Below are 71,229 nucleotides of genomic sequence, written 5' to 3' on the forward strand. Positions count from 1 at the left end.
TCCTTGCCTTTCTAATGATTGGGCTTTAGCATAAACCCCTTTTGTTACATTCAGAGATGATACTGGATTTCTCTCATCAAACATACAGTGGTGCAGTGCAGAATGCTACTTATTAAAAGGACAAGATGGTTATTTTCTGGAGACTGCTGATAGAGCAAGGTCTTTCCTCCCAGAGTATTATTGCTAAAGACCTAGATAGCAGGTTTCGACTTCCCATTCATTCTATTTCTAGAAGCAAGCAAATGTTCTCTAATTGCAGGCTTGGGCTGAATGCCTCAACAGTGTTTCCCACTGTGCTAATTGGAAAAATATAATTCTCAACTAACTCTGTCCTGCTTTGCAAAATAATAGTTGGCAGCTGAGTTGCCAGTTTGGTTCCTAAAGTGAAGTGGTGCTTTTGGACCACTTGGAACCTTTGGAAATTCCAGGGAGAGCTTATTTTGTGTACAAGGATCATTAGAGATCAAGCTTCAGCCCATAGTAACCCAGTGCCTGTTGATTTGATATCTTTTCCTAGGAGTCATTATTAAATTTAATTTCAATTGAAATTTGGGGGGGGGCAGGTTCTGGTAATGTTAGTATTATATTTCCCATTAGTTGAACAGTCCTGTGAGGGGCCTTGTGTGTACCTTACTGATTTGGAAGGGAGATGATTTTCTTTTAGCTAAGGCCTTGGCTTCTGGCAAGCTCTCCATCCACATCAAATATGGTTGGCCTTGCCAGCTTTTTGGGAATACTGCCAGCCTGTGCCTATAGAGTTGATCTAACACTTCTGTTTAGAATCTTTGGTTTTTCTCAGACTTCCCCACAGAATCACTATCTAGTATAAAGAATGGCTTTTTTTTTTTTTTTTTTTTTTTTTAAGAAAGGCTTTAAATTCACAGTTTCCATTGGAATCAGGTCTTAAAGACAGTTGATTACCACATGTGTAACAGTATAATATAGTGGGTTAGGAACATGAGATCTGGAGTCACATTTATCTGGGTTCTAATCCCAGCTTTAGCACTTGCTAGTTGTGTATCTTGGAGGCTGTTTAATATTTCTAGGCCTCAGTTCCTTTGTCTAAAGATTGGTGATAATAATGGTACGTATGTCACAGAATTTTCATGAGGTTTATGTGGAATAGTGCATGTGAAGTGTGTAATGCCTGACACTTCATAAGCACTTTGTAAAAATAGTGTTTATTAACTGATCTCATCCTCCAAATAAATATATGTAATTTTCTTGGTATGGTAATCTTCAGCTTGACATTGATACCTTTCCTTGGCTGATGGGACAAATAATTTTCCTTAACTAAACCTTTATTTCTTACGTCTGAAATAAAGGACCTATCTTTGGTGGAATGTCTTTGAAGAAAAGTATATAAGACTCTGTATAAATTGGGATTAGGTTAAACTGAGTGACAGGAGGGGCGCCTGGGTGGCTCAGGCGGTTAAGCATCTGCCTTTGGCTCAGGTCGTGATCTTGGGTCCTGGGATCAAGCCCCATAATCAGGCTCCCTGCTAAGTGGGGAGTCTGCTTTTCCCTCTCCCTCTGCCTCTCTCCCTACTCATTCTCTCTCTCTGTCTCAGTTAAATAAATAAAATCTTTAAATCTATGAACAAAACAAAAAAACACCTGAGTGGCAAGAAATCGCAAGAACGGAGAAGAAAGTTTCTTTTTTTGCCAAGTGCAAGAGGCCCAAGGGCTGTTAGAGTGGCATCATGGTCCTCAGGGTAGAAAGACTTTCCATCATGTTCCATCTTCAGCATGTGATTACTCCCTCAAGACTTAAAGACCCAAACATGCCAGTTTTCTTATTATTGATCACTCAGTCCTGATGAGCAGGAAATGCAAGTAGTTTAGATGGCCTTAGTAAGGTGTGTATGTGCTGGGGGGTGGGATATACACATTGCTCTTGGTACTGATTTCTGCCAGAAATCAGATTTCACAGTAGATCTGACAAATCGTAGATTTCTATGAGATTTTTATCTCATAACAGAATTTAATAAAAGAGCTAATGAGGTAGAGAGTGAAATGGCAAAAAGCAGACACAGCTGTGTCCTAGATATAGCAGCTAACGAGGCTGGGGAAACAAAGATAAGATGTTGGAAATATTAAAACTTTAGAAACAGAAGAGCCCCGCTGAAGCTGACACTCAGACCTCTGAGGAAGGGTTGCTGTTGGCTGCTGTGGGTCCCCAGCCATTGAGGAAGACATGTTGGCGGCTAGTGACTAAGGTCTGTGAAGAGGTGGATTCTGTGAGGGCTGCTGTATAGGAGGGACCACTGCTGTCCTAGTGAAGAAATGTGAGGGTGACCTTCACAGGAACAGGAAGCAAGCAAGCAAGGAGTGAGTTCTTTCCCCTGAGATCTCCTCATAGCCGCCCCCCCCCGCCCCCTCCAGTGGCAGACCGTAGTAGGGAAGCAGCTGCAAAAGTCATTGGATCATTTATTCTTCTCCTATCCCCCTACCCCCCCATGTTGCTTCTCCATGTCCTAAATGAAACAAGATGGGATTGGGAGGGAGACAAACCATAAATGACTCTTAATCTCACAAAACAAACTGGGGGTTGCTGGGGGGAGGTGGGATTGGGAGAGGGGGAGTGGGCTACGGACATTGGGGAGGGGAGGCGAACCATAAGAGACTATGGACTCTGAAAAACAACCTGAGGGTTTTGAAGGGTCAGGGGTGGGAGGTTGGGGGAACAGGTGGTGGGTAATGGGGAGGGCACGTTTTGCATGGAGCACTGGGTGTTGTGCAAAAAGAATGAATACTGTTACGCTGAAAAAATAAATAAAATGAAAAAGAAAAAAAAATGCTCAGGGGAAGTGGAGCAGTAAACACGGCTAGTGCTTAAAAAAAAAAAAAAAAAAAAGTCATTGGGTCAGTCCCCAGTCCCCAGTCCCTGTGTCACCACGAAGCTTAGGGGCTGAGATAAGAGAGCTTAACCAACACAGGGTGGCTACCTGCCAGATGTCTCCATTTTATTTTATTTAAAAAACACCTTTTTCCCCCCAGATTTTATTTTTAAGTAATCTCTATACCCAACATGGGACTTGAACTTACAACCCCAAAATCAAGAGTTGTGTGCTCTACCAACCGAGCCAGCCAGGTGCCCCAGGTTTCTCCATTTCAGGAGAATCTTTGGAATTAATACCTGATCAGTGGAGTGAAAATGAGAATGTGTGAATATCCTATGCTCTAGCAGTCTTTGACCCAATTGCCTTAGTATCCACTGGGGAATCTAGCTGGAATCAGTTATCACTAAGATAGTTGTAAAATGGTGATTTTGGGGGCACCTGGGAGGCTCAGTCAGTTAAATGTCCAACTCTTGATCTCAGTTCAGGTCTTGATCTTAGGGTTGTGAGTTCAAGCCCCATGGGGAATTCCATTTACTTAAAAAAATTTAAAAAAAAAAGTGATTTTTCTATTTTTCTCATTCCTTGCACATTTATTAGTTGGCATTCTTTGGTAAAGGAGAGCTTTCTCTTCTCCCTCATCCCTCGCCCTGGGAAATGTGGTTTTCACTCTGGTGGCCACATAGCCAGCTTAGAGTTGGAGTTGTACTAAGAGCTGGGATGGAACAGATGCTGGTGTAGGTAGCTAGCTGCTACAGTTCCTGGCCTAAGCAGTCTTATTACTGCAGTTGGATCTGTAACTGACTTGAATTGTAAAAACATTAGAAAGAATAGGAAGGAATTACTACTTTGTGCTTTACATATGAAAGGATGAGAGCAAAGAGCTGGAATTCGAAGGTGGTGTCTGGTGTTTCAGGCCCTCGTTCTCCTGAGAGGACTTTCATGGGCCAGTGGTTCTCCACCATGGCAGCATCCTGGATTCACCTGGAGAGATGAGGCCTGGGTTCCAGCCTGGGCCATTGGGATTTCATAGGTGTAGGTGTGACCTGGGTGTCAGGATTTTTAAAAGCCTTCCCGTAGATTCCAATGTGCTTCTGGAGTTGAGGGCTCTGGAACAGGCAGCCTAAATTGGTCACATGGGGTAAAAAAAAACACATGGGGTGTTCTCTGTTCCATTCCATTGGATGGGAATGAAGGAACTGAACTAGGTATATTGGCATGTCTTGCTTTCAAATCCGCACTTCCAAAAATCTGCCCACTGTTGGTGTTTGACCTTGACTACATGGCATATTTGTAAATTTGACTTCTCCCCTTAAAAAAAAAAAAAAAAAAAAAAAAGTTCTCAAAATCCAGTCTGACCCAGCTAGTCCAAATCCAGGCAACCAGGTTTAGAGTGAGTCTTATGACTTTAGTCATAAATTTATTTGAGCTTCTGTAAAAAATGGAAGCAACTTTTTGTAACTTATGCATGCAGGGAAGGAGAGAATCCTGAAGGTGAGTGAACATAAGGAGTGGAACGTCTGAGTGAAAAGGACAGACGTTGTTACTGTATATGAAGCCTTTGCCATGTCCCCAGCATTGTGCTACATACTTAATATAAAGTTGGTCTTTAAAATATAGTTTTAAAATTTGCTGTGAATTATTTATGACATGGAAAAGGTTATATAAAGAATAAAATAATGAACACTCGTATACCCAAATGCAGCTTAAGATTCCAGGCCCTGGATTGTTTTCCCTTTGTTCCATTTAGGGCCACTAACTACTTGTGTTCATTATTTGTTATGTAATAATAGGTAACCAGACCTACAGCCATGATAGAAACTGAAGGGAAGACATTTCTTCTCCTTTATGGATATGGAAAAATAAGTGTATTTAATGCATGTCAAAATTTGAAATCCACCCAATACGACTATTTTGGGTTTATTTTTCCCATATTCTACGAATAGCACATTTATAAAATCACCTACCCATGACTCCCAATCTGCTTTTTCCATTTGCCCATGTTCTGTTCTAGTCATCGCTCTAATGAAACATTTAATTTCTTTTTTTTTTTTTTAATATTTTATTTATTTGACAGAGAGAAATCACAACTAGGCAGAGAGGCAGGCAGAGAGAGAGGAGGAAGCAGGCTCCCTGCAGAGCAGAGAGCTGGATGCAGGGCTGGATCCCAGGACCCTAGGATCATGACCTGAGCCAAAGGCAGAGGCTTTAACCCACTGAGCCACCCAGGCACCCTGAAACATTTAATTTCTAATTAAATATGCAATTATAAAATAGATGCCATTTAGATTTCCTGTGTCCTAATTCTTAGATGGATTTGGTTAAGGGAAATCACTCTGGGTGCTAAAAAATTAGTCCTAGTTCACATTAATTTAGCACTCATTTTGCTTTAACTCATTTAATACAATAACTCAGTAAGTTACACACTATAGATGAGAAGACCGAGGCCTTCTAAGGGTTAGGAAACAACGCAAGATCACATAACCAGCACACTAGGGAATGTGACATTACAGTAATGGAGAAAATTAAAGTACAAGGGAGGTTTATCTAGGGCCATACAGAGAGAACACATCATGTGAGGCAGGAGCATTTCCAGATCGGAGATAAATGGACTGCTAGAAGCCAGCTCGACTGCTCCTCCTGCAGTGACTGAGTGCTAGGAAGATGAGTTTAAGAGCATGGAGACAACATCGGCTGTATGCTTTGGCGATAGCACCTTCAGACACAGCAGCCAGCAGAGAGCTAGATACCATAAAGGTGACCCACTGAGACTTGTGCCTGCACTTGGAGCCCTTACCAAGAAACATGACCTGTGCTTTTAGGGTTCTTAAAGCCCATAAAAACAACTGGGTAGTCAAAAGAAGGAAACTAGGGGCGCCTGGGTGGTTCAATCACTTACACGTCCAGCTCTTGATTTTGGCTCAGGTCATGATCTCAGGGTTGAACCCCAAATTGGGCTCTGCTCAGCGGGGAGTCCACTTGAGATTCTCTCCATCTCTTTCTGTCCCTCCCACCCTGTGTGCATGTGTGCACACTCTCAAATATATAAATCTTAAAAAGGAAGGAAACAGTGAGGTGGTTGGCTTAGTAGATGGGAGAGATGCCTCTATTCCCCACCTCTGGGGCTTTGGTACTGGTATCTTGTACTCTTGGTGAGGTCTACCATATCAGTGAGCCAAGGCGGAGTGTTGGATTCAAAACAGTGATTTGCAAGCATAGTTACCATGATGCTGATAACGCAGCCATTTTCTGCATGCTGGCTTGCAGCGCTGGCGTTCCCAGTGCAAACCTGTGGCCGTAGCATCGTAGCATCGTGGTCTACCCTGACCACAGGGGGAACCTTGAGGCATGATGGTGTCCTAACGGGCTAATCCTTGTTTGCCCCCACCCTCACCTCGTAGTACTTTCTGTCACACAGCAGAGTTCATAGCTAGGAGTCACTCATCTACTTGATGACCCCAAACTCCTGGGCGAAGCAGATGAGAAACCTGCTTTGGAAAGAGGCTGTTCCTGGAATTGCCTTGGGCTAACACCAGACTGGGTCTGGCTTCCTTGCTTGCTTCCTCCCGGGCAGCGCTCTTGGCACCAGGGAATAGCCTGGTATCTCAGGGTGGATGGTGGCAGTGGCAGGCAAGCTTGGATCCCCAGGGCTCGTTTTGCTATAATAGTTGCAACTTTTTTCTCACACAAAGCACTCTTACTCAGGCCCCACCACTTAGAGCTTGTGTACACCCTTTATTGAGGGGCTGGCTGGAATAGACAGCAAGAACCTGGCTTTGCCTGCGGTTGGGGTTCTAGTTCCTGATTTAGATCCCATGCATTTCCTGGGCCTTTGTTTCATTAGCCTTACAATGGGGCTGATAGGGCTTTTGAATCCTGAGCTTCGGAAGAAATTAGAAGGATGTTATAAAGATAAGTGATGTTATAGGTCCATCTAAGATTTAAGAGACAAATTTCCTCCAAAGACACAAGTATCTCCAGATTTCAAGATCTAGGCTCCAGGCTGCTTTCCTTCTAGCTCCTTCAGGAAGCAGGTGCCGTGGATACTCATGGACATCTCAGCAGCCATTCCCTCCTCCCTTTCCCCCTTCCCAGCAGCTCCAGATTCCTGGTGGAGGAGGTAAGTGGTTCCAGCCCTAAGCCAATCAAGACAAGCCAATTGAGCTCTCTTCCTCTGGGACGCACATGTGAACAAATAGGTCTAATCAGAGTGAATCCCAGGACTGCCAGGAATTTCTGCAGCACAATTATCACCAGAATTCAAAGGGAAGCATGCAGCAGCCCCAGGTAGTACCACCAACGATGCCACTGGCAACGAGGACGAGGACGCGCAGAGCCAAGGATAGAAACAGATCCTTGTAACATTCCTGAAGTACTGGAGGAAGCCTCCCCGTGGACCCTTCCACCCTCTACATCTGTACAATTCCAGTATTGTTTAATCCAGGTTTTCTTCTTGCAACTGAAACCCTCCTGGCTGGTACCTGTGGGATGCCAGTTACTACTTTGATCTGAGCTGTTATCTCTGATGTGGAGGAGGGAAAACTTAGGGATCGTGGCCTAGGCCCTTCTAGAACCCCAGGACTGTAGGCTCATGGGGGAAGGCAGCCCTGACTTGTTCATCCCAATATTCCTAGCAGAGGTAGAGCCCTCCTTCCCAGATGTGAGGAGACCCAAGTGTCTGGTCCTGAGGGAGTTTACCATCAAGCGGTCATGCTCATGTGAATACGGTCTGCCCATGGGCTTGAAGGACTAATTCCCTATAGGGCTATATTCAGTTCCTCTGGAACAAGGGAAGTCTAGCCACTCTATAAATAATCATATAAATAATCACATTCTCCGTCCTTCCCCTATCCTCGCTTAATAATACCAGCAGCTTGAGGGCCAGGGTGGCTCAGTTGGTTAAGTGTCTATTTTTTAAAAAAAGATTTGTCTATTTATTTATCTATCTATCCATTTATTTTCGACAGAGAGCACACATGGTGGGAAGAGGCAGAGGGAGAAGGAGAGAGCCTTCTGCAGACTCCCCACTGAGTGCAGAGCCCAACATGGGGGACTCCATCTCACAACCCTGAGACCATGACATGAGATGAAATCAAGAGTTGGACACGCAACTAAGCCACCCAGGCGCCCCAACTGTTTGACTTGTTCTTAGCTCAAGTTTTGATCTCAAGACCGTGAGTTCAAGTCCTGTGTTGGGCTCCACGCTGGGCCTGGAGCCTACGTTAAAAAAAAGAAGAATAAAAAATACCAACAGCTCAAAACACTTTTTTTGTTTCGTCACTGCTTCCTTTTGGGTCTCACCAGATGACCCTGGGGATGTGGCTTTCAGGTGCTATCAGATGCCTTTTCTCCTATCAGCCTAGGCAGCCCAGTGCCTGCTGCCCTACTTGGTCTGGGACTCCTTGACAGGAAGGCAGGGTCTCATTTGTCCCAGATTCTGCTTGGGTCTCTTGTTCTTTGCCCACCCAGTTGATCAATAAGATTATCCTCTAGGAAGGATTTAACGAGATTGGAAGAGAGAGCATAACTGATGAAAAATTAATACAAAACCACAGTCATGGAAACAGTTTAGTGCTATTTTCTGTATGGTCCAAGAATAGACATCAAATCATTGGAAGGTCCTGAAATAGACCCAAGTGTATATGATATATAAGAATTTACTATGTGATACAACGAGTGTTTTAAATCACCGGGGAACCAATAAATCAATGGCTTTAACTGGGGGGGGGGGTGACTTTGTCTCCCAGGGGACACTTGGCAGTGTTTGGAGAGGTTTTTGGTTGTCATACCTGGAGAAATGATCCTGGAATTCGGTAGAGGTCAGGGATGCTGCTAAATATTTTACAGTCTGCAGGAGACCTCTGCATTAGAGAAGCTGTGGCCCCAAATACCAAGAGTGCCACTTTTAAGGAATCTTGGGGTAAATGAAATAACCAACTGTTGGCCAACTGTTCAGGAAAAGGAAAATGGAGTTAGATTCTGAATCATATCACCATAGAAATAATTTCAAGTTAGATAAGAAAACATTTTAATAACTAGAACATTTAATAAGACCTTTTTTTAAAAAAAGATTTTATTTATTTATTTGACAGACAGAGATCACAAGTAGGCAGAGAGGCAGGCAGAGAGAGAGGGGGAAGCAGGCTCCCTGCTGAGCAGAGAGCCCGATGTGGGGCTCGTTCCCAAGACCCTGAGATCATGACCTGAGCCGAAGGCAGAGGCTTAACCTTCTGAGCCACCCAGGCGCCCCTTTAATAAGACCTTTGATAAAATTTGGAAGACATAGATCTGTTTGTTCTCTAAAGTTAAGAGTCTGTTTCTTCATTTGTTTTTTTCCCCCCTTTGCTTGTTTGTTCTGTTTCTTAAATTCCACATAAGAGTGAAATCATATGAAATTTGTCTTTCTCTGACTGACTTATTTTGCTCAGCATTATACTCTCTAGCTCTATCCATGTTGCAAATGGCAATGTTTCACTATTTTTATGGCTAAATAATATTCCATTACATATATTTCTCTCTATATAGTCCATTATGTGTATACACACACATTTATACATGGATATGTACATATATACATAGTACATATATATTCCATTGTGTGTGTGTGTATACACACCAACAGTGCGCAACATTCTCCTTTCTCCACATCTTCACCAAGACCTGCTGTTTCTTGTGTTGTTGACTCTAGCCATTCTGACGGGTGTGGGTTGATATCTCATTGTAGTTTTGATTTATATTCCCCTGATAGTCAGTGATGATGAACATCTTTTCGTATGTCTGTTGGGCATCTGTATGTCTTCTTTGGAGAAATGTCTATGTCTTTTGCTCATTTTTAAATTGGGTTTTTTGGAAAACAGCATTTCTTAAGTGCTTGTTTCTCTAAATTTGATGATTTAGATTCTACATATAAGTGATGTCATGCAATATTTGTCTTTCTGTGACTGGCTTATTTCGCTTACCACAACGTTCTCCAAGTTCACTCATATTATTGCAAATGTCAGGAATTCCTTCCTTTTTTAAAGGCTAAGTAATATTCCATTATGTTACATATAATTACATAATTACATATAACGGAATAATATATATATATATCATAAGATATACGTCACAATTCTTTATTTAGTCATCCATCAACTGGCTCTCGTAGTGTCCATATCTTGGCTATTGTGACTAGTGCTGTAATGAACTTGGCGGTGCAGATATCTCTTTGAGATGTTGATTTCATTTCCTTTTTTTTTTTTAAGATTTTACTTTTTGAATTTTTATATAGTTTAAAAAGATTTATTTGTTTTAGAGAGAGAGGGTGGGGGAGGGGGAAAAGGAGGAAGAGAGGGGGAATCTAAAGGAGACTCCCTGCTGAGTGCAGATTCCCACAACCCCTGAGATTATGACCTGAGCAGAAATCAAGAGTCTGAGCTTAACCAACAGAGCCACCCAGGCACCCCTTTAAGATTTTATTTTTAAGTAATCTCTACACCCAACATGGGGCTTGAATTCACAATCCTAAGATCAAGAGTTGCAATGCTCCATGGGCTGAACCAGCCAGACAACCCGATTTCATTTCCTTTGAATATATACCCAGAAGTGGGATTGCTGGATCATATGGGAGCTGAATTTTTAATTTTTTGAGGAACCTCCGTACTGTTTTCTATAATGGCTGTACCTGTTTACATTCCTACCAGCCATGTACAAGTGTTCCCTTTTCTCTATAACCTTGACAGCACTCAGTATCTCTTGGCTTTTGATAATAGCCATCCTAACAGGCGCGAGGTGATATCTCATTGTGGTTTGGTTTTGATTTGCATATCTCTAATGGTTAGTAATATTAAGTGCATTTTCATCTACTTATTGGCCATTTGTATGCCTATTCAATGTCTTTGGCCAATTTTTAATTGGGCTGTTATTATATTATTATTATATTGAGTCGTATGACTTCTTTATGTATTTTGGATATTAACCCCTTATCAGATATATGGTTTGTATATATAATATCATGTCATCTACAAAGAGACAATTTTACTTCTTCCTTTCTGATTTGGATGCTTTTCTTTCCTTTCCTTACCTAATTGCTGGCTAAGATTTTCAGTACTATGTTGAATACAAGTGAGGATCCTTGTCTTGTTCCTGATCTTAAGGAAAAGTTTTCAGCTTTTCACCATGGAGTATGATCTTAGCTATGGCTTATCATATAGGGCCTTTATTGTGTTGGAGTGCATTCCTTCTTTACCCAGTTGGAGAGCTTTTATCATGATAATGCATTCAGTTTTGCCAAGTGCTTTTTCCTGCATCTACTGAGATGATTGTTTTTCTATCCTTCATTCTGTTAATGTGGTGTATCATGTATATTGATTTGTTTATGTTGAACCATTTTTGCATCCCAGGGATAAATCCCAGTTAATCATGGTGTACAATCTCCCCCTCCCCCAGCTTTATTGAGATGTAATTGACATGTATGTATGATCTTTTTAATATACTCTGTGGAATTTGGTTTGTTAGTATTTTTTTCCTTGTGTTAAGAACTTCCAAGATTTACTCTCTTAGCAACTTTCAAATATGCACTACAATTTACTGACTATAGTCACCATGTTCATTATATTCGCATGAATTTATTTATAACTAGAGGTCTGTACTTTTCGACTCACTTCACGACTCCCTTCTCCCTCATTTGTTCCCTATATGTATGAGTGTGGCTTTTTTTTTTTTTAAAGATTCAACATAAAAATGAGATCATACATTATTTGTCTTTCTCTGTCTGACTTATTTACTTAGCTTAATATCCTCAAGGTCCATCCATGTTGTTGCAAATGGCAAGATTTCACTCTTTTTCTTGGCTGACTAATACTGGATATTGGTCTCTCATTTTCTTTTCTTGTAGGTCTTGTATGGGTTTGATATTAGTCTTAACATATACAGAACTGTTAGAAATAATGAAGAAAGGGGAGCCCAGGTGGCTCAGTTGGTAGAATGTCTGACTCTTGATCTCAGGTTGTGAATTCCAACCTCAGGTTGGGTGTAGAGATTACTTAAAAATAATAAAAATCTTGGGGCAACTGGGTGGCTCAGTTGTTAAGTGACTGTCTTTGGCTCAGGTCATGATCCTGGTCCTGCAATGGAGCCCCGCATTGGGCTCCCTGCTCAGCTGGAAGCCTGCTTCTTCCTCTCCTGCTCCCCCTGCTTGTGTTCCCTCTCTCGCTGTCTCTCTCTGTCAAATAAATAAATAAAATCTTTAAAAAAATAATAAAAATACTAAAAAAAAAAAAAAAGGAAGAGTTAGCAGTGTAGTCCTTACAAGTTTATGCCAGATAATTTATCTATGAAAGACTTACAAATATGTTTCTTCCATCACTGGGATTTTGGCTAGATACAAGGTAGAGAAGTGACAGGGCCCATTTAGAGCTAAGCAAACTGAAGTCCAGAAAGAGGGACATCACTTAGGTTTGATACTTTCCTGTCCAGGAACATTACTTGGACTCTGCTAACCTCAGGGCCTTTGTACATCCAGGAAGTGCAGAGCTCCATTATTATTAAGGCACTAAGGAAAGCTGGGAAGAAGAAATCCGTGAGCTAACAGATCAAAAGCAGTGTTATTGTAAAAGCTAATGGAGAAAAGACATTCAGGAGAGGCCGCTGGAACAGAAAAGTCCAGAAACTCCTAGAGCGAGGATTATCTGGTCTTGCTGGTGGATCATCAGGGGATATTGCTTACTTTGCCTCAGGTTTCAGTGTCTTCATCCTCCTTGTTGGGGGAGGGAAGGTGGAACTTCCCCCTCTTGACCACTCCTCTTTTCACACTCTGGTGGGAAAGGTGCTCCTCACATTCTTTTAAAGACTTTATTTAGACTGAAGTACAGTTGACATATTAGTGTAGGTGGATAACAGGGTGATGTGACCATAGTACCCGTTCTGCTCTGCTCGCCACGATTAGCATAGTCGCCATCTGTCGCCATATGAAGTTGTTACAGTCTTACCAACTATATTCCCTATGTAGTCCTTTTCAACGCCATGCTTGATTTCTTTTATAACTGGAAGTCTCTACCTATCTTTTCCGTACTGCTTTCCGCCTTCTAGACGTGCTGTCCGAGCGAGTGCCCCCCACCCCTTTTGCAATCAGGTGTTGAAGGCCGTTCCTGCTGGACTGCCCTGCCTCTAGTCCCAGGATCTGGAGATCAAAGATGGTAGGGCCTGCCCCAGGCCTCAGGGCCTTGAGTGAAGAGGGAGCAAGGGAGAGAGTTGAGGGCAAGGGCCTGGGGCCTCGTTGGTGTCTCTCCCACCCCAGAGTGGCGTCAGGCCACTCGCTGTGGTGGGCTGAGGCGCTCACTTGGTGGCTGCCCAGGGAGGCGGAATGTGGTGCTGACGGTGGCGGTCACAGCTACTCCTTCCCTCAGTCTGCTTTTCACGAGGTGCCGGCTCATTTCCCAGGAGGGAGGAACACCAAATCTCGAAATAAAATGGAAGCTCTGGCCAGCCCACACACCTGATGTTTTCCTGATGAACATGTCCTGAATTCAGGGCCTGCCAGTGGGCCCGGCAAAGATCAGTAATCAAGAGAACGTCTCACCTCCTTTCTTGAGAGACTAAGGAGAGCCTGGTGTCTCCTGGTGCATGGGCCGAGGCTGTGGAGAGATGGATAGAGGCTCTGTTTGCTCTTCTCTCCCATGTTTGAAAACTTTGCCTCCTCTGCTCCTGCCCTGAATTCAAATGGGCAACCATGGGAGTCGTACCCTTCATCATTCATTCACAAATACCACCAAGCATATACTCTGGTGGAAATGTAGTCTGGCGTGTCAGGTTCTCACTCAAAACCCCTCCCCATCTTTAAAAATCAAGTTTATTGAAGTATATTTTGCATACAATAACATGCACCCATTTTTTTCCCATTTTATTTATTTTTTCAGCGTAACAGTATTCATTCTTTTTGCACAACACCCAGTGCTCCATTACCCATTACCCTATTACCCTATTACCCACCACCTGTTCCCCCAACCTCCCACCCCTGACCCTTCAAAACCCTCAGGTTGTTTTTCAGAGTCCATAGTCTCTTATGGTTCGCCTCCCCTTCCAAATTTTTTTTTTTTTAATAAACATATAATGTATTTTTATCCCCAGGGGTACAGGTATTTTTTTTTTTTTTTTAAATAGTCTCCACTCTGCGTGTGGAGCCCAGTGTGAGGTTCAAACTCATGACCCTGAGATCAAGGCCTGAGATGAGATCAGGAGTCAGATGCTTAACTGACTGAGCCACCCAGGTGCCCATTTTAAGTACATAGTATGATAAGTTTTGACAAATGTAAATGCCAGTACAAACATCAGAGCAAATTCCCAATACACCAAATAATTCCTTCTTCCGCCTTTGCGGTCAGTCTCTCTCAGTCCTGCTTTCTTTCACCATCACTTTGTCTTTTCTAGAATTTCACATAAATTACACCAAGCGGCTCTTTGTGCGAGGACCTGGTTGCTGGCAGATGTGGGAGCACTGCTGTGCACCCCTGCAGCAGCGGGGAGGCTGGCCAGGCGCTGTCTGCTCAGCTTCCTGCGGGAAGCCCCTGGTCCTCGCAGGCTGGCCTGTGTGCCACGATAGTGTTTTAACACTTGTGCCAAGGTATTACCCTTGACTGAAGCATGATTATACTCGAAGCCCAGCTGGGGCAGTGCCCTTGCACATAGGAAGCACGAATCTGGTGACCGAAGGGCCGAAGTTTGGAATTACCCTCTCAGAGGAGTGCTGGTGAGATGACGGCCACGTCTGAATGGCTCCCACCACTCTCACCGACAGATGGCGAGAAGTGAAGAGCAGGGTCTCTCCTCCCCAGCTACCCTGCGTCTGCGAACACGGAGGGTGTCTCCTGCCAGATGCTAGGAACTTTCCATCTGTCTTTCCTCCGTTAACCTCTGTGAGCCGCTGTCAACCTCCTGGAGGAAAAAAAAAACTGCTTAGAAATTTTGAGATACTTTGACTTCTTTATCATAAATATATGCTTGGTTTATCAAAAGGATTCCAATAAAATATTTTAAATCAAAAAAAGTTACATCAAGCAGTGTATATGCTCTTGTGTCTGTCACTCAATATGTTTGGGAGCTTCTTCTGTGTCAGTACTAGTCTTCTTTTTGTTGCTGAATAATATTCCATGGTATGGGTATACCACAAGTTTTAGAATTGCTCTCTTATTTTTGACTTTGCAAAGGATGGCCTTTTCGGCCACTGCCTCAGGGCTGCTGGAGGCCTGTCTATGTGCTGATCTTTCCCTCCTCTTCCTGCTGACCTGAGACCTTTCTCCCTCCCCTGTCCCCTCCTTTGCCTTATGTCTGCTGCAGAGCAAACCATTCTTCTGGTTGTTTAAGGCGATGTTAAAAATAATCATTTATTGCACAAGTAATATAAAGTAACAGTAAGAGATGCCAAATAAAAAACTAAAAAAAAAAGTGTACTCCTGACAGCCCACCAAATTAAGATTTTCACCTGATTTTAGCAGACTACCAATTCACCACATGCTTCTCAAAAGGCTACCCTTTTTGCCAGAATGCATATTTTACTTTATTTCTTTTCTTATGTAGACACTCTGATATATTTGTGGATGTATCACATTTCTTTTTTAGGTACTTATTTTAAACTGTAAAAACATTTAAAAATAATACAGGAATATGGCAAAACCAGATTCGAAAGTAGAGAAGAAATGTCAGTTGAGAAGAAATCTTTCTCCCTAGGTTGTCCTCATTTCTCAGGGCAACCCCTGGGAGGGCTGGGGTGAATCTCCCCCAACATTCACAATGTCCACAATGCATCCAAATAAAACCAGACCTCCACGTTCACGCCTTACCGCAGTGATCTGTCTGTGAGAAGCACAAATGTGGCTTTGCATTTGGAAACTGCATAGGTCTTTACTGAAGGTCTCTTGAGAGCCCTGGGGAGAGAGGTACATGGCATACACACGTGTCAGCCAGGGTTCTTGGTGGGAAGCAAGAGAAACCACTGTTTTCTGTTAGACAATATTAGGGGCTCACAGAATCTCTGGAGAACTCACAACTAGGAGCCTCTACAGGTGAGACCAACCCCCAGTATCACTTCATGGAGCTGGTCTGGTTAAAAAATATCCTGAGCTCCGTCACGGATGCTGGTGGCGCCCCCTCTGGCCCCAGCTCGCTAGCCACCTGGGCCACACCCCTGGCCACTCTGGAGAGTGAATAATGGGCTGCCACTGAGGCCGGCTGGCTCCTTCCTGAGCGGAGTTTCCAGAGTGTTTCATGTCACTGCTTTGGGATCCAAACGCTGAGGGAGACCTTCTGATCGGCAGAGCTGTGTGTCCATCGTCGGTCTGCAAAGCGAACTGGGAAAAGGAGCCTCTGGCACTGGCAACTTCCATTGTGAAGGGGATTCTACTTTCCAAAGAGGGGGTTTCCCTTAGCATAGACGTTCAGATCCTGGATGGCTCAAAGGAAGGAGAACTGCTTCTACAATATCACCCTTTCCAGCTCCCTAAAAATGTCTTCTTTTATCTGTGCCCCAAAGTCTCTCTCTTTCTTCCAGACTCTGTCTCCTTACTCCAGCCTGCTCATCCTTCTCCTACTGCCCGTGGAACTCCCTTCTTCCTTAGGGGGCAATGGGAAACTCTGCACGCTTATACTTCAATAATTTTATTCCGGCCACATATACCTATGAGAGGAACCAAAATATGTGCATTTATTATATAAGTGATGTCATTCTCTGCACAATGTTTGGCACCCGACTTTCTAAAGCATAGATCAGGGATCGTTTCATGTAATAGATATAGAAAGCTGCTGTCTGCGTTTTGCTGAGTGACATGTGAATAGACTATGATTTACTTAATATATCACTCTTAAAAAAAAAAGATGTTATTTATTTATTTATTTGCCAGGGAGAGAGAGAGAGAGAACACAAGTTGGAGGAGGTCCAGAGGGAGAAGCAGACTCCCCACTGAGCAAGGAGCCAGATGTGGGACTCCATCTCAGGACACTGAGCTGAAGGCAGACGCCCAACCGACTGAGCCATCCAGGCATCCCTTAATAATATTTCAGTCTTGATGAATGTCAAGTTGTCTGTCTTTAGGAATTCAAACAGCGCTGCATTCTTGTGCTTGTTTATTACTTCCCTGTGTAAGCAGGGTCACGGCTGGGTCCTGGGGAGGAGTGCTAGCCCTTTATACTCCTGAGGCATGAAGGTACAGGGGGCTGGGTGGACCCCGGGTTGGCGGCTGCCAATGAGGTCTCCATATGCCTGTGGGTGGGTGTAGGCACCCGAGTGAGGCTTGGAAGGAAATCCACAGTGAGAAATGTCACAACTCAGACAGTAGCTGGACCCGCAGAGTGCTACATTCCTTGTTTGCCTATGACCAGCCCCGTTGTCTGGAGCTTGTTGTTCTTTGTTTCATTATCTTCTATAGTGTGCATCTACCACAATTATATGTATCCCCGAAAATAGACATTATGTTACTTCCAACATTCCATCCCTCCAAAATAAAGCAGTGGCTAATATGTAGGCACATATCCCCCAAAGAACAACGTAAGCATTTCTTTGGGATATATGCCCAGGTATAAACAAATATTTAAATTGACCTAATGCTGCTGTTCAATACTTGTCTAGAATGGCTACCGCAACCAGTAATGCAGGAAGCCGGGAAGCCTTGGATGAAAGCCCCAGAAATGCTTGTTCTATTAGACGAAATGCTTGGGACTTATTTGGCAACTTGGCCCAATATCTTCTGGACATGGAGCAACTCAAATCTTCATTTTTTTAATTAATCTTTTTAAAGACTTTATTTATTTATTTGACAGAGACGCGCCCCTCTTCCGCCCTTCTGACTTTGGTTTCTGCTGTTCCGTTCTGTGATCCCACCTCCTCATCATTTGCCTTTTTTTGTTCGTCACTGTTGGCTCTATTGCCAGAAACCAGCAAGCCTGGACTTGACCTCCGGCTTCAGCAGTGAGCCTGTGACAGTCATCACAGGAACCCCCCTACTGCCCTCATTCCCGCACGCAGCCTGGGAGCTGCGGCCAGAGCCCGCCTCGGCCTTTCTGCTGTGTCTTCTGGCCTTGAACCCGCCTTTGCTCTCCCTCCAGAGCCTCAGTGCCTGACCCAGATTAGGTAGAACCCTCTGACTCCAAAAGATTGGGCTCAATTTCTCCCCAGTCCTGTGGCTATCTTCTGGTCACCCTGTGGGCAGGTAGGCGGGTCCTGGTGTGGTGAGGCTGGGCAGGTAGTTGATGGGCACAGCTAAGTGGGAAAGTAGAGGGAGGGTGAGCCTCTGGGAGAGAGAGCGGGAGCCCCTGAAGAAGGAAAGGAGTCACAAATGTGGGCCTGAAGGTTCAACTGCCGAATTCTGAGCTTTTGTGATTTGAGGCTCCTAGAAAGTTCTCCCTCCTTAGCATTAACTCTTATTAGCTTGGGTTAATACAGGACCTTTGGATTCCTTGTGAAATGAAAATAGGGAAACCGTGAACCCATGAAAATCTGGACACTTGGACTTGTTTCTCATTAAATCCTAGCAAAGAGCAAGCACAAGAGGATTAGATGCAGGTGTTTTAAGAAGAAAGAAAAACAAATCCGAACATCTGGATTTGAGCTCCAGCTCCCCACTTATGACTGAGCAACCTACACCGTGTATTTGAGCTTTCTGGACGCTTCGGGAGAGGGGGCGGGGAATCAAATGCTTTAGGAGCCCTAAGCTGAGGTTAGTCATTGCTGCTACTTTCCTCCGGGGAGGGGACACAGGCTCTCTGGGTGGGCTTGTTCAGACAGGGTCAAGAAAGAAGAACCGGGGTTTGGATTCAGACTGGGAGCCTGTGACAAGACCCCAGGATCAGAGCCATAGGAGGCAGCACTCTGTGGGGTTCTGTCCAGTGCTTCCCAGACTCTCTCTGGTTTTCTCAGTTTCCAAGTTTAAGTTCATTCTGAAGCTGAAAAGCTGTGAATGCACCCTGAGTTTCAAAAGGGGAAGGCCCACCATGATCACATTAGAAGCATCTAGAAGGGCCCTCTCTATTCCCATTTTATCTGCACCTCTGATGAACCCTTGCCTGCCTGCCGTCTGAGGGGAAGCCTCTGTGCCTTTTTAAAAAATTGTTTATTAACATATAATGTATTATTAGCCCCAGGGGTATAGGTCTGTGAATTGTTAGGTTTACTCACTTCACAGCATTCACCATAGCACATACCCCCCCCCCAATGTCCATAACCCCACCACCCTCTCCCTAACTGCCCTCCCCTGGGCAACCCTCAGTTTGTTTTGTGAGATTAAGAGTCTCTCATGTTTCATCTCCCTCCGGATCCCATCTCGAGCAAGATGGGACAAGATGGTGGCAGAGTGCCTGTGCAAGATCTGGGAGGGCTCAGGGAGAGCCAGGGCCGGAAATAGGAAAGACATGGCGGTTTCCAGGAGCACAATGCTGGTGTGGCTGGAGAAACGTGGTCCAGGGGAGGAGGGGTGATGAGGTGGGAGAGGGCAGCAGGGGTCCCGGGGTGAAGAACTTGAAGCTAGTTTGGGGGTGAGGCTTGGATACAATCTGGCAGCTGCCAACTCTTCTTTGGGTTTTGAGGTCTCCCCAACTCTGTTGGGAGAATGGGTTGAAGCCGGTAAAGGGAGCAGTGGCTATGCGGGTGACCTGGACAGGAGCTGGGAGGAGAGGCAGCCCCTCCCTCACCTCCCCATTCCCAAAGAGTCCCGCCTCCAAGCCCCCACTTGTGTTCCATGGAAATGAGGCGTTGGGCCTGCACACGGGCCCTTGGGGTTTTCATTCCCGGGCATTTGTGGTTATTGTTTACACAGAGTAAAGACCCAGTAAACTCGCCGGGAGCCATCATCTCTAGAACTGAGCCGGTGGTAAAGTAGGTAGCAGGCGAACCGGTGAAATGAGGTAGCCTCTGCAGAGACCTGTTGGTCCTCTGGGACACGCATGTGACCAAAGCGGGCCGAGAAGATGTCCTGTTTAATGAGAAATCCGGCCGCCAGCTTCGGAAATCCACTGCGCGGCTGGTGGGCCCCGGCAGAGCCCCCTCTGAGCGGCTGTGGCAGCCCCGGGGCCGGGCCGGCAGCCAGCTGGGCCTTGGGCCCCCCGCAGTTGGCAAGCCAGGTAGTGTCTTGGGCTCGGGAATGCCCTCGGGGCCTGAGGAGTGTCTGCGGTGTTGAGTGTGGTTAGGGAGGGGGCAGCGGCCGCCCAGATGTCTGGTCAGGAGGAATTCATGCTTCCCAATTCTCGTGACTTTCTCTCCTCCTTTCCCAGGAAGGCCTCCATGGAACACAAAGTTGTTGTTTTTTTTTTAAACAAGTGTCTAACGTGTTAAAAAAAAAAAAAAATCAATCCTTGGGGTGCCTGGGTGGCTCTGTTGGTCCCCAGTCAGGACTCCCTGCTCAGCAGCGAGCCTGCTCCTCCCTGTCTCTCTGCCCCTCCCTCCCCTTGGGCTCCCTCTCTCCCTCTCTCTGTCTCAAATAAATAAATAAAATCTTAACAACAACAAAAATTGGTCCTGCCCTCCCAGAATGTGTAATCTAACAATAGTACTAAGGAGAAAAAAATATGAGAATTTCTTCTTAAAAAACAGTGAGATTTTAAAAAATTCAATACGCTTTGTTATAAAAGTAGCACGTGCAATGTGCAGAGACTGGAAGTCTCTTGCTGGGGGGAGTGTAAGGGGGTCCAGCTGCGGCACGAAGGCATGACAGAGGCTCCTCCAAAAGGGCGCGTGAGCGGGGACTTAGTCCGGCACGTTCGCTTGTAAGGGTCTAGTTCAAAGAACTGAAGGCGGGGCTCGGATAGGTTGGCGTCCGCACAGGATGACAGCAGCATTGTTCACAAGGGCCAAAAAGCAGACACGGTCACATGTCCTTGAGCGGATAAAGAGATGACATGTGACAGAGCCACCCAAGGGGATACCGTCCAGCCGTAAAAGGAATGAGATTTGTCCATGCATTCGACATGAATGAACCTTGGAAAACCTCTAAGTGAAGCAAGAGTTGTGTACATCTTACCAAAGAACAAGTACTGAACAATTGCACTTACATGCGGTACCTAGAGTAGGCAACTTTATAGAGATAGAAACGACAAGTTCCAGGGGCTGGGGATGGAGGAAATGAGGATTCGTGTTTAATGGGCACAGAGTTTCTGTTTGGGAAGATGGAACATTCTGGAGATGGGTGATGAGGACGATCTCACCACAGTGTGAATGTACTTGATGCTATAAACCGTACACTGATGAAAGGCTAAAGTGGGGGCCCAGTTGGTTGAGTGTCTGGCTCTTGGTTTTGGCTCAGGTCATAGGGATCTCAGGGTGGTGGGATTGAGCCCCATATCAGGCTCAATGCTCAGTGGGGCGTCTGCTTGAGATTCTCTCTTTCCTTCCTCCTCTGGCTCTCCCCTTGCTGTCTTTCTCTCTCTCTAAAATAAATAAAATCTTGGGGCACCTGTTTGGCTCAGTCATTAAACATCTACCTTTGGCTTGTCAGGGTCCTGGGATCGAGCCCTGCATCTGGCTTTCCTGCTCTGCGGGGAGCCTGCTTCTCCCTCTCCCACTCCCCCTGCTTGTGTTCCCTCTCTTGCTGTGTCTCTCTGTGTCAAATAAATAAATACAATCTTTAAAAAAATTATATATATATATTATTTCTCATAGTTTGGTGGTCCAGCTGGTTCTCTGGCATCTAACTACTGGGTATACTCATCATTTTGCTTTGTCACATCACCACATTCCATTAGCATTTGGTGTGTTTATATGGCTTAAATTATCTTACAAAGTTTGGGTCTTAGCATTTCTTTTGTCCCTACTAAGTCAAAAATACATCTTTAATTCTAATAATGACTTGTGTTCAGGATATAATTTTGTATCTGGTTGTATTCACACTTTCTTTCTATGATCATTTCTTGTAGTTTTTATTTCATCTTTTGAGTAAGTAAGAAATTTACATGGCTCATAACCCAAAAATACAAGCTAATGTACTGTGAAGTTTCCCCTCCTTATTACCCATCTCTAATTCCTCCCACCTTTTCTATCCTCTAAAATCCTATTTTTAGTTTCTTATAAATTACTCCAGAGTTTCTTTATACAGCACAAGCAAATACAAATATAGATTCTTACTGCCCCCCCCCCTTTTTAACGTAGAATGTCATATTTGTTCTGCAACCTCCTCTTCCTCCCTAGTTTTCAGTACACCTTGCCAGTCTTTCCTTATCAGTAGATGGAGAGCTTCTTTATTCTTTCCATAGTTCCATGTATAAGGTGCTCCATAATGGAGGGAGCTTGCTTAACCAGACCTCTGCTGATGAGTATATACTATTTGTTTCACTATTATGAACATTGTTGTATACTTCTACACATGGATATGTATAAGTCAGTCTTAAGTGTAACAACGGAGCTGCTGGGTCAAAGGGTTTCTCTTAATTTTGACTGATACTGCCAAATTGCCTTCCCCAAGTGGCGGTACCATTTCACCCTATCACAAAGAATGTGTAAAATTTCCTTTATCCCCAGCCTCACCAACTCCTTGGATTTTTGCCAATCTGACAAAATTGAATTCAGATGAAAACTCGTATCTTCAGTTTTATTTAAAACATTTAAATTAATTAATTTATATATTTTTTATTTGAGAGAGCACGAGCGGGAGGTGGGCAGGGAGACCGACATCGGGCTTGGTCCCAGGACCCCTGAGACCTGGGCCAGAGGCTTAACCCACTGAGCCACCCAGGTGCTCCTAAAACATTTTTTATTACTATAGGCATGTATTAATTTTTTTAAAGTTATTTTATTTTTTTTTAAAGATTTTATTTATTTATTTGACAGAGACCATAAGTGGACAGAGAGAAAGAGGAGGAAGCAGGCTCCCTGCTGAGCAGAAAGCCCAATGCGGGGCTCCATCCCAGGACCCTGAGATCATGACCTGAGCCAAAGGCAGAGGCTTAAACCACTGAGCCACGCAGGCGCCCCTGCATGTATTAATTTCATAACAAATGATAAGCATTTCTAATGTGGTTTTCAAAAATCATGGGCCTAAGGAAATTGAGGTAGATTTCTATGCTCTTACATGGAAGAACATCCAAGTTAACAAATGATTTAAGTTACTGGATAATGATATCATACCATAATTCTGCACATATAATGTGCACAGACATCTCTATGTAGCTGTACATAGAAATACATCTGGAAGGACAGAGAGAACGTAACAGTGGTGACCCCTGGGTCGTGAGACTAGGGAAAGGCCTTAGTGAGGGAACTTTTACTTTTCACAATATATTCTTTGGCAGTTCTTGCCCACTTCTTAAGAAATGTAATTTATTTAAATTAAAACAACAAAAGCAGTTTACCCTGTTCTCCCACCCCTAACTGTCACCTCTGGCAACCACCAATTTATTTTCTGTATCTGTGAGCTTAGCTCCTTCCTTCCTTCTGTCCTTCCTTCCTTTCATTCTTCCTTTCTTATTTTTTAAAAAAGATTTATTTTATTTATTTATTTGCACAGAGACAGAGAGAGACAGTGAGAGAGGGAACAGAAGCAGAGAGAGTGGGAGAGGTAGAAGCAGGCTTTCTGCTGAGCAGGGAGCCCGACGTGGGGCTCGATCCCAGGACCCTGATATCATGACCTGAGCTGAAGGCAGATGCTCAACTACTGGGCCATCCAGGCTCCCCTATTTGTTTATTTTAGAGAGAGCGCAAGAGTGGAGGTGGGGAGGGGCAGAGGGAAAGGGGGAGAGAGAGAATCCTCAGTCTCCCCACTGAGCATGGAGCCTGACACAGGGCTCGATCTCAGGACCCTGAGATCATGCATGACCTGAGCAGAAATCAAGAGTCAGTTGCTTAACCTACTAAGCTACCCACGTGCCCCTCTTTTTTTTTTTTTAATATACGTACTTTTAAAATTTCACATATAAATGAAATCATACAGTATTTGTCTTTCTCTGACTTATAAGGAGACTGCCCTCTAGACCCTGCAATTACAAATCCTGTTTATTCCATTGGTTTCTATATTTACTGAATTATATCTCCTTTGCGTCGTGGAACCGTAGTTACACCCTTTTGGCCTCTGGTTCTGTGGGACACTCCGGGGAGCCCAGGAGCTTTTGCTAGTCCTGGATGGCTCCTCCACCAGGAGCTTGTCCAGGTGATCAAGCAAAGTGTCCCAGATCGGGGACTCCATGACACCGCATTCTGTGCAGACGTCCTGTGAACACCGCGCTTCCCAGGGCTGTTCAGGTTCTGCCAGGGTGTGGAAGAGGCCTCTGAGAATGTGAGCCTCCCCTGACAATTCCAGCCGCAGGTGCCTGAAGGTGCAGACCACGCTCAACACGCCCAGTTTTGCGGGACCTTCTATAACGAGCACCTTTGCTTGCGTAACCCAAACATTGCTGTGGGCTCCAGGCGTGTCTAGATACCAGCTTGGTTTGAAGTCCATATCCCATGCCCTCTAGAAATCCAAAGCACTCCCCAGTGTCCTCACCAATACCCTGAGGATTGTGTTCTCATGTTATCTCTGACTTCAGCTCCCGCCCCCACGGGTGATGTCTCCGTTCTGCTCAGCCAGATGGTAAATGTCAGCCCTTTCTATTTCTACAGAGGGACCGGCTCACACCAAGCATGTGGGGCATGGGAGGCATTTCTGAAGATTTGGAGCACACGTGGTGATGTGAGCACGGCACAGTGGCAGCCCCATCTTTAAAGTGCCCCATCTTGGAGGCACCGCTGGCTTCCTCTGCAAATGTTGCTGCTTTCCCTCTGTCTCCTTTTCTCGCCGTCTGCCTACCTTCCTCCCAGCAGCAAGACTCCTGACTCAGGCAGGAACAGTTCGGCTCTATCTTTTGATCTCACCTTCCTGGAAGGGGTTGCTGTGACAGGCAGTCACGAGTATGACCCGCACAACCATGTGAAGTGGTCTGGCCTGCTGGAGCATGATTTTTTTTTTTTTCTTTGTAACTCTTGCTGTTTGTTTTTCTTGGGGGTTTCCTGTGCTTTCTGGAAATTCTGCTTTCTGAGGCTCTGGGTAAGGGAGTCAGGGCATCCTAATGCAGGAGTGATGGAGGAAGAGGAGGGACACTGTGTGAGAAAGGATTGGGAAAGGACAATTAGGGGCGCCTGGGTGGCTCAGTGGGTTAAAGCCACTGCCTTCGGCTCAGGTCATGATCTCAGGGTCCTGGGATCGGCTCTCTGCTCATCAGGGAGCCTGCTTCCTCCTCTCTCTCTCTCTGCCTGTCTCTCTGCCTACTTATGATCTCTCTCTGTCAAACAAATAAAATCTTAAAAAAAAAAGGGAAAGGACAATTAAAGGTGATATAGGCATAAGAAAAACAATTCAAACTGTAGAAACCCGAATATAGAGTGACAAGCAAGACTGTCCCTTCCACCATCAGTCCCATAGTTTGCTTTCCTAAAATAACCAGTGTTACAGGCTTCTTATTGATTTTTTTGGAGATATTTTATGCATATATAAACATAAATTATCTGTATTATGTATGTGTATTTTCTCTTCTAAAAATAAATGGTAGCCTGCTATAGCTTTTTTTGGGTTTTTTTTGCCATTTATCTATTTATTTATTTTAGTAATCTCTATACCCCATGTGGGGCTGGAACTCATGACCCTGAGATCAAGAAGCACATGCTCCTCTGACTGAATGAGACAGGCACCACTTCTTTTGCCTTTTAAAAATTTAACCATATAACTTTACTATTTTTAACGGAGCTACCTATAAATATATACCCCTAAACACACACGCACACATACGTACTTATGTATCTTTTCTTGTACTTGCACAAAAGGCAATCCTAGGTGACCCCCTTCATCAGCCCCTGGGGAAAGATTTCTAGGGCATGGGGATTTCCAGCACGAGGAGGGATTCTGGTTGCTGGAACATTCCTGATGTCAGCTTCAGTACGAGGAGGTGATGACGAATATCCAGCCTTGTTTCTGAGGGCTCATGGCTGTGGTCAATTGTAATTTTGTTTCCAAGTATCTTCTGTCTATGCCCTAGGGGATTTTGTGCTCCTTGAAGGTGACCCTCAGCATGTCCCCATGGGAGGAATGGATATGTCCCCTCGTTGGCTTCAGGTTTGGCCATATTATCTCTCTGGGCCAAATGAAAGTGAGCGGGGGTGTGGGGGCAGCACTACAACGTCCAGGTTGGAGTGTCCTGAGCCGGGGTGGCCTTCTGCTCTGTGTCTTTGTCTTTGGACAAGGGAATGGAGACGGGATGGGGAGGGGATTATTCTGTCAGCCTGGGTCGTGGAACCAGAAGACATTTGGGAAAAAAAGCCATGGCTGATCCATATCTCATGAGTAATGTGGATGAGAAACAAACCTTGCTTGTCTTCAGCCCTGAAAGCTCTGGATTGTTTGTTCCAGCAGCCTCAACTCATGAAAACTGATTTATGCTGGGCAACAGTGCTGGGCACAGTCCCCGGGTCCAAGAGGGTTCTGGGGATCTGCTTCCCTACTAAGAGCGGCCTCTGGGTTTGATCTGGATTTACCACCAGTTGATAAAGAGGTCTGGTTGGTATTACAGGAACCAAGATATGCCATGGGCACTACGGAATCCCATACTTTCTAGCAGCAGGACCGGTTGCCTCGAACGTTCAGAAAGCCATTTGGCATTGTATAATGAGTCCTAAGATAATTTTTACTTCTAGAAATCTAGGTCAAGAAAATAACCAGAGATATGCAGGGAAGTCCACAATAGAGTTATTTGAGAAATTGGAGACAACCTAAATGCCCCATCACAGGGTAATCGTTTATTCTATATGATGGATAGTATGCAGCCACGAGAATCAAGTAGCTGCATATTTAATGAATGGGGGAGATGTTTACATTTTAATACTGACCTAGAGAAACACGACGCAGAACTCTATCCATATGACAATCTTAATTTATATAACAAATACGGGTTGATGCTCTCTATAACTTTGTAGATTTTTTTCACTTACATCATGCGAATAAGCATTTCCGCCAAGTGTCAAACATGTAGATATGTATAGAAAGAGACGATGAGGAAGTAAGCAAAAATAGTGGTTCTCTCTGGCTCGCCTTTTCTTTTCTGTGCTTTCGGTATTTTCCGCATATTCTATGAGGAGTATGGACTGCTTTCATAATCCAAAGTAACTGCTATTTAAAATAAGAATTATTCCGGTCACCTCGAGGGCTGTGCCTTTGCGCTGTGGCTGCCCAGGGGCCTTAACTGGGGCTCCTTGTCTAAGAATAAGGCTGGGTGTTTAATTAGGTCAGTCTCCTGCCGCCCTAGAATCTTCGCACTGAGCTCAGCTTGCCCGGCCCAGAACCCCAGGGACGCATCTCAGCTGGAGCTCTGAGCCTCCTGGGCTGTGCTGTGCCTCTGCCTGCCTTTAGCTTCGCCTGGATTTGAGACATCTGTGACCTGTCACCCTACCCCAGCCCCCTTCACGTCCCTTCAGCACGTCTCCTTTAAAAAGTAACTGTAGAGGGGCGCCTGGGTGGCTCAGTGGGTTAAGCCACTGCCTTCGGCTCGGGTCATGATCTCAGGGTCCTGGGATCGAGCCCCGCATCGGGCTCTCTGCCCTGCAGGGAGCCTGCTTACTCCTCTCTCTCTGCCTGCTTGTGATTTCTCTCTCTGTCAAATAAATAAATAAAATCTTAAAAAAAAAAAAAGTAACTGTAGACCTCGCTATTTTATAGAAGAGAATAGTAAGACTCCTGAAGTAAACATTCTGACCATTTGCGGTTGACAGCAATCTGGGATGAGAAAAGCTGCTCAGCCAGGCAGCTCCTGTTCCTTCCTCCCCCGGGGGCCTTCTCGGTAAGCTCTGTGTCAGACGGTGCGGGGCCCAGGGGCTGGCTGGGCGCCCGATGGAGGAGGGAGAATTCTCAGAAATCTCATTTGCATGAGAGCCTGATGTCTCCCGTTTTGGGAACTCCATCCAAGGGAAAAAGGAGCCTGCACCCAGCCTCATTATAAATAGGGTCAGCAAGGGCCAGTCCCTGTGTATGGTTTCGCTAACATCTTTATCCAGGTGTGTCCCTTGTGAGTGAGTGGTGGGTAAGCGGTGGCGGGTGCGGTGTCTGCGGTCCTGCCCAGTGGGAACTGCAGTGGAGTTGGGGTTCAGACCTGCGTCTGCTCAGGGAAGGGACAGCTGGGACCAGCAGCCTCACGAGAGCAGAGCCCGTCTGTGAACTAGTGAAGCATGATCCACGGGCAAGAGGAGTTGTGTCTCACAATCCGTGTCACCTGTTGAGTGATTTCTCTGTCTGTGGAGCACAGAGCCCCCTCCCCTCCCAGACTCCATCAGGCTCCCTTGGACCTGCTTCAGCTCTGCCCAGGAAGGCAACCCTTGGGACTTGTCATCTCCCTGACTGTCCACATCTGCGACCTTAAATTCCATCATCCTCAACTTTTTTTTTTTTTTAAGATTTTATTTATCTATTTGACAGACAGAGATCACAAGTGTGCAGAGAGGCAGGCAGAGAGAGAGGAAGGGAAGCAGGCTCCCCACTGAGCAGAGAGCCCGATGCGGGGCTCGATCCCAGGACCCTGAGATCATGACCTGAGCCGAAGGCAGAGGCTTAACTCACTGAACCACCCAGGCATCCCAACTTTTTGTTGTTGTTGTTGTTGAGGTACAATGTACATGCAGTAGAGTGCACGGATTCTTATGCCTCTTGTGTCTGTAAGATTCAGCCGTGTTATTGTGGATGGCATAGTTTATTCTTTTTTTTTTCTAAAGATTTTATTTATTTATTTGACAGAGAGAGAGATCACAAGTAGGCAGAGAGGCAGGCAGAGAGAGAGGGGGAAGCAGGTTCCCTGCTGAGCAGAGAGCCTCATGTGGGACTTGATCCCAGGACCCTGAGATCATGACCTGGACCGAAGGCAGAGGCTTCACCCACTGAGCCACCAGGCGCCCCAGCGTAGTTTATTCTCTACTACCATTTATTTATCCATTCTTTTGGCAGACACACATCGTCTGTGTAACCCACTTTTCTTCCTTCACCCTCTTTGTTGCTCATTGACACCCCAACCTGGCAGCTCCTCCATGTTTTCTCGCCCATCAGTCTGGCTACTGTGCCCCATCTCATTTCTTTTGAGGCCAAGACTCCTGCAAGGGAACCCTCTCTCGTGCTGCTCCTGCTTCCCTACCCTCTGCTCCTACTCAGCTGCCGCCATCTTGCCAGGGACATCCCACCAGTCCAGGTCTCCTGTGACCTACCTTTGCCATATGTAGGGGACATTTAGAGCTTCTCTGTGGCACTGTCCCTGCTCATGGCTCCCCCCATGTTCCCCCCTCCCTTTCTCCTTCTCTCCTACAAATCTGGCTGCCCCCTCTCAGCCTCCTTTGCTCTCTCCTCTCCTGTCCCCATCCCCACGTGGTTGTTCCTGGGCCTCTGTCCTCAGCTCTCCTCTCTCCTGAGGGGCCCTCTTGGGTCCTCAGCTACCACAGATACCAATATAACTTCCTTCCTCTTCAGTCCCTAGATCCCCAAACTGAAAGGATTTCCCAGACTCATTTGGTGGCAAGACTTGATCAGGCCCTGACATGAGCTTGTTTATTGTCTTTACATAACCACTTCGTGGGAATGAATATTCATGTGCTGGCTGCAGGAATGTCAATGTGTTTGATTATGGGCTGTTGTCCCAGACCCACCAAGGGAATGATCATGCATATATATAGTAAATCATGTATTACTTTCTGAAATTCAGAAAATTTTGAATTCTTTTTTTTTTTTTAAGATTTTATTTATTTATTGGACAGAGAGAGACAGTGAGAGAGGGAACACAAGCCGGGGGAGTGGGAGGGGAGAAGCAGGCTTCCCACCAAGCAGGAAGCCTGATGTGGGACTTGATCCCAATATCCTGGGATCATGACCTGAGCCGAAGGCAGATGCTTAACTGACTGAGCCACCCAGGCACTCCTTGAATTCTGAAACATATCTGAACACCTGGGCTTCAGGTGAGGGTTTGTAGACCCAGAACTCACTCCCCACCTCATACCCTCCCGACAAGTCCCTTCATTTCCTGCTGCCATCTCTGGGTTGGTGTCTCCTACTCCCGTGGCTCCGTAGGATCTTAACTTCTTCCTTCCTTAGGATCATCTCCAGTTAATCCGTCCCCAGGTCCTAACTCACCCACTGACTCTCTGGCCAGCTCTCCCCTCTCCGCTCCCTGTAAATTCAGGCCTGCCCCAGCCCCTGCCTGGCTGCGGTGGGACCCTCTCAGTAGCCAGTCTGGCTCCTAGCTGGCCGGCCATTGGCACTGTCACAAGGCGCGGCTTTAAACCACAGGGGATCACATTCTCACTCTGCTCAAAATGCTGCCAGGGTTTCCCACCACCTTCAGGATCAAGGCCAAGCTTTTTAGTGGGACATAGTACCTTTCCCGATCTGGCTTTTCTCCCCTCCCCTACCTCTCTTGGTCTCCTAGAAAGAGGTGTGGCCTCACTGCACCCCTCCCCTTTCAAGAATTGTGGGAATTCTTCTTGCGGTCTGTCCAGGGAGCTCCTGTTCTTTTCAAAATCGAGCAGGCATCACCTTCTTCTGGACCCTGCCCTCATCCCTAACAGAGGAGCTCCCCTGTCCCTCTGGCTGGCTGCCTCTGGACCTCATGGGCAGCATCACGTGCTCAGGACCAGGGTGCTAGGTATTGGCTTGCGTGGCCGGTGGTACCATCAGGGGCTCAGTCCTCAGTGTTCAGGGCAGGTGTTCATGAAATGCAAAAAAAAAAACAAAACAAACCAAAAAAAAGTTTTACTTAAAACAATAAATATTAATTATATAGCATTTGTATTCTGCTATTTTCATTTGGCATAAATACTTCTTGAGTTTCTATGTCACTTCATGTAGTTTTTTCCCCCCATTATCAAGCCATCTATCAGAAAATTGAGATACTAAAGACAAGCAATTAAATAATGACCTGGCATTTTGACCGGGGCCCCGGGTGCCTCACATACTTTAAGCTATTTTTTATTTTGAGTTATTTTCTCCAGTCCTTTTGCGTTTGCATTTTGTAAATAGTAGGCAAGCTGGTGTGTTCTGCCTCTTTTTCTCCCGTGGCAGTCTGTCCTAAGCGGTTTTTGGGTTCATCTTCTTAACCACAGTTAGTCGGATTTATCCAGATGTTTGATGATACAGATGTGCTCTGCGGCGGGACACTGAGGGGGGCCGATGGTTTCTCACGAGTCGTCTTCTTGCATCTAGCTTTGTCTCTTTTCTAGGTGACTTTGTAAAGGATGGATTCTCAGGATTAGAGGATTTGAAGAAAATGGAAGTTGTCCGTGGGACTGGATATGCATGAAGCTGGGTTTTCCTCGGGGGAGTGACCGCTGACCACAAACACTGTGCGGAGGGGGTTGTCATCCCCGGAATGTGGACAGCCCGGGTCCCATGCTCTCGCCACGTCCTGCCTGATTCAACAAGAGATAGTGGCCAGACTTGCAGAGGACTTACCGGCCCAACAAAAACATCTGGCCACTCATCCCTCCCCTGTTGCCCTCCACTCCTTTCTACCTGGAGCAGAGCTCCTGACCCAGGGAAACTGTAGGGATTTCTAGTCTTTTAAAAACTTTTTTTAAAAAAAGATCTATTTATTTGAGAGAGAGAGAGAGAGCGAGAGCGCGAGCGAGCAGGGGGAGGGGCAGCGGGAGAAGGAGAAGCAAACTCCCCACTGAGCACGGAGCCAGGTGTGGGGCTCGATCCCAGGACTCAGATCCTGACCTGAACCGAAATCAAGGGTGGGACGCTCAACTCTCTGAGCCACGCAGGTGCCCCAGAGATTTCTGTTCTTATCGTGCTCTCCCTCTGGCTAGTAGGCCAAGTGGAAGAGGGATCAATGCCCCAAAAGGGAGTGACTGTCTCCCTCCTCCGCCCCCACCAACTGGGATGGAGCCATAACTGAGAGACTTGGGGCAAACTGCACGGAAAGAAGCAGCAAAGGGATGTTTCCCCCAGAACCTTCTCAGAGAGCCGGGGGTGGCATTGTTTGTGGTGACAGGGGTTTCTAGAGCAAGCCCTTAATTTCCTCCTCTAGAGAGAGAAAAGGATGGCGATAATAGTACTAACATCCACAGCACAGGGCTGAGGTGAATGTCAAATGAGAAAATGAAGTGAAGACATAGTTCTCGAGAAATGCTGGGTGTTTCTGTGAAGGATGAGATTCCCAAGGCCCAAGGATGGGGTGGCTTCAGCCTCCAGGTGCACGCATGTGTCTAATGTGGCTTGCTTTGTTAAATGTCTTTTAATGTATTTTTTATTATTATATTTATAGAGTTTGACAGTTTTTAAAAGAGATTTTATTTATTAGAGAGACTGAGAGAGAGAGAGAGAGCATGAGTGGGGGGAGGAGCAGAGGCAGAGGGAGAAGCCGACTCCCTCATGGGGCTGGATCCCAGGACCCCGGGGTCATGACCTGAGCTGAAGGCCGACGCTGAACTGACTGAGCCACCAGGCGCCCCTGTTAAATGTCTTTTTAAAAGTGAGGTTCTGAAGCTTTGTTGTACATTAGACTCACCTAAGGAGTAAAAAATGCTCAACGCTCCCTCCCTGTATGCCTGCCAGGGGACATCTTTGCTGGCTGCTCCTGCTATACCAAGTACGTCCCGTGCCCTGTCAGCCCTGGGTGACCAGCAGGGCCCATGCCCTGACCTGGGGTCCCTGCCAAGGAGCACAGAGCCCTCCTGAGTGGCTCTAGGAGCTTAGTGGGAAGGCTTTCACTGAAGGCGGGGGCCCGACCTTGTAACAGGTGCCCCCCGCCACAAGGAATGACCTGCAGCATAGGGTGATGCCCCTTCCAGCAGAGCTGGGACACAACTCAGTGTGGTTCAAGGGGTGACTCTGATACAGGGTCCAGTTTTCCCTGTCACTTCAGGCCTCCATATCATCCTCCCCCGTCCTCACGGCCTGCCCCAGCTGTGACACTGACTATCAGCATGGGAACCTCTTCATGTCGTTCCGAAGCCTCTTCCAGGACGTGCGCAAGGCCATGGATAATGTCCACCCACAGGTGAGGGCCCAGGACCCCAGGACCCCTGTTCTGTCTGCTCTTGGCTCTGCTGGGCCAACCCTGAGGGCTTCCACCCCCAGAGTTTCCACTGCCTGCTGAGGACTGTGGTCTGGGCTCTCTGCATCTTGGACCCAGGCCGGCAGGCAGGTCGGACACACACACACACACACACACACACACACACATACACACACACTTTTCCTCTGCTCCACCTGTAGGACTGTCTGAAGGAGACTACCCTGGAGGACTTAGACAAATACATGGAGAAGGGCGTGAGTGGGTCATGACCAGGCCTGTCCCTTTGTCCCTCTCCTCCGTAGGATAGTGGGGCTGTGTCCCTGCCTCCCTCCTCGAGATGTGGCCAGAGCTCTGGCCCAAGGATGGGGTGGCTTCAGCTCACAGACTTTCCTGCCCGGCCTGGAGCCCCGTGCCTGGGAGGCTGAGAGCCGAGAAAGGGATCCCCGGGGCAGGTGGGAGAGGCCCCACCCCAGGAAGTGACGTCTGTCTACCTCTGCTCCAGGTGCCAATCCCCACCCTGCTGGGCAAGAGGAAGGAGGATGGGAAAGGGTTTCTGGCCACCAACAGCAGCTACAACTACACGGATGTGAGTGTGTGGATGGGGTGGGGGGATGGCCCTCAGCCATCGGAGCCCAGAGAACAGCCTCCTTTTCTGGCTGCTGGAGGAAACTGAGATCCTGTAGGAACAGGAAGGGGTCAGGAGGAGCCAAGACCCTGCTACCCTCCGGGTCTGGTTGGCATTTTGCGTCCCATTTCTTGGCCTTTTAAGGCCTCAGTGGATTGAACAACTTCTCAGCATGTTGTTCCTGTGGTCCCCAGTGTGTCCTGCAGGGTGAGGGCAGAGGCAGGCAGTGGCCCCCAGCCCCACCCAGCTGGGTGCCCTGACCCTTGCCCTGTCTTTGCCAGGCCATCTGGACCTGCCTGTTTGGCCTCCGTGAGGTGAGTGCCACGTGCCTGGCTGGAGAGCCTGTGCCAAAGGCAGGGAGGGCCAGGCCAGGCCACAGTGCTGAGGGCCTCGCCCATGTCTGGTCCTCCCCTTTAGGGAATCTTTGGACCTCCTCCTAAGTGTGGGAGGGGCCTTTCCCATGTATGGGCCTGGCTGGAGGGAGTCAGAGAGGCCGGTGACCTCAGCCAGGCCAAGGTGAGGGCCCTGGAGGGAGGACTTACCGCCCTGGAGGAGCCATGAAGAGGCAATCAGACGTCTGGGGGCGGGGGAGGGGGTGTGTGTGTGACCCGGAGTCCCTGGCAGGCAAACGGGTGGGCAGGGTTCACACTCAGCCGCTGTGCTCAGGTCCTGTGTCCCTGGGTCTCTGCCCCAGTGCTGTGAGCGAGAACAGTGAGAACCCGCACAACAGCCGACACCTGCCTCCACCAATAACTTCTGAGCACTTCCTTGTGCCGGGATGGTCCTGGTCATGGGTGCTGGGGAGCCAGGGGTGCCGCAGGGCTGGGAGTCAGGACCCTGGGATACGGATGGCTTGTGACCTGAGTGCGGGCAAGCTTTCACCAGTGCAGGGCGTGGCTGAACCTGGCAGGTGCTCCCGCCAAGAAAGGCCAGGGGATGTGACCGGGGAGCAGCTGTGACACGGGTCAGGGTCAGGAGTCCCAGACTGCGTGCACGTGTCTGCACATGCTCCTCCAGGCCTGCCCCATAGGCTGAGGCCTCAGTCAGGCCCTGGAGTTCTGACTTCGACCTGATTGTGGTAGACACACGATAGCCCTGCTTGTTTGCTGAGGGAACAGTGCTGGAATGGGTCAGCACTGCTGAGGCCCCATGAACCTTGACCGGTGGGCCACATTGTGGGGAGGGCGCCTGCCCCTGAGGCTGGATCTGCCCATGGCAGCTGCCTCTGGGCTGCTCTGTCTGTCCCTGGAGACAGGGAACAAGGGGACTCTTTGGGGCTCTCACCTCCTTCCTCCCTCACCCCCATGGTTACCCTGGCCGATCCCATCCCCCTGCACTCTCTGACCGGGGTGCCCTCTGCCCCTCCAGGACTCAGGCAAACTTCACATGGGCACATACACGGGGCCCCACCAGCCCTGGGCGGTTCACTCTGGAGGTACCAGCTCCCACCTCGCCCCTCCTCCTCCGCCTCCGCAGGCACCCTACTAAGAACCCATGTCCCCATGTCCCCAGCCTGCCCACCAGGCAAGAGGGGCTGTGAGCAAGCCAGCCCTCCGTGGTGGGGCAGGCTCTTCGGACGTGGTGCGTGAGCTGCTTGGGGTGCGGGGGAAGGATATCCTCTACGTTGGGGACCGCCTCCTTGGGGACCGCCTCCTTGGGGACCTCCTCAAGTCTGAGAAGTGTCAGGGCTGGCGGACTTGCCTAGTGGTTCCTGAGCTGTCCCGGGAGCTGGGCATCTGGACCCAAGAGAAGCGTGAGCTGTGGAGCGGTCCGGGCCTGGAAGGGGGGCACAGGTGGCTAGCGCAGAGGCCTGCCCTTCACAATCTTGTCTTCTTTCCTGTTGGGGGTTGGTAGTGACCATAATAATATTGTCCACTCTGTGCTTCACCAGAGTGGAACTCCTTTATCCCTGAAGAAACAGAGATCCGGAGAGGTTAAGCAGCTTGCCCAAAGTCACACAGCCAGAAAGGGCAAGGCTGACTCAAATTCCTATGTCCTGACACCAGAGTGCTGTGGTGTTTCCGTAGTCTGAGGCTTCCTTCCCCACCTGACTCTACCCTCCCCATCAGCTGAGGACTCTCAGAGAGTGGACCGTCCACTCCCCCACCTGGGAATGACTGGTATCTTCGGGGTCAGGAACGGCTGCGAGCCCAAAGAATTTGGGTTTGTTCTAAGAGCTGGGTTTGAGTCATGACCATGTGACCTTGGGTGGGTCACCTGACTCCCTGACCGGCTTCCTCACAGGTCCCCACAGGACTTCTGCTGTCTTTGCTTTGCCCTGGGTGGAGTTTCACTTGATAAAAGGAAAGGGTGAAGGATGTTATGCACACAGCTTGGTATGTTGACCCCTGGTGACCTCCCCAGCCTCACCACGGGTTGAACTGGGCCTGGGACAGACAAAGGTAGTCAGGGCTGTCACTCACAACCCCCACCCCCCGCTGTCCCCTGTCCACTTTTCAGAGCGGAGGGAGGAGCTGAAGAGGCTGAACGTGTGCCCGGCGGAGCTGTACCAGTGAGAGCCCAGCCTGCAGAGAGGAGAGGGATGGAGGGTCCTGTGCAGTGTTCAGGAAATCACGATCTGTTCCAGGCTGGCCTTCCCTGCTAAACTGGATTTGGGGATCCCTCTGACCCCTTGGGTCACATTGTGACCTGTAGGCCCCTCCTCCTTACCCACTCAGCACGGACTCAGGAGGCCTATCCTCTCACACACGTGACAACCCCAGACCAGCCAGACCAGCACCCTCCCTGGGTGGCCACAGGGTGCCCTCCGACTTCCACAGGGGTCAAGAGAGGTTGGGCCTGCATCTCGGAGGCCTCATGGTTCACGTAGCCACTTTTGCAGCAGGCACATGGAGGGGAGCAGTTATGGGCTGCAAGTCATCAATCCCACCAAGAGGGAGATTCAGGTAAGCGTGCGGAGCTGCTCAGTCCCAGGTTCCTGAGCCCCGTTCTGGGATTTTCCCCAACCGCTGCAGGGCCACAGCTGTCCTTGTCTGCCGGCGCCCTCTGCTGGCCATGTTCCAAATGACAGCCGAGTGCTGCCCCAGCCTGTGGGGTGATTTGTGGCGCGTCTCTCCATCTCCCTTAACCTTCCTTGAGATGTGCAGGCCTGTCCGTTGACTGATTAGCCAGCTGTGATCAGCGACTAGGGACAGCCTGATGAGCCGCCCCAGGAGATGGGTTTGAGGGCCAGTGAGCTGATGGGTCCTGGGAAGAGGAGGAAGGAAGATGCTCCATGGCACTGCTAACCGGATCCCAAAGCCGGGAGCGTCCCGTAGGCCACATCAGGGGGATTCAGGCCACTTAGCATTCACAGAGCCAGCAGGGCTGAATAATGAAGGATCTCTTCAGGGCCTTTGCCGGTATAAAGCCCTTGTCTACTGTGTGATCCTTCCCTAGCCCTGAGAAGTGAGCTGGGCAGGGACAGTTACCTTTATTTTACAGATGAGAAAATGGGGGCTCCATGAGGGGAAATAGCAAGCTTTTGGTCCCTCTGGGAGTGAAGGTCCAGACCCGTTCTCTAGACGCTGAAAGCAAGGCCTGATGATGGGGTGGTTGGGCTTGCGGAGGGGGCAGGGGTGGGGCCAGGAGGATGGGCCTCTGTACGCGCTCTCTGTCGGGGCATCAGAAGCTACATTAAGCTGAGGGTTTAGTCTGGTGGTCACTCTCCAGGTCCAGGCAGGTAACTGTGAGGAAGAGGAAAGCAGGGAAGGGAGGCCCGGGCAAAGCAGAGAGCTGCCCCACCACCTGAAACACCAGTGGCTGCTGCCTCTGGGTTTAGAGAACCCAGCTCCTTCCCTACCCGGGGGCAGAGGCCTCACTTTCTGGGGGTGATAGACCCAGGGAGGGCGCAGCGGGGCCTGGCCCCAGCAGGGTAGGATTGGCTGTGGGTGACACACCCCGGAGCTGGACCTGTGCTACAGCATGGTGGGCAGCCCGTTCGCTGTGGCTTCTGCCGGCCGATCTTCTCCAACCAGTTTATGGGCTCTGCAGACCTCCACCTGCCTCAGCTCCCTTCCCTACCTGCTCAGCTTGCTGTATGGGGTGGCCCTGGAGCTGGCAGGTCCCTGCAGAGCTTCCCCGGCATCCCTCACCTTCTGCCCCAGAAGGACCCGCTGGTCCCCAGCCCTGCCAAGAGCTTTCAAGGTCGCCAGACCCAATCTCCCACCTCTAGGGACAAGTAGGTCCAAGCCTTACAGGGAACTGTGGGGCATAAAAAAGGCTCGGGAGGAGTTACAGTGATAGAGATAAGATGCTGCTGCCGGGATGTTTCCCTCCGGCCCAGCCTTCCCAACTGCTTTAAACTGAGACCAACTTAACTCAGTATTTCCTCAGTAGAGAGGATACCAGATGCTAGGAGGAAGGCGGTAGTCCCCCTCTCTTCGTTAACACAGGGTGACTTCAGGAGAAATGGACGAAGCAGCAGATGGTACAGTAAACGCCTCAGCTGGCTTTCCTGTGGAACACCTGCGCATGCTCCTGGGTCAAGGGCAGGGAGGTGGAGGTGGGGATGATGTCACTGGGTTTAGCGGGGAGCCATGAGACCAACCCAGGCAGCGCGTTCCTGAGCACGTGTGTCAGTTCTCTCAAAAAGTGTCAATATTTTCATCTTGAGACATGGAGTCTCATGTTGAGGATCTAGACTTGAAAGGATTTTCCGGTGTTCCTTGCCCCCCGCTTTCCTTGCCATTCTCAGCTGCCTTCCAGGTGCTTGAGAGGGGAAAACCACTTTTCTGAGTGTCTCCTGGGTTTCCTGCATTAGCTAGGTGCTCTTTTATTTTTTTAAAGTAATTTTGCTTAATGCTCAGTATAACCCACCAGAGAAGGTCTTTTTTTTTTTTTTTTTTTTGAGATTTTATTTATTTGACAGAGACACAGTGAAAGAGGGAGCACAAGCTGGGCGAGTGGGAGAGGGAGAAGCTGGCTTCCCACGGAGCAGGGAGACCGATGCGGGACTCAATCCCAGGACCCTGGGATCATGACCTGAGCTGAAGGCAGACACTTAACGACTCCACGCAGGCACCCCCAGCGTAGGTTTTTAAAGTCCTCATTGTTCCATGTGAAATGGAAGTGCAGAGAACTTGAGTACCCTGCGGTCATGCTGCTAGTAGACTGCAGGGTCAGAATTTGAACCCAGTGTCTTGAAGAACTGGGGACATGCTCTGTCCCCTCCACCCCACTGCCACACACTGGCAAGGGGGGAGGGAGCTCTCAGGATGCAGCCTCATCTCATCACCAGGTTTTTAGATGAGCAGGGCTAGAGAATTCCTGTGGCAAAGCTGGGGGTCTGATGTGTAGTTAGTTGTCATTGCTAATGTAGTGACCAGAGAGGTGAAGAAAAAGCAACCTGAGCACCAAAGTGAAACATGTAAAGAAACATGGCCTTTGCTCATCCATGCTGGCCTGGGATTAAGTGATGTCCATTTACTAGAAACTTCCTTCTCTGGCCGACTCCCCCCACCCTCCACCCTGCCCCGGGCTTCCTCTTCTGCAGAATCATTGAGCAGGAAGCCAGCCGCTCTGAGCAGAGAGTTGTCGTTGTCTATGCATAACCGAGGGCTTCCAGAAATTCCTGCCACGGAAGGGGCTGCTCCATCACCACTGGCACATGTCTCCGCAGATGCCCCATGAGTCAGTTGTGGAGCCAGAATGAGCTAACCTGGGTCCCTTCTCCTGCCCCTGCTTGTACTGCCAGAGGGTGAGTTGCTGGGAGAAGGCAGGTTGCTTCTATCCACAGTGGAGCTGGGAGGAGCCAGCTGGCTGTGCTGGGGGAGCTCAGCCACCTGGGGGCTACCCTGGGCTAGAGTAGTGATCCCCAGTGGAATAGTGCTCAACCAAGGAGGCATCTTGTATTCAAGCGTAACTAAAAATTCCTGAATATTTATGTTGGAATTTTACTATTTTATCATAAATCGCTTTGCTCTGGATTTCTCCTATGTTATAGTATTACACTGATTTTTAAAATTGTGGAGACACTAACCACATTATCTATGAATTTCGATTCAGAGAAGAAAAGAAGAAATTAAAATGTTTGTTTTCAAAATGGGGCATTGAGTCCCTTAGGGCCAGGAAGCACCGGCTCTGAGCCCGGATTCACAGGTTTTGTTCTTCAGAGGTTAGCTGGTGCCTTCCACCTCTCCAGACCGCTTTTGGCCGATTCATCTGACAAATCCATTCCCGCTCTGGAAAAGGCTGCAGAACCTGTACTCTTCCAAGCTAGGATTCCTCTCCAGACAGCTTTTGCAAACACAATGAGTAGGGGCCCTGCTTCAGCTCCTTTGTCACGTCGTGCTGCCTGGTCCTCCTGCTAGTGGACACTCCAGCTTTCATGAGTGGCAGCCTTGGCTCCTAGTCTGGTTCTGCCTCCCGAGCCCTGATTTTTAAAACATCCACCTCATAGGCTTCCTTTGGCTGGAAGGTGCCAGGATCAGTGTGCGCGTGTTCAGCTAGTGTTTACTGAGTGCCTCCTGCATGCCCAGAAATTTAGAAACGGAATCATAAGCTACTTTACATCTGCCTAGGAGAAGCTCACAATTCAAGAACATTAACAGCTCTTTATCAGTGGTCTGCAACTATGTTTCCATCTCAACCCCCCAGAGGGCTGGACACATCCCCATCAGGACCTGCGAGGCCTCTGGGGAATGTGTGTGGTTTGATTTCTGTACCCCTCATCTCCATCCCAGACCAAGCCGGGGTATTCTGGCACATTCTCTACCCCAGGGTTGGGAGCCATTGTGTAAGCTCTGGAGGACGGATTCCATAACCAGCTTTCTTTTTTTCTTAGACAGCTGAGGACAAAGAGAGGGAAGAGGACCAGGAAGACCGCATTGAGGTTGACTGAATCCTGGTCAATCCATGGTTGTCTTCTACCTGAGATATTTTGTTTCAGGTAAATAGAAAAGTATGGAAGAGAGAAAAAGCAATCATACTGAAATCTGAATGTAACAGATTTGGAGCCTAAGAACACCTCTTTTAGGGAGGAGGGAGTACTGTCATCATCCTAGAAGACACCCCCTGTGGCCTTGGAACCATTTGAAAATGGGCATAACAGGTGGGATTATTTTACCCAGTTCTCCTGAGCTGCATCATCATTCACATCCAGTTTTATTTCTACACATTCTTTTTAAATGTTTTATTTATTTATTTGAGACAGAGACTGTGAGAGAGAGCATGAGAAAGCAGAATGTCAGAGGGAGAAGCAGACTCCCCGTGGAGCTGGGAGCCCGATGTGGAACTCGATCCCAGTACTCCAGGATCATGACCTGAGCTGAAGGCAGTATCCCAACCAACTGAGTCACCCAGGTGCCCTACACATTTTTTAAATGAAAAGAGTATTTTTGTGCACTTTGATTCTGTTACTAGTAATAAGTAATACTCGATTGGCCGTAGATGACTTCATTGACTGCTCTTTCTCTCCAGGTCATTACGAGAAACAGTGAAAGAGACAGCCTAAACATCTTTGAGCTTGCTGTGTGCATGCATTAAAACATGTACAAAGTCATACTCATGACTTAAAGGCTTGGTGCTTTATTTTGGCAGGAGCTGCTCTGTGACACTAAGCCTGGGCCCTTCTCTGTTCTGATGTCATTGACTTGAGTTCACTTCTGTAGTTCCTATTTCATCTGCTGGTAGCATCACTTGGCATCATCTAGAGGCTTAGAATGAATACACCCACGTAACCAAAATGACAAACGCTCGAAGGAATAGGGCTGTGAAACAGTTCACTAGTTTTGCTTTATGTGGGTAATCAAGGGAAACATTTAAAATATCTGAGGATAATTAAGGGACGATGGGCCATGTCCTGAGAGAGTTTCAGAAGCTTCCAGGTCTGGGACTGCTAAAACTTTTGCTCTTCTTCCTGGGTTGACTTTTGGGTCTGAGTCTGTAAAGCGGCTTCTCCAGGCAGAGACCAGCTTTCCCTGACCTTGTGTCTTCAAACACTACATTCTGTTCAAGGGCTAAAGGGTAGAATTTTATCAGGAAAATTGCTCGGCCCCTAGGGCCATGCTTTTCTGGAAAGATGGCTGAAATATGGTGCACTAACTAGTAACTAATACTACAGAAATCAACCAGAAGGGCTCTTTGGGTCTGAGGAAGAGTGAGGGAGGGGGAGGGGAAAGCGGTGGCCAAAGGGCCTTTTGCATGCTTTTTCCTTCTATCTGAAGTGTCCCCTACCTCTTCTCCTGTTAAACCTGCTCCTGCCTCAGACTCGAGGGGCTTTTCCACCTTCCTGACTGGATCAGATCCTTCTGTTGGTCCCATCCTAGGGACCTCTCTTTCTGGTGAGTATTTCATTTCCTTAAAACTCTTGGCTTCATGGGGCCAGGTCACATGGCTCATTGTTGCATCTCGGGCATCTACAGTGTCCTATATGTTTTACTGAGTGGACTACGTCAGTCACCTAGTTTATTATTATGTCACAGGGGAAAGGGTGGGGCAAAAGATGGATTGTTAAGGCAAGAGGAAGTGGGGAAAGACTAGAAGGCTTTGGATTAGAACTCTGCTAAGCTTGTAGGAAGTCAGCTGGGGCAGCGTAGGATGAAAGATACTTCTATTGGGGGCTATTCATTTAATGCAGGTTTTAAAAAAAATATTTTTATTTTTTAAAATTTTTAAAAAAGATTTTATTTATTTGACACACAGAGAGAGAGATCACAAGTAGGCAGAGAGGCAGGCAGAGAGAGAGAGGGGGAAGCAGGCTCCCCGTTGAGCAGAGAGCCCAACACGGGGCTCGATCCCAGGATCATGACCTGAGCCAAAGGCAGAGGCTTAACCCACTCAGCCACCCAGGCGCCCCCCCCACCTCCCTTTTTAAACCTAATGTTATCTCTGTACCCATTTATCTATACTTTAGTTGGAAATGTACTTCATTATTCCAAAGACTATAGTAGATATTGATAGTCCCACCTCTGGAAGAATTTTTAGTTGGGCATGTGGCCACCCAGAATATGTTTCCCAGAATTCTTTGGAGATAATTTTATGTGCCCAAAGATACAATCCCACAATCCTGAGTAGAAATAATGTGTCCAACGTCCAAGTCATAGCCTTAAAAGGAAAGGGGCATGTCTTCTACCTCCTCTCTTTCTTGATGCCTCTGGCTGGAATGTGACCTTGGTTGGGAGCCATTCTCGGCCACATGAATGAGGCTGTACACCTTGTACAGTCGTGGCCTGGGCCAGGCGCCAAACAATGGACAGTTTCACTTGAACTGCTGATGTAAGAGAGACAAATTTCCCTTTGGGACTAGTTACAGCAGCTGAATGGATACCCTCATTCTGACATCCAGCCCTGGGCAGTCTGAAAGGAAGGGACTGGAAGCATCATCCCTGAGTTAGTGGCCTGGTAAAAAATGTGTTCAGGTCACCTCATTTGTAGAATAAACCACAGTACTCGGGCTCTCATAGCAATTTCTGTTTGGTAAATGGGAACGGTTCAAGAAGTTCTCCTACCTTATCACCGTCTCACTCCTCATTTCTTTACTTGGAGTAGAGGTGGGTACTGAAAGCTCTGGGCTTGGCGCCAGACAACCTTGAGCCTGAAATTTCAGCCCTGTCACTGACCGTCTAACTAGCTTCACCACACCTATGTCATAAGGCTACTGAGAAGATGGAGTGAGATAAGGGGTACAGAACCCAGCCAGAGGAAGCACTAAATAACAGTGTCTTACACTATTGTTTGTGTGTGTAGGACTTTTCCCCTAGTAACCGACAGAAACCTGACACAGGCTTTCAGATTTTGTGATCTCTCAGCAGCTCCCTGGGCATTATTTGGGCAGGTGAAGGGAGTCTGTCCAAAGGAAAGGAAAGGCTGGCTGTGTGGATTCCTGCATTTTGGTCATGGTGACTGTTTATTCTTATTGAAAATTAGTATTTTAACTTTATGGCTTTATAGCTCAGTTTTATGAACCTTGTCATTAAAAACCTGACTTAGAGACATGGTGCTTTCCTCGTTGTGAGAAAATCTAGTTCCTGGGTGGGGATGATGGTCAGACTCTGATCAAGGTGACTTCTTCATGGTAATGAATGTTCACTGTGAGGTCTCTTGAGATGGCCTAACAGTGTTTCCCGGACAAAACCCTAATTCGCTAGGCCAAGCCATCATCACTTTTTAAAAAAAAATAATAAATAAAATACATGAATAAGCAGGAATGAACAAAATTTAATTTTTTTGTTTTAGATAATACTTAAATATTAAGAAAGCTAAAATTTAAAAATTCACAATATGTTGGCTAGGTTTTTCTATACATTATATTTACATAATGATTCTAATTTTACCCTTCCAAGAAGAATTGCCCAGGAGGAAGGAAAGGCAACCTATGATAGTCTCTGGGGCTTGTACTATCTTCTCAGGCCAAGTGTCCCCATAGCAAAGAACTGAAGAAGCAAGTGGCCCTCCCCACCCCTCTCCCCTGCTCCCTTTTGTTTTTCTTTGAAGCATTTCTGAATAACAAATGCACAATTAGATTTGGATATAGAAGCTAGACAACTAATACCGCTGTGTTTCACTGGAGAAGCCCTGGCACAGACAGGACGGGAATTGCCCCTTATCTATAGGGACACTGTGACGGAAGTCAGAGTCGCATACGAGAGTCATCTGGGACATCTGAGCAAAAGCATAGCTAGCATCGGCTCCGTAAAATGAGGGAATTTGATCAGACTGTGTCACATGGCATCTGGTCCAGAAAGCTAGCTTCTAAGCTCCCCTCACTGGGGCAGGGAGGACTCGTCCCCTCTGGGAAGTTGGATGTAGAAAGGAAAGTCTATCATCCTGTGGCACGAGCCTCCTCATGTAAAAAAGAACTATGCTGAGAGTAAATTAGGTCAATAAGGTGAAAATGTTTACCATACTTGTGGGGTAAATGAATAGTCAATAGTTTAAAATTTACATACTATAAAACTGTGGCAAACTGTAGTCTTAAATAAAACAAAGGCAGTCCCGTGGGGATATCAAATTTGAGAGTAAGTCCAGGGGCTTCTAACTCCTGAGAGCCCGCAGTCTGCCTGTCCATTATAAAGTTTTGTCCAGGTCACCTGGACGAGGCTCTGAAAGCACCTTTAACAACAACAACAGAAAGGCATTAAGAAATTAGGACTCGAGGATTTTAAACCCTAATGTTACAGGCAAGGCCTCATTTTTCCGAAATATGAAACACTCTGTTTCTTCCACTTCTAACAGCTCCTTGAGAGAGGCCACCACCACATCGTGCTCCTGCAGCATTTCCGGGTAGCGGGACACCGCCCGCTCGATCCTGGCCGAGCGCCGCACGGGGGTGATGAGCTTCATGTCTTGTACTTCGGGCAAGCCGCTTATTCTGCGAGACAGAAGGAGGCATTCAGAATCTCCCGAAGTGTTAAGTGTGGTTTGCCTTTGATACTTGGCAGTGGTGTTTGTTTATTCCATGAACCTTCAAAGAGTTGATAGGTTTTAAGGAAATGGGGCCTAACACCAAATGGGGTGGGACAAATGAATTCTAAGATTCTTTCTGGCTTTGACAGAAAATTATTCAAAAAACCTCTTTTAAGACGGTGGACCAAACCACAAACTGAAACCGGACCAACTGGGCATCTTCCTTGTAAACTTTAATGTGTTCCAGTAAAAGTAGTCCTGAGGATAGTTTGCAGAGAACTTTCCATGTAGTAAATCTGTTCTACAGCTCATAAACCCACTGATGACATTAGCCTAAGAAAACTAGCAGGCTGGTCGGCTAAGAACTCTCATAATAAATTCCAGAGTCAGCAAGAGGTGGTTTTCAGACCCCCTGCTTGCCTTCGTCCTTCTGTGAATCGGCTGTAATGGCAGGACCGAGAGGGGGGTTTAGGACTGGAAGAGGCCCAACTGTGCTTTCCAGGGAACTAAAATACAGAACTGTGTGGTTGTGGTGCTTTTGTTTAGAAGTCTTTTTTTTTTTTTTTTTAAAGGTTTTATTTATTTATTTGACAGACAAAGATCACAAGTAGGCAGAGAAGCAGGCAGAGAGAGGAGGAAGCAGGCTCTCTGCCGAGTAGAGAGCCCGATGCGGGGCTCGATCCCAGGACCCTGGGACCATGACCTGAGCCAAAGGCAGAGGCTTTAACCCCCTGAGCCCCCCAGGTACCCGCGAAGTCTTTTTTAAGATCATGGATAGAGACTGATGTTAACGTTTTAGGAAATCGCACTGATACTTTGACACAGTTCCTATGAATTCTGCCTTAAACTTTTACTTATTCAAACATCAAACACTTTCAATAAAACGCACAGCTTCTACCTAGTACGTATCCGATGGCACAGCCTGTTCTTATAGGGCTAATCACTGTCCCTTCTCTCCTATAGCTACAGAGGTTGCCCCTGCTTGGCATTCTGTGTCCCTGCCCCGGGGCCTGGGAGGAAAGGCGGGTGGGATCTCTAAGTGCAGCACCCAGTCCAGGAGGGAGGGGAAACCCATTCCAACCTGTCTCCACACTCCAGCACCACCTTCCTCACTGCGGGTCAGGTCTCCTCAGAGTACTGTGAGCGCGATGGTGTGTGTACACAGAAAGGGCACAGGTCTTCCTGTCAGTGGTTCCAACCCTCCCCTCACCCTCAGCTCCTTTCCTTAATGTCAAAGATGGGTTTGACATTAGACCACCTGTCCTCACATGACGCAGGGGTCTCCGTAAACTGCTGGTGCTCTGCGTTTGTGGAAGTGAAACTGAGAACAGGGCTTGAATTAGACCCATGAACACAAAGCCTACTTAGAGTTTGCTTACCTAGGGATCGGGGCGATCTGTAATTTGATACCAGGATGATTATCCTGTTCTGCCTTGGTTATTTGGGGTGTTGCTGTAACCTGTTCTCCCTCTTTCAGAGACAGACAAGACTTTTCAGATTCCGTCTTGTCGGCCAGTTGTTCTGTTGCTGTTACATTCGTCTCAGCAACTGGAGAGTCAGAGGTAACGCCTGCGTATGCAAGGTCAAGAAGGAAAGTAAGGTTTAGCAATAGGTTTTAATACTGGAACTAAAAGGCAACAAAATGAAAAATCAACATACACAGTGATTTCCCAGTTTAAAAAAGAGTAACGGATTTGAAGTGAGACGTGTAGTTTTTCCCACCCAGCCCTCTAAAAATGCTCTGCTGTACGAGGCCATCTTTCTAACCAGCCCTCCAGACACACTTTGGGCCTCCTTGTCCCTTTAGATGGATCCTTGATAGTTTTTCCACATACAGAACACATTCCCACCTCTTATTAGAGGTTCCCTTAGGGACTAATCATTGCTTTTTTTACCTTATACCATACCTTGGGTCAATTTCCTTGACTCACTAGGGTTAACTCAGTTGACCTTCCAATCCCTTCCTACCCAGAGATGACAACATGATTATTACCTTGGGCAATGGGTGAAAAAATGTCTTGTTTGAACACAATATACATGATAGCTCAATCACAACAACCAAAAGGAAGGAAAGAAAATTGGATTGAGATAGGCAGATATTGTGGCTGGAGGCTAAGACCCTCAAAGAGGTTGCGGGGGCCAAGAAGTGGGAAACATACGGATTCCTGTCTTTTTTCTTATCCCTTTGAAGAACAATGCCATGAATTATAAACAAATATCTGAATAGTAGCATCATTCCCAGTATAAGAGCACCATTGGGCATATTGCCTCTGTGACCTTATTCCCAAAAGTAATAGGTTAGTTAGCTATCATTCCACATGACTTGGTTGTTCCCCAAAGTTCAATCTGTCTTAAAGGAGGAATATTTGTCACCTTCTAAGATCAGAAAAATAATCTGTTTTCTTTTCTCAGTGGAGCTTGTTTTTTCTTTCCATTCATATGACAAATATAAGCAATTAGAGTGGGCCACTCCCTGTTTTTGGCACAGTAATTTTCAGAGAAGAGTTTTCTAAAGGTTCTAACCAATGATAGCAATGGTTAGCTAAGTGAAAACGTTTCTGTGCCAGCTGATTTTTTAAAAAAAAGATTATATTTATTTATTTTTTAAGATTTTATTTATTTATTTGATAGAGAGATACAGAGAGAACACAAGGAGACAAAGCAGCAAGCAGAGGGAGAGGGAGAAGCTGGTTCTCTGCTGAACTGGGATTCCGATACAGGGCTTGATCCCAGGATCATGACCTGAACTGAAGGCAGCTGCTTAACTCTCTGAGAGAGAGAGAGAGAGAGAGAGAGAGAGAACAGAAGCAGGGGAAGCAGCAGAGGGAGAAGCAGTCTCCCCCATAGGGAGCCCCATGCAGGGCTTGATCCCAGGACCCTGGGATCATACCCGAGCCAAATGCAGACACTTAACTGACTGAGCCACCCAGGTGCCTCTATTTTTAAAGGCTATAATGTGAATTTGGTTGTGTGAGTACAGGTGGATTGTTATGACACAGAGGCATCTCTCCCTTCTGCCTCAGTCTCTTCTGAGAAAGAGCCACTTGTCTTCTCCCACCTAGCACTCTAGGGAATCAAGATACTCTACCATAGGCTGCTCTTGTGAAAACAACCTATGTTTGGTGTTGAGCAGTATATTTACTTGTAATAATGAAATAATTCAGCTGATGATGATGGCTGAAAAAGCTAGGCTATGGAAACCAAGAAGTGAGAGGGAATTCAGGGGACTTATAATTCTTTTCTTTTTTCCCTTATGTGTTCCTTGATGGCTTTTACTTGAGTGGCTAGAGGGAGTGAAATTTAAAACATTAAAAAAAAAAAAGATTTTATTTATTTATTTGACAGAGAGAGATCACAAGTAGGCAGAGAGGCAGGCAGAGAGAGAGAGGAGGAAGCAAGCTCCCTGCTGAGCAGGGCGCCCGATGCAGGACTCGATCCCAGGACCCTGAGATCATGACCCAAGCCGGAGGCAGAGGCTTAACCTGCTCAGTCACCCAGATGCCCCTAAAGGGAGTGAAATTTAAATACAAAAATAGCAGTACCTTCTGTGGTTCTGTTTGGGTCTTGCAAAATATTAAGAACAACTTCCCGTAACTCTTGTATTGGCTGGAAGCAAGAAAATACATAAACAGTATTAAAAACATTCACAGAGGAAATGATCTAAGGAACTTTGCTTACCATCAAAGGAGCTTCTTTTTTTTTTTTTTAAAGAAAAATGTTTCCTTTTTAAAAATCTCTTATCTGACTACAAATAACATTTAAAAAGTTTCAGATTTACAGCTTTATGTGAAAAATGAAGGAACAAAGAAAATGTTGGTTAAATGCTGGCATGCTTTAATGAAGAAACGTGCTTATGGAAAGCTGTCTGTAGTGACATTTCTCTAAATCAGTTAATTTTCTTATTGACTTACATGATCCCCCTGAAGATGGATCGCCACATAAAGATTCTGGCCCAAAGATGTAAAGTTAGTTATAAAAAAAATGCAGCATATGTTTTAGTGTTGTCTTTACTGGATTTTTGTTTTTATCATAAAAGTCATATACCTCATTACAGAAAAACTGAACAATAGTGAAACTTAAAAAGAGAAATCACCCGTAATCCAATCACCCAGATACAGCCTTTATCTATCTATCTATCTATTTATTTATTTTTTAAAGATTTTATTTATTTGACAGACAGAGATCACAAGTGGGCAGAGAGGCAGGCAGAGAGAGAGGAGGAAGCAGGCTCCCTGCGGAGCAGAGAGCCCTATGCGGGGCTCAATCCCAGGACCCTGAGATCATGACCTGAGCCGAAGGCAGCGGCTTAACCCACTGAGCCACCCAGGCGCCCCTAGCAAATACATTTTTAATTAAATGTACATGAAGCACTTGTGTGCTTCATAATCTATGTAGACTTGATGAAGGGAATTAGAAGTTTACAGTTACATTGTATGACTGCCACTACTGCAAACAACAGACAACTAACATGAGAGAATTTTCAGGAAGTTATCCACCCAAGACAGATACTCACTGTTGCCCCGTTTTTAATGGCCTCTTCGTATAGCCCAATAACATCAAAGGGACCTTTACTTGCCAACAACTTTGCTTTACAGATCCAGAATTTAGCAAATTTTTCGACCTCGGGAATACTGGACAATATGGTAAATATTGCACTAGAAGGTACACCCTGTAAAAAAAAAATACCCAGAGGTAATTATTACCATTTTGCTGTTATTCTCACATCTAATGTTCATCAGAGCAGTTGTGCAGAAATCAGTCTGATCATTTTTGCTTAATTTCTAAAAAAATTCAAATTTACTGAGGTACAGTTTACATATAATAAAATGCATCCATTTAAACAGTATATTTCAATAAGTTTTGACAATGGTCATTCAGCTTTAAGAGTTACCCAAGACCAAATCATAAAATGTTTTTCACAGCTGAAGGTAAGGAATATGTTTACATTTTTATGCAAAACCAAACCCCAAACCAAACCTCACCAAACCCTATAGGAATCAACATTCATATATTTCTTACATATTCATAACAATGTGAACGCTGAATAGGGAATAGAATTTCCATATGTTTCTAGCAGAAGGATGAAGGATGGCACAGGTAAGCAAGGGTCATGGGGTGTGTATATTTGTGTGTGTTGGGGATCTATGTAGCATATATAAAAAGAACTAATTCTCACAAAAAGTAACTTTAAAATATCCTCCCTAATTTGGTCCCCTTCTGGCTTGTATCCAGAGTGGAGAGTGACAGGGACTGGCAGGACTATGGGGAGCTAGCATGGCCAGAAACCCAGATACTGGCACACTCGGCTAAGCAGTGCCTCCTACTCCTCCTGAGAGGGGGAAGCCCCAAAGGTAAGCTCACAGTTAAGAATCCTCAATGTCTGAGAAAACCAACACTGCATGAAAGAGACATAGATCTCTACAGAACTGAAGAAGAAATCAAAGGGTTGAAAATTTGGTTGTGGGATTCTTCCAGAACCCGGTGTGACAGAACAGAGAAAGGAGAGTATGAAAGAGAAGTTGAGAGTTCTGGAGGGAATATCTATGAATCAGGAATTCCAACATTCATCTAAGAGATGGAACATTCACCATGACTGATCAGACATTCATTTCAACAAATTCTATCAAGCAGAACACATACAGGCTACGTTTACAATGTAGTATAATTAGAAGTTGGAAAAAAAGGTAGGAAAAACAAAACAAAACAGAACTCTATCTGGATATTCTTCTAAGATAACTTTCAGGTTAAAGAACTCAAAATGGAAATCTCAAACTATTTAGAGACGAAAAATAATGAGCATGCTTGTCAATTATTAACCTATGGCCTCCTCGCTCCAAACCCACCTTTTATCCTCTGCTTTGGGGCACTGGGGCTGGAATTCTGTAAATCACCCACTGTTTTCACAGCAGTTCCTTGCAGGGTTCTTCCAGTATGGGGATTTAGAGGGAGACTGTGGGCATGGAGAAGAGAGGGATTTCCTCTTTCGCCACCCCAGCAATGGTCCTTCACTCTGGCAGCAACAGTAGGTTCTAGTCTCTACCTTTTTTCCTGGTGCTTACAGATCCTGCCTCACTGTGCTCTCTCAGAGGCAAAAGCACCCAGTGGGTAGCATCCTTTCCTCAAGGTCTGAGCCCTAGCCCTGCTGGGCCCCTCCACCAGTTTTTGGTACCAGCATCTGCTAGGTAGTATGGCCTCCTTAGAGTTGGAGTTTGTTTCTCCTAGCTTCTAGATTCTAATACCCTCAACCTCTCTTCATTCCCCTTAGCCCAGTGGGTGATAGCTGCTTCCTGAAGTTAGCGCCTCTGTTACCTCAGGTTCCCTTTTGCTGTCAGCCGTGTGTGTAGTACCCACATTTCCTCTGATGGTCTCTGTACCATTTTTGTGCACTGAGGCTTATAAGGTGCTTTCATGTCCAACAGTCAGCGTCTACTCCTCTTTGTATATACCAGAGAGTCAGAATGCCTGGGACTTTTTAATATCCCCAGGGGCAGCCATTAATCAATTACCATGGAGGTATTAATACTATAGCTTCCTTGCCCTGATCAGTATGATTCTGAGAGGTCTGATCCAGTCTCCAGAGCTACCTTGTGGGATTGTGCCACAGTTATATTCCATGGATTTTGTTTGATACCACATCCTTCTTGTTCTCCTTCCCTTCTGGGCCCACATCTCTAATCCTCTCTGTTTCCCCTGGGACCCTCTTCCTAATAAATTACTTTCACACAAATTCTCCTCTTAGGGTTTGCTTCTAGGGAACTTACATAAGATATTGTGAAACAACCTTTACATTACATTCATTCTATTAGGATACCTGGAGCAGTTTGTTTTTCTGAGTTGACTCTGACTAAGACAGAACCTTACCTAATCAAACATAAAGGATATGACCAAAGCTAAATTCAGAGGCAAATTTATAGCATTAAAATGTATTTTTAAGAAAATAAGACTGACATAAATGATTTAAGCTTTCAACTAAAAAGGCTAATTAAAAACAATAAACATAAAAACAGATGGAGGCATTGATGCAAGAGAAAAAAAAAATCAATAAAACCCCAGAGATGGCCTTTTAAAGAGATCGAAGAGATTTCTTTAAATCTCTTTAGATTGAAGATTTCTTTAAATAAAAGGTACAGAATCACTGAAATTAGCTCAGGAAATACAAAACCCCAATAGACCAATGGTCACAGAAAAAATTGAAAAGATATACCCAAAACGATGCCCCATAGTCTAGATGACTTTATGAGCAAGTTCTTACCACAGCTTCAGAGAAAAAATAATTCTCATGTTGTATAAACTATTTTCAGAGTACAGAAGAAGAGGAAAATGCCCAAATTAACTATCAAGGCCAGCATAATACTAATATTTGGAAAACACAAGACAACAAAAGAGCATATATAAAAATCTGAAATAAAATAATTGCAACTCACAAAACTATATACTTCATTTCTTTATGTGCCTATGTGGAATGTACTTGCATAAAAGCTGTCTGGATGGATAATTGACAATAGTGGTCAGGTCTAGGGGGAAGCCTGGGATGCATAATTGGTGTGTGTGCATGCATGCACAGATGTGCTTGGTGGGGAGGTCTAGTCATTTTCTATTGTTTGAAATGTTTTTATTTTTAATTTTTTAATAATAATAATAATAATAATAATAATTATTATTATTATTTTTAGAGGGAGGGAGGGGCAGAGGGAGCCAGAGAATTTTAAGCAGGCTCTATGCACAGGCATAGTGCAAAGCCTGGCCTGAGGCTCAATCTCATGACCCTGAGATCATGACCCGAGCTGAAATCAAGAGTCCTGACAGTTAACCAACTGAGCCACCCAGTTGTCCCTGAAATGTTTTTAATAATAAGAATGTATTCATGGGGGTGCCTGGGTGGCTGAGTCCATTAAGCGTCTGCCTTTGGCTCCAGTCATGATCCCAGATTTCTGGGATTGAGTTCCGCATTAGGTTCCCTGGCCAGTGGGGAGTCTGCTTCTCCTTCTCCCTCTGTAGGTCCCTCTGCTTCTCTCTCTGTGTCAAATAAATAAATAAAATCTAAAACAAAAATTGTTAAAGAGTGTACTCATGCATTTTCTTTAATACAATGGAAATAAAAGATAGCAACAACAAAAAAAGAATTGACTTAAATCCCATAAAGGAGAAATAACTAATGTTTAACTGAATTTTGTGAAAAAATTGCCTGGAGTAGTCCTAAATTGAAGGTTTCCTTTTTCTGTGGCTGTCCAATGCCATCAGCCAAAGGACAGAATTTGGTTTGCTTCAGGCAAGGACCTTAATATAGATGTCTACACAATTGTTTTTTATTAATATATTTTGCCTTCAAGGCATCTCCTAAGGATCATACCCTTTGCTTACCATCTCCTTTATCCTTATCGGTAGAATCCAAGATACAATTTAGCTCTCAATTATAGCTCCCCAGAGTCATCAGGATAACCTAATTTTACACATGACCTTGCCTTTGACTTCAACTTCATATCCAAATATCAAGTATTTACTCCTTGACCTTGATGCCTAAAGAAGGCAAAATTCCTTTTGGATCCCTTAAGAGGCAGACTGCTTGTGTTAGTTTTCCAACTTCTTTGTGCCTTAGTTTCATTTAAGTGGGCGTGGTAATAGTTGTTATTGATAATTGTACGAGATCATGTAAGTAAAGTGTTAGAACAGTGCCTGGCATGTAAGAGCCTTTATTTAATTGCATACCATTATTATTATTGCTACTCTATATTAAAAAGAACAGATGAATTTCTGCCTAGACCAAGGTTATCTCTCTTACACTGTATTTAAGAAAAATATTTAAAAACTCTAAAGCTCTAGGCCAAAGCTTTGGGAGCTTATCCTCCTTACTCACCTCCTCAATGAGCTGTAGACATTGTGTTAGAGTGCTGTTAATTTTGTTGGACAGTGCAAGTTGTGCTTTCTTTTCTTCTTCTTCTTCTTCCATGCTCTTCCAGAATGAAATATTCATTTCCTCTATTATTTTTCTTTTTGTTTTAAGTTCCATAGGAGGCCGTTTATAGACTTTCCCCTTAGATTTCTGCCATTCTTCCAGTTGTTTCCTGTTATAAAATTAAGAGTCAGAGGATGGGAAAATGCTTTAGGTTTCTTTTTGTATGTAGTCACACTTTCAAAGTATAAGATATGCATAGATTGAGTACTACTAAATACCTTCAACTACACACAAAGTCAGGAGAATGGAATTAAAAACAATTTACAAATGGGTAATCGCCACAATGGTTGCCCCTACCCTTCAGAAGGCAGATTGCAGAGGGATTACTAGGATCTCACTCCTCAAATTCCTTGACTTCATGATTATTCTTCATTATTTTTCCCTAAAAATTTTCATTTCACCTGTATATTACTTCTGGCACTTGCTTTCCTAAAACATCCATCCACCTCTGAGATCACAAACTCAGCACTCCATTTCTCTTACCATAAGCTCTCTATCTGCCACTCAACCAGACCCACCAAACCTGCATTCTGCCCTTAATAAGGTCTTGGCCAGGGGCGCCTGGGTGGCTCAGTGGGTTAAAGCCTCTGCCTTCAGCTCAGGTCATGATTTCAGGGTCCTGGGATCGAGCCCCGTATCGAGCTCTCTGCTCAGAGGGGAGCCTGCTTCCTCCTCTCTTTCTCTCTGCCTGCCTCTCTGCCTACTTGTGATCTCTGTCTGTCAAATAAATAAATAGAAATCTTTAAAAAAAAATAAGGTCTTGGCCAGAGTCACCCACTTTTCCTGGTTCATTAGCCCTCTCCTGACTACACATGACCACCATTCTTCCTAAACAAGATCAATAACTTCAGGAATCATAAGTAGCTAGTCTCTGATGGTGGCCAAATCTTAATCCTCACTCTCCTCCACCTGCTCCTGCTTCTAAGCAGTCAACAGATTACTGCTGGAAGAGGCACCAAGACCCATAGACTCAAGCATGTGAATGTAGGCTCTTCAGCTTCTTTAAATTACTACATGTTGGTAACTCACAGATGTACATTTCAAGCCAGATTTTCCCCTAGAGCCCCAAACTTTATAAAACCCACTGCCTAGTTGGTGTTTTTTAATTTGATGTTTGACAGTCACTTCATATTGACTGTCTAAAATAAAGGTCTTGATGTTCATCTCCAAACCTGTTCCCAAATAGCCTATATTGGTCAATAGTACCCCAATCTACCCAGTTGCTGGGACCTAGAATGAGGGTTTGACTTTATATAGTTCTTTCTTTCCCTCACATCTGACACAACATTGTACAGCCAGTAGGCTTCTATCTCTACTACCATGACCCCAGTCTGTATCACTGTCACCTTCTTCCTGAAATGCTGTAGCAACTTCCTTCCTAACTCATGTCCTTGCTTCCACTCTCACCCTCAACAAATTCATCATGTGCCCAGTAGCCAGAGTAGTTTTAAAGTGTAAAGCAGACCATGTCACTGCTCATACCCCTTTCCCTCTTACTCTATCTCCACCAGGAGTTTGATGTTCCTTCAGTTACTTGACCCACCCTCATTTCTGTCTCAGGGTCTTGAATTATCATCTTCATTCAGTCCTCTGCTCAAATGACACCTCTTAGAAGAGATAATTGTGTGTATTATTTAATTTCATCAATGTGTTGATTTTCTGTCTTCTCCACTAGAATGCAAGTTCTGTGAAGGCAGACACCTTGGATGTCCCAGTGCCTAGCTCAGTGTCTAGAACCCACAAGTGTTCAGTAACATACAGCAAAATTCACCTTTTTTTTTTTTGAAGTGTATGGTTCTGTGAGATTTGACAAATGCATAAAGTCATGTCACCCCAACTACAATATAATCCCTTCAAAAATTCCTTCATGCTTCTTGGTAGTCAACCCTTCTCCTCATCCCAGCTGCTGGTGATCACCGATCTGTTTTCTGACCTTATGGTTTTGCTCCTTCCAGAATGTCAATAACTACTTAACCCTCATTTCTCTCCTTGACTCCAGAGCACAATCCATAGCGCTTATTTCAGCCCCAAGTGCCCCAACTCCTTCACCTTCATGGTAACAACCTGCTTAATGACAGAAGCTAAGATGTCTGGCATGTGTTTCCTATATGTTCCTGGCATTCTTCCTCTCTCAGACTTCCTTCCAATCATAAGTGAAGAGGAAACTTACCTTTTTCTAAGCCAACTTATTCCCAGGACCTCAGTGCTGTGATTTTATTATTCTAGTACTTTCCACATAGACACCAGAAAAAAGGCTCCATGAAGGTAGAATGTAACTGTGTGCTCTCACCACTGTATCTGCCAGGAGCCCAGCACTCTGTAGGTGCTGAAGGAACATTCAAGCAATGAGTGAGTGGTCTGTCCCTCTCCAGACTCTACTTGCGTAATCAAACACAGACCGCACTCCACACACCGTCTTAAAGACCCAACATCTGTTATCTGGTCTAGACTGTGGGCTCCAGGGGGAGGGATTCTGATTTCCTCATTCACCAGCTTGGAGTCTTTATACTCAGTTTTCTTTTTGCTCAGAAGGCTCATCCTTCTCTTTGTCACTATCCTTTTCCTAGACCACATGTCACTGTTGAAAGTACCTCCTTGATCCTTCTATCTAAAGAAGTCAGCTCAAAAAAAAAAAAAAAAAAAGTCAGCTCAGCCTTACTCTCTCAATCACATCACCCTAAATTAAGCGGTCTGTTTTCTGTCTCTTTGGGAGAGCAGAGAACTTGTTGGTGGTGCTCAGGGCTATATTCAGAGAATAGATCCTGCCCTCTCTTCATCCTATTATATCTTCTACATACCATTTAATTTTACATGTTCCTTTAGCCCTTGTCAGGAATCTCATTTTCTAGCCCACCCAACTGTATAAAAGTGCTTCTCCTGGGAGGTTCAGCACACTGTGACTCTATCTAGTCCAGTGCAGACAGTGTGAAGACTTTTGGCTTGGTTTCCAGCTACATGTATGTTAATGTGAACCTCCAGCACCCTGAGATCCCCATTGCTGTGGTCTGAACTCTGAATGTGAACTCACTGCTCCTCTTTGTCTTAGCTTACTTTTCAAAACTTGGCCTGCTCAGACTCATGGAAGTTTCCTGTTCTTTCTTCCCTGATAACACTCCTAGATGTAACCACTGGTCTGCTTAACAAGGGACTACCAACACCCCACTTCCTAGCTGTATAAAACCACTACTCTGGCTCTTCCCACCCTGCCCTCTTTTACTGTTGTTCAGTTCCTGCAAGGTACTTCTTGAACGAGTAGTCTGCTTCTACAACCTCTATGTCTTAATCAAACATTCTGTTTCAATTTTGTTTTAAAAAATAATTTCAAGCATACAGAAAATTACAGGGAATAATTTATAACACACGTATGTCCCACCTAGCTCTATCAAGTCAATATTTGTTATATTTGCTTCCAATCTTCTTTCTTTCAGGGTTGTAGCTAAAAATTACTCAGAAGCCCTTATTTATGGCCTGAATATTCCTGATGGTCAATTGCCTAATCTTAAATTGCAAAATTATGGAATTAAGCAAAGTACCTTCGATCCTCTGCTGTGATCTTCTTCTTAATATTTGGATTAGTTTGGGTCTCATTTGGGACTCTTCCTCCACTTATGGTTTTGTTACCAGCTTGAGTTTTGGGAGCTGTTTTATTGAGAAAATGGTTCTGGGGAAGAGTCTTTTTCAACTTGGAGTCCAAAGTCCGTGCTTTTTGTTGATAGCTGTTGTTGCATTTATTCCCATTGGTTCCATTTGCTGTTATGTTAGGGGTACTTGGGATGACTGAATTAAAACTGCCAACTGCCAAATTAGGCCTTTGGCTTATGGCTCTTGAGTTTTGCAGTGCACATGATGTCCGAGTTCTAAAACAAGGTCGGGTAGATTTCTGATCTTGCTTAATGTTTGGATGTCTGTTATTAATGCCTCCCTGAAGCACATTAGGGCATGTCCAGGATTTAGTTTGTTTTATTTTCTGTTCAGTAACAATGTGTGACTTAAACTTAGTTTCATCTGGTCTTTCATATTGGTCCCTACTAACCTTTATATCTTTTATGTCCTTGACCACTGGTTTCTTTGATGCCTGAGTCCTGCTAAGGATCTGAACATTGTGAGAGGGAACTGTCTTTGAGAGTTTTTCTCCTGGTCTTGCAAGATTTGTTCCTCTAGAGAGCTGCTGTGACTTTACTGGTGGTATCCTAATTTGTGTTTTTCTAACAAGTTGTTTATTAACTCTGTCTTTCAGAACAGCACTATTCCTGGAACTTTTGCCCAAGGCTTGTTTGGGAGCCAAACTGCTCTTGATTTGATTATAAGAGTTAGTTTTTGGTTTACTTATTGTCCATAATTCAGGATTTGACTTCCTTTCAGAGTCTGGTAAGGTTTGGGGCAAGTTCTCTTTGTTTATCTCTTTTAGACAGCTATCCAAGGGTTCATGTTCAATATGGTTCTTGTCCACAGAGTCTGAACATTTAGTAGTTCCTTGATCTGCTACTTGCTGCTTTGTAGTTTTCAATTCTTGCACATTAAGTGACCCTATAGTTTTTCTAGATAATTCTCCAGTAGTGGATGGTCCAGCTTTATGCTGTGGTTGATAACTGCTGGAAGGCTTGCAGTTTGAGTTAGAAGAAACACATCCTGAAGTCAGCCTTTTACCCAGAAGTTTTGGTGCCTCCAACTTTGGGTTCTGGGGTCCTGTAATATTGGCAGGTCTGGGTTGGAGTTTAATGCTGATGGGTCTTGTACCTTTGGTAGGCAAAGCAACACGATTGGTAACATCTTTTTTGGGTATAATATGCTAAAAAGACAAAGAGAAACATCAAAAAAATAAATTCATAACAATAACTCAGTTTTAAAAACAAAAAAATTAGTAAAAAAACTAAAAAATTAGTTATTTAGAATTTCAAGACAACTAAATCTGAGAAAATAAAGGCATGAGTTGGGGGAGGGGCAGAGAGAGAGGGAGAAAATCTTAAGCAGACTCCCCACTGAGTGCAGAGCATAGAGACCAAGGGGGTTCGACCTGCAGCTTTATAAGGGACTCGATCCCATGACCCTGAGATCATGACCTAAGCTGAAACCAAGAGTCAAGATGCTCAACCAATGGAGCCATCTGGTGTCATGTCCCTATAAGGTCTTTATAACTTGAGCTGTCACCAGAAATATACCAAAATATTTTAGCCTGATAGAATTAAGCAGAGATGCAGTGAACACACAAAAATTACATTTAAAAAAATAAAATTTGCCTCAGTTGAACAAGTATTTGCTGAATGCCCATTATGTCCCAAATGAAGTGTCCTTCTAGGGACTCTGGAAAGATATATACATAATAAACTAATGTTAGGGTACCTCCCAAGTTCCTCCTAGTAGTACTATGTATTGCTACATTAATTTTTTTTTTTTAAATAACACTGCTTTTGTAAAGGTCACAGGGTCACTCAAGAACCTTTGTCTTATCCCTGGAGATCAGTGGCAAGGATAGGTGGTAGATGCTGGGAGACTTGAGATTTCAATAAAGTTTTACATTTCAGTAGAAAGTTAGTTATATTTGTAAAGTCAGGACACGGTTTTAACGTTAGATTCTACATTATCAACAAGTAAATGTTTCAGTCATATGACTTAATCTTGGATAAGAAAGGTAGGACTAGGTTATAGAGAACTTAAAAAAACTAGGGATGGGAGTTTATGCAGTTTTTAAAAATTTTTTAAGCAGTTTTTTTTTTTTAAGGTTTTATTTATTTATTTGATAGAGAGAGCACAAGTAGGCAGGCAGAGAGAGAGAGGTAAGCAGGCTCCCCGCTGAGCAGGGAGCCTGATGAGGGGTTCGATCCCAGGACTCTGAGATCATGACCTGAACCTAATGCAGAGGCTTAACCCACTGAGCGACCCAGGTGCCAGGTATGGGAGCTTAGAATTGATACAGTAAATAATTGGAGCAAGTCATTGTGGATTCCAGAGCATTTGCACTGAAAGCAAGTTTCAGAAAGGAGAATTTGGCAGAGATTTGTAGATTATATGTCTCCAGGGGAAGATATGGGAGTGCTAGAGTTACCACTCTTTACTTTTGATTTGGTAATATTGTAGAGAATTACTATGTAAGCTTTGTGAATGTTTAAAGAAAGTCTGTTACCAAAACCACTTGGCATTAAGGGCAAAGAGATGTCCACTCTAGAATGGTATGTGAATGGTGGTGTTGCTGGTGGTGGTATAGGGGAGGGTTGGAAGTGGGAGGCAGGGAGATGGATGGATAACCACATGGCTATAGGGGGTTACTCCTTGAGCCCCAATGTTTACATCTACCTCTCACCATTCTGTTATTGCTTACTGAAGAGGCAGGGATGATGGTATCAAAGTTCCAAACATGTGCTATTCCTTAGTTGTTGTTGTTTAAAGATTTTATTTATTTATTTGTCAGACAGAGAGCGCACAAGCAGGGGGAGCAGCAGGCAGAGGGAACAGCAGGCTCCCCGCTGATTAAGGAGCCCCAGGGGGACTCAATCCCAGGACTCTAGGATCATGACCTGAGCTGAAGGCAGACATTTAACTCACTGAGCCATCCAGGCATCCCTAGGCATTTTCTTCTTCTTTTTTAAAAAATTGAGATATAATTTGTATCACAAAGAATTCCCCATTTTAAAGTTTGTAATTCAGTGGGTTTTAGTATATTCACAGGGTTGTATAACCATTCCCACTCTCTCATTCCAGAATATTTTCATCACCTCAGAAAGAAATCCCATACCTGTTAGAAGGCATTCCTCACTTCCCTGTCCCCACAAACAGTGGCAACCACTAATCTACTTTCTGCCTCTACCGATTTGCCTAGTCTGGACATTTTGTATAAATGGAGTCATACAATATGTGGCCTTCTGTGTCTGGCTTCTTTCACTTAGCAGAATGTTCTTGAGTTTCACCCATATTGTAGCATGTGTCAGTCTTCACCACTATTTTTCAATAAAAAACTTTATTTTTAAGAGCAGTTTTAGGTTCAAAACAAACTTGAGTGAGAAGTACAGAGAATTCTCTTATACTCCTTGTTTGCACACATGCACTGCATTACTTTCAATGGCTGAATAAATATTTTATTTCATGGATATACCACATTTTCGTTACTCCCTCATTGACTGATGGACATTTGGGTTGTTTACACTTTTTAGTTATTATGAATAATGTTGCCGTGAACATTTGTTATCAGCTTTTGTGTGAGCGTGTTTTCAGTTCTCTTGGATATATACACAGGAGTAGAATTGCTAGGTCATATGGTAACTCTGTTTAAATTCTGAGGAACTGCTAAGCTGTTTCCCAAAGTGGCTGCAGCATTTTACTTTCCCACCAACATTGTATAAAAGTTCTAATTTCTCTCTATCCTCCCCAATCCTTATTATCTGTCTTTTTTGATTATAACCATCCTAGTGGGTATGAAGTAGTATTTCATTGTGGTTTTTATTTGCATTTCTCTGATGGGTAATAATATGGAGCATTTTTTCATCTCTTATTGGCCATTTGTATATCTCCTTTGGCCTCCTTTGTATATCTATATAGATCTTTTGCACATTTTATTATTATTATTATTATTTTCCTTGTCCATTTTAATTATTTGTCTTTTTAACTGTTGACCTGCAAGAGCTCTTTATATATCCTGGATAGTAGGTCCTTATCATATATGACTTGCAAATATTTTCTCTTTTGTTCAGTTTTTATATCTTTATTTGAGATCAGCCTGACCTTGCTAATTTATTGTAAGTGGTAGAACTGGTTCTGCAGTTTTAAGTACTACATTGAGAGAAAATCTAGACTTAGAAGAGTCATTAGGCTAATAGAATAGTCTGCAATCAACACGCAAATACAGAGAATTAAGGCTGAAGTTTTATTATTATTATTATTATTTTTCTTAAAGGTTTTTATTTATTTATTTGACAGAGAGAGAGAGAAAGAGAGAGAGAGAGAGAGATCACAAGTAGAGAGGCAGGCAGAGAGAGAGAGGGGGATGCAGGCTCCCTGCTGAGCAGAGAACCCAATGTGGGGCTCGATCCCAGGACCCTGAGATCACGACCTGAGCCGAAGGCAGCGGCTTAACCCACTGAGCCACCCAGGTGCCCCTATTATTTTTTTTTTAAGATTTTATTTTTAGGTAATCTCTGCACCCAACATGGGGCTCAAATCTACAACCCTGAGATCAAGAGTTACCCTTGAGCCATATCCAGGTGCCCCCAAGACTGGAATTGAGCCCCTCCATTTGAGAGGAAAAGTGAGCTGCCGAAGGTCAGGCAGGGTGTTAGGGGCAGGGTTGAAGGTGGAACTTCAGTCTCTAACCCTTGGTCTCTGATGACTCACTGAAGAATTGATGGATCAAACTGATTAAAAAAAAAATCAGGGGCGCCTGGGTGGCTCAGTGGATTAAGTCGCTGCCTTCCGCTCAGGTCATGATCTCAGGGTCCTGGGATTGAGCCCCGCATCGGGCTCTCTGCTCCGTGGGGAGCCTGCTTCCTCCTCTCTCTCTGCCTGCCTCTCTGCCTACTTGTGATCTCTCTCTGTCAAATAAATAAAATAAAATCTTAAAAAAAAAAAATCAAAGATTGTAGAAGAGGGAACAATTGATCTAAACTGAATTTGGTCACTTTATTTTGGACATATGAAGCCAGGGGAGATGACTAGGTTTTATATTATGACTAGGGTTTATATTACAGCAGGTTTACTGAATATATACTAGGCACTGTGCTAGACTCTAAGGGCATGCAAGATGAGAAGGGAGGATACTTGCCCCTGAGGAGCACTAATAGAAAAGATATATTCACAAAAAAATTATGATATGATGAAATGAGGGCTGTAGTAAGGCTGAAAGAGATTGCAAAGCTCATCTTATCAGTGTTTTTCAAGCACTTTTATTCATACATGCCCAAAATAACTTTGACAAACCCTGTGCCTTTTCATACTTTTTAAAGTTAACATCTAAAGTTTTTCATTGTTAGTTTAAATCAGTTGCAAAGGATATAATTTCAGGCACAGTGTAAATATTGTTATTTTAAGATAAATGAAATTTGATACTCATTATAATTCATTTAGAACATTATATTCTTCTTTAAAAATTGAAAACGTGGGGTGCCTGGGTGGCTCAGTTGATTCAGTGTCTGCTTTCAGCTCAGGTCATGATCCCAGGGTCCTAGGAGGGAGCCCCATGTCAGACTCCTTGCTCATTGCGGAGTCTGTTTCTCCCTTACCCCCTTCTTCTTCTTGCTCTCTTTCTCTTTCTTGTATGCATGCTCTCTCTCTCTCAAATGAATAAAATCTTAAAAAAAAAATGGAAGGGGCGCCTGGGTGGCTCAGTGGGTTAAAGCCTCTGCCTTTGGCTCAGGTCATGACCCCAGGATCCTGGGATCGAGCCCCACATTGGGCTTCCTGCTCAGCGGGGAGCCTACTTTCCCTTCTCTCTCTGCCTGCCTCTCTGCCTATTTGTGATCCCTGTCTGTCAAATAAATAAATCTTAAAAAAAAAAAAAAATGGAAAACATAACACCTTTCCCTTTTTCCCTGAGTCTCTTTTTGTTCCAGTTAACCACAAAATTTTTATAGATTTTTGTGCTTAGAAGCTTATAGTTTGTTACCCTATCATACTTCTCAACATATATATGTTTATATGTATATATATGTTTATATATATTTTGTGTGTGTGTGTGTTTGTGTGTGTGTGTATACATATATATTCCATCTGAACAACTCCATGAGAAATCTCCCATTATTTTCATTTTACAGATAAAGTTATATAAATTGCCCAAGGTCATTTAGCTAGAAAATGAAGGAGTTAGGATTTGGACCTAGTCAGTTTTTAACAATTATACATCACAGTTTCTCAATAAATTTAAGGGTATAGCTCCAAGGAATCCTTTCAGATATTGGTTTAATATATTAAACTGCCAGATAGGAACAGAAAATGAAAAACTTTGTGTTCCTTCGAGTAGCAACACTGCAGTAACAGTATGCCAGAAGAGCTTTGTTCAAGTCTTGAGTCTGTATAATTACTGGCTGCATAATTTTGGCAAAGTACTCAATTTCTTTGAGCCTTAGTCCTCTCATTTGTAAAATAACAACAATGACATATATCTTCTAGGAAGTGTGTCATAACATCCTGTTTTTCACAAGATAGTTTTTATTTATGATCATAGGCCCAATATAACAGTACCTCCTTTTATTCATGAAGGTATCTGGACATTTAAGTCATAAGGCCACCTTTCTTATAGGGTTCTTTTGAATATTAATTGAGATATTGTGTGTAAGTGTCTTGCCCAGTATCAGGATGATAATAACTACTCAAATGTTAGCTATTATAATTAGGTATGAAAATGTTTTATAAATTTTTTATAAATTATAAGGCATTATACAGTTGTAATGATGACTATTATTTGCCTAGTCCTCTTAGTTCCTCCTGTTCCATACTTGCCTTTCCCACTTAATTTTTATCTTCACAACTGGGTAAAAAAGAGGTAGGCATCACCCCATTTAAGAGATGACTTACTGAAATCAGTATTGTCAGCTTCTAGAGAAGCCTCTGGGAACTCTGAATGAGGACGCTTTTTTCCCAGCAGATTTTTCATTTAATACTTGTGTGCTACACTAATTCAATCTACATGAAGTAGAAGTCTAACCCAGTGATTCCCAGCTGTTCACATCATGATCTACCAGTTTTGTCTTATATATATTTTCTATCCTTCAGTGTCTAATGATGTTATATGTAGCCTTTCAGAAGGCTAATTTCTTCCATTTAAACCTTGAAAATGTGAGGATCCTTTACCACCCTATCCATAATATAGCTGAACTGAACTGTTTAGGAAGCATAGCTTGTTAGTAGCTTGGAAGATCCAATATAGGTGTTCCCTTTAAATGAGCCATTTAACTTCATGGCAGCATACCCAAGTCGTTAAGATCACAGGTTCTCACTCTCATGACTTGAGCCAAAATCCAGAGTCAGTCACTCAACTGCCTGAGTTACCCAGGTGCCCCCAAAATGATGATGATTATATTTTAAAGATGTATTTAATTTATTTATTTGAGAGAGAGAGAGAGTGAGTCCATAAGCAGGGGGAGGGGCAGAGGGAGAGGATCTCAAGCAGACTCCGTGCTGAGACGTGGGGCTCGATCTCATGACCCTGAGATCATGACCTGAGCTGAAATCGAGAATCAGCCGCTTAATGGGCTGAACCACCCAGGCACCCTCAAAATGATTATTTTTTGAAAGACTAATTTCTACTTACAGATTTAGAAGGTGGAGGATTCAGACAATTGCTCTTGGCTTTTAGATATGGCCTATAAAAGACAAAATAAGATTAATTCTTACTACAGAAAGATCAGCAAGGCCTGGGAAGTATAGTGATTAAGATTTATTAAGATTAGAATTTTAAATCATTGGAATTTCTGTATATTGTAAAATAATTCAAAATTATATGCAATAAAGTCTCCTTATTACCCCTTTCTTAGTCCTGTTATTCTACTCCTCAGTGACCATACCACTCTTACCCATTTTTTGGTGATCTTTTCAGAAATGTCCTATGCATAAATGCAGCATTCTAACAAGATTAATGAAATACATGTCTTCTTCATATTCGCATACCGTTGTTCATCGAAACATCATTTCTTGAATACTGCAGTGTGCAATATTGTAGAGATATGATGTCAAGAAGGTAATTAATAGCTTCTTTGAAAAACTTCCGTTTTCAAGTTTTAAGTATCGTCATATAATGAATATTCAGAGGTGAAAAAAGAGATAGAATTAAAAAAACAGGAGCACAATGGAGAGGGCACGTTTTGCATGGAGCACTGGGTGTTGTGCAAAAAGAATGAATACTGTTACGCTGAAAAAATAAATAAAATGAGAAAAAAAAAAAAAAAAAAAAAAAAAAAAAAAAAAAAAAAAAACAGGAGCACATATGAAATCTAGCCAGTGAGCAGAAAATGTAACAATGGATAGGAAAGCAGAGGAGAATTTAGAAGGATTCAGTCTGCATGGATCAAAACCAATTCCCAGACTAAAAGGGACTTTGATCATGATTTGCTGTTAGTTTCCCACATCTTGAACATAAACCCTGGAGGGGGAGGGACCTCTCTGTCTTGTTAAGTACCACATCTCCAGAACCAAGAGTGACTGATATATTATATGGATTAAATAAATATTTGTTGAATAAATGAATTAAATTTATTTAATCAAGGAAATAGAGTGAAACCCCAAAGTTAAAGGAAACTAAAATAAAGGGTCAAAGCCAACTTTGTAAAAATTCACTTCCTCTTCTTTGGGGAGAAAATATATCAATGTTAAGCAAGAGGGACTAATAACACCACTACAATGACAAGACGTTGATGGAAGATAAAAGTGAAACAGTCATATTCTGTCCAACTCAAGAGTAAGTGCTGAGAGAATGGCCAAAGACCATTGTCAGGCTGGAGGATATTGGTGTGAAGCTATGGAGGACTGACTATAACTGGCTGTCCTGCCTTAGCAAGGAACAACAAAACAGGGTCATTCAACTCCTTGACCTTTTCTAGCCTTCACAAGAATCACTTCCCCAGGGAAAAAAGCAGGGATAGGAAAAGCTTCCAGCATTGTACGTAATACTGTGGATCCCCCCCCCATCCCCCACCTTTAGAGACTGTCACAATATTAGTGCTTAACCTGCTCAGGTTTTTCTTTTTTGTTATGTTTGGACCAATGTACCCTTTTCTGAGTTATCATAAGCTCTCAATGCAGTTTGAGTAGACTGCAAACAAAAGGGCTGTTTTTTTTAAAGAGTATGTCCTTTCTTTAAAAAAAAATGTTTACTTGATAGAGAGAGAGAGTACAAACAGGGGGAGAAGGAGAAGTAGGCTCCCCACTGAGCAGGGAGCCCAACATGGGGCTCCATCCCAGGACCCTGGGATCATGACCTGAGCCGGAGGAAGACACTTAACCAACTGAGCCCCCCAGGAACCCCCAAAGAACTATGTTTTGAAAGGCTTTAAATTGCTAGTAGCAACGAGGACAACAAAACGTGCATAATTGTGTGAGACAAACTCACTTGGTGTTTTGGCACTTCAGTTTTCCCTTGGCTGCTAGGTACTCCTGGAGCTTTCTCTGCCGCTCTTCTGCAAAATGGACAGGAAAACAAACAGCAGAACTTTAGTTGGAGATTTCTTTTTTAAGATTTTATTTATGTATTTGAAGGAGAGAGATCGCAAGTAGGCATAAAGGTAGGCAGAGAGAGAGAGGAGGAAGCAGGCTCCCCACTGAGCAGAGAGCCCGATGTGGGGCTTGATCCCAGGACCCTGAGATCATGACCTGAGCTGAAGGCAGAGGCTTAACCCACTGAGCCACACAGGTGCCCCTAGTTGGAGATTTTAGCTAATATTCTAAAAGATGGCACTATTCTGTAATAATTTTGGCTTTGGACTGTCCATGTTACAAAGTTCCTAACCTCACAAATTTGCCTCTAAGTTAATGTCTATATTAAAAATATTATCAGTATGCCATGTCCTATACTGAGCTCTTCATACTTACATTACTTTCTTTAATCCACACAAAAATCCTATGTGGTATTTTACAGGCTGAAATCTAAAGAGCGTAAATGATATGCCCAAATCACCTAGCTAACATGTAGCAAAGCTAGGATTTGAAACCAGGTTTATCCAACCCCAGAGTCCTTGCTCACAGCCACCGTTCTCAGCTATAACGTATTATGTTTTGCATGAAGAAATCGGTTATTGGCTTATCAGAGATGGTTAACCAGTCCTGGTCTTTTTTTTTTTTTTTTAAATCATTTAGTTTTTTAAGTAGGCTCTACGCCCAGCATGGATCTCAATGTGAGGTTTGAACTCACGACGCTGAGATCAAGACCTGAGCTGAAATCAAGAGTTCAATGCCTAACCAACTGAATCACCCTGGAGCCACTTGGTCTGGTCTTATTAATTATGTGTTTTTTTTTTTTTAAAGATTTTATTTATTTATTTGACAGACAGAGATCACAAGTAGGCAGAGAGGCAGGCAGAGAGAGAGGAGGAAGCAGGCTCCCTGCTGAGCAGAGAGCCCTATGCGGGGCTCAATTCCAGGACCCTGGGACCATGACCTGAGCCAAAGGCAGAGGCTTTAACCCACTGAGCCACCCAGGTGCCCCTAATTATGTGTTTTTTGTTTTTGGTTTTTTCGACAGGGATGATTTTTGCCACAAACCCTTACATGGTTTTCTTTGAGCCTAAGGACAAAATAGGCCAGGTTAGGGGGTTCATGGCAAACATCTATTACATGGTGACTTTCTTTTCTTCTTCTTCTTCTTCTTTTTTTTTTTTTTAAGATTTTATTTATTTATTTGACACAAAGATCACAAGTATGGAGAGCAACAGGCAGAGAGAGGGGGGAAGCAGGATCCCTGCTGAGCAGAGAGCCCGATGCGAACCTCCATCCCAGGACTCTGAGATCATGACCCGAGCCTAAGGCAGAGGCTTAACTCACTGAGCCACCCAAGAGCACCTACATGGTGACTTTCTAAGCAAGGCATTTGTGAGGGTATGAAAATTCAGTATTTCTGTCTTCAGGAAGTTTCAATCTAGTAATGAAAATAAAATAAACAACAATAATTACAATATAAGGAAAAATCTAGGTATCCTAAGAAAGGGTCAAAGAAAGAATTATGAGAGTTCAGAAGCAGGGAATGAGTGAGAGGAATAACAGGTGGTTGGAGAAGGCTAAAATTCAATAATGGCAAAAAAAAAAAAAAAAAGACAATGGGGTGCAAAACAACTCTTAATTTCATTAAACTGAGTTGCTGTGTGTTTTGATATCCAGCTCTGATGCATCCCTAGGAGACAACTTTGAGGATTATGCATTTTACTGTGCCAGGCAGTGTAGAGAGAGCACTGGCTGAGAGACCGGGTCAGAATCCCAGTGCTGTGGCTTCTAGCAAGTTAGCAAACCTCACTGCTGTTGACCTATAAAATAGAGACAGAAATGCCCATCTTTAAGAGCTGTTATGCAAAGTGCCTAGGACAGTGCCCGTGACCTAGCAGATAGTCAACAGGTATTATTATTGAAACTATCAAAACACTGTGTGCATTTGGGAGTTGGTGGCATCTGAGCCATATTTTGAAAGGTAGCTAAGGGCTCCAGGTACATTTAAGAGATCAGGGAACCCAGGACCCTCAGTTCTCTGTGCAGATTTAACCAACTTCCAGTGCCCACGCCCCTCTTTCGCCCCCCAACCGCGTCCACCGCCCCCTTTAGGGTCAGACACCGCCTCTTGGCAGCTGTCAAAGATCAGGCGGCAGCCCAGAGGACCACGCCCAAGCTCAGCCTGGAGTCAAATCTGGGTTAGGGAGCGCTTGACTTCCTTTTGGGTGTGCGACCCGGGGAAGGGGTCTCAGGTTCTCCACCTAAACGAGAGGACAATGACGTCTCTTTGCAGAGCTGCTGCAGGAATTACGGGGAAGATGCCTATAAGGCATCTGGCTCCGCATCTACCCTCCCCTACCCAAGGCCAGGGCCTGGGCTCGCGTCAGCGCTCCCTGGCCTGGAAACGTCCAAGGGGGAGACTGAGGCACGGGAGCTGACCGACATTTCCCGCTAAAATAACGGACTCGGTGGCCTCCCTTCTTCCCCGCCCCTGCTGGAGCGCCTGCAAGACGCAGGGCCTCACGATCTTACTCACCGGCGGCTGCGGACGGCCCCGGTGGCACCATGACACCTCCGCGACAGTTTTTCTTCAAAGCCCGCGCCTGAAGCTACGAACGGGGCCCAACGCGTCCGCTCGCTCTCATTGGCTCCTGTGGGTTTGAAACCCGCCAGTAGGAAGCAGGGGAGGGCGGGACAAAAGGAATAGGGGCCTTCCGGTTGGCTCTACCCTTCGAGCCCTCCCCGGGGGCCCTTTGATTGGAAGAGCGTGCAGCTCCCCGGACATTAAAGGCGGCTGCGGGAACCCGCGACCGAGTCCGCGGGAGAGTCCGGCTGGTTTCTTCTGAGGGACCGTGCACTGCCGGTCGTGGAGTCGGGTGGAGTCGATTACGAAAACCCGCTCGGCAGCATAGGCAGAGGCAGGGCCGCCTTACTCCTCTCACACCCCAAGAGTCACAGGAGCTCTGAAAACAATAAGGTAAACCCCAAATCTGATGAATTCGGAGCGCGTCACCAGCATATTAGCTTTACTTGTGAACGTTCTCACGAATCTAAAAGCTCTAAATTCTTAGTACTGCAGGGTGGCTGCTCTTTTTTGAAAAATTTTTTTCTTTTTAACCGAGGTAACATATACCTAACGGAAGTTACCATTTTAACCAGATTTAAGTGTACGGTCCAGTGGCATTAAGTACATTCACTATGTTGTACAACCCTCACCACCATCCAAATCCCGAACTTGTTTATGGTCCCAAATAGAAACTCTATCCCCATTAAAGGGGAAATCCACCCCTCCCTTGGGGGGGAGGGGGAACACCACTTCACTTTCTATATGTGATTTTGATTACTCAGGGACCCCCATTTAGGTGATATTTTCGGCTTATTTCCCTTACCAGTAAGTCCTCAAGTTTCATCCATGTCGCATCATATGGCGGGATCGCCTCCCTTCCTAAGGCTGAATCATATTCCCTTGTATGCTTGTACCACCTTTATCCGTTCATCTGTGGACGGACACTTGGGTTGTTTCCACCTTTTAGCTGCTGCGAGTAATCTTGCTATGAACATGGGTGCACAGCTACCTGTTGGCATCTCTGCTTTCAATTCTTTGGGGGTGTTTATAGCGAAGGAGTGTTGTTGGATTATATGGTATTTCTATTTTTAATTTTTGGAGGAAGTGCCATGCTGCTTTCAGAGTGGTTCCTTTTTAAGTCTTCCTGAGTCATTAGACACACCCCACTCCTCTTATTTCAGCCTGAAAACGTTTTCCTTCAAAGCTTGCCCCCTGTTTTGACTATTCGCTGGTTTTATGAAGAGGTCTGGGGAATGTTTTCGGTATTCTGCATGTCGGGGTACCTCTTTCCTGGTTGCTAAGAAGGTGGGTAGAGAGGGAGTCATGTCTGGGTCCCTGTTTGCCACATTTGCTTCACCAGATGGGTACTTAGCTGGGCATGAAGCTATCATAGCAGCTTTTCACTTTGGCCTCAAGTGGGGAGTTTAGCAGGGAGCCATACAGAGATTTCTGGATTTATGCATTTTGATATTTACATTAATTATATACAAATATGCTTCAAATACAACAGCTGACAATTATTTTAATGAAAAATTTGGACTCTTTGTCAAGGACCACGAGCCTTCCTAATGGTTAACACTAGCAGCTGGGCAAGAGCCTTTTTGGGTAATGAGTAAGAAAGGGGCTTGTTTACAGACAGTTTCAGAAAAGCAGAGGGAGTTCTGTTGGTCTTTACGGAATCTTAGTAATTGTATGGTTTCAAATTATTTTGCCTGATCTCCCACCCAGTGCTAGAGTATTCTATAGATCCCATTAGGTATTTCATCTTTGCAGGAATATTGCTGGTGTCAAGGAATTGCCTTACCTTATTAGAAAGCCCTGATTATTC

The 71,229-nt window shown here is 45.0% G+C and overlaps 3 protein-coding genes across 4 annotated transcripts in view; 2 read left to right on the forward strand and 1 right to left on the reverse strand.

Moving 5' to 3' along the window:
- Nucleotides 1–25,635: 25,635 nt before the first annotated feature.
- Nucleotides 25,636–40,267, forward strand: NT5DC4 (5'-nucleotidase domain containing 4). Its single transcript, XM_045979039.1, is given in 13 exon segments — nucleotides 25,636–25,696; nucleotides 32,339–32,372; nucleotides 32,690–32,783; nucleotides 33,002–33,055; nucleotides 33,304–33,387; nucleotides 33,708–33,740; nucleotides 34,457–34,564; nucleotides 34,795–34,861; nucleotides 34,994–35,179; nucleotides 35,887–35,938; nucleotides 36,272–36,332; nucleotides 39,047–39,124; nucleotides 40,211–40,267. Coding segments are annotated over 13 exon segments (969 nt in total).
- Nucleotides 40,268–43,583: 3,316 nt separating this feature from the next.
- Nucleotides 43,584–69,418, reverse strand: CKAP2L (cytoskeleton associated protein 2 like). The gene is made up of 9 exons (XM_045979741.1): nucleotides 69,372–69,418; nucleotides 66,753–66,819; nucleotides 64,959–65,010; nucleotides 57,259–58,514; nucleotides 53,627–53,834; nucleotides 49,286–49,441; nucleotides 48,315–48,378; nucleotides 46,152–46,341; nucleotides 43,584–44,737 (listed from the first exon to the last, which is right to left on the reverse strand). The coding sequence occupies exons 1-9, from the start codon at nucleotides 69,400–69,402 to the stop codon at nucleotides 44,512–44,514; spliced, it is 2,250 nt and encodes a 749-aa protein (XP_045835697.1). The 5' UTR covers nucleotides 69,403–69,418; the 3' UTR covers nucleotides 43,584–44,511.
- Nucleotides 69,419–69,676: 258 nt separating this feature from the next.
- Nucleotides 69,677–71,229, forward strand: part of LOC123926040 (interleukin-36 beta-like) — a 196,245-nt gene continuing 194,692 nt past the window's right edge. The window contains exon 1 of one of the 2 annotated variants that reach the window (XM_045979747.1): nucleotides 69,677–69,812. The gene's annotated coding sequence lies outside the window, so the exon portion shown is untranslated. The remainder of the gene's footprint in view (nucleotides 69,813–71,229) is intronic. The other variant, XM_045979745.1, reaches the window with a different exon arrangement.

The sequence above is a fragment of the Meles meles genome, chromosome 15, assembly GCF_922984935.1.
Source record: "Meles meles chromosome 15, mMelMel3.1 paternal haplotype, whole genome shotgun sequence".
NCBI classification, from domain to species: domain Eukaryota; kingdom Metazoa; phylum Chordata; class Mammalia; order Carnivora; family Mustelidae; genus Meles; species Meles meles.

Bases quoted from the DNA above. Each gene is read 5' to 3' on its own strand.
- CKAP2L (XM_045979741.1), bottom strand. From the start codon at position 69,402: ATGGTGCCACCGGGGCCGTCCGCAGCCGCCG. The intron at 48,379-49,285 runs GTGAGTATCTGT...TCTTGCTTCCAG, and splicing joins CCATTAAAAACGGGGCAACA to CCAATACAAGAGTTACGGGA. The intron at 44,738-46,151 runs GTAAGCAAACTC...TCTGTCTCGCAG, and splicing joins CAGATCGCCCCGATCCCTAG to AATAAGCGGCTTGCCCGAAG.